The 71,020-nt window shown below is 52.0% G+C and overlaps 3 protein-coding genes and 2 long non-coding RNA genes across 5 annotated transcripts in view; 4 read left to right on the forward strand and 1 right to left on the reverse strand.

Annotated features, from left to right (window-relative positions):
- The first annotated feature begins 2,932 nt into the window (after nucleotides 1-2,932).
- LOC119109082 (uncharacterized) lies at nucleotides 2,933-4,614 on the forward strand. Its single transcript, XR_005095390.1, has 3 exons — nucleotides 2,933-2,997; nucleotides 3,365-3,422; nucleotides 4,438-4,614. It is a non-coding gene; the product is annotated as an uncharacterized LOC119109082 (long non-coding RNA).
- A 22,075-nt stretch (nucleotides 4,615-26,689) lies between these two features.
- On the forward strand, nucleotides 26,690-34,886 carry LOC119110690 (uncharacterized). The gene is made up of 3 exons (XR_005095536.1): nucleotides 26,690-26,829; nucleotides 33,383-33,618; nucleotides 34,790-34,886. It is a non-coding gene; the product is annotated as an uncharacterized LOC119110690 (long non-coding RNA).
- A 2,227-nt stretch (nucleotides 34,887-37,113) lies between these two features.
- LOC119109993 (uncharacterized) lies at nucleotides 37,114-40,045 on the forward strand. The gene is made up of 3 exons (XM_037233741.1): nucleotides 37,114-37,182; nucleotides 38,197-38,399; nucleotides 39,862-40,045. Exons 1-3 carry the CDS (start codon nucleotides 37,135-37,137, stop codon nucleotides 40,043-40,045), a joined length of 435 nt encoding a protein of 144 aa, XP_037089636.1. The 5' UTR covers nucleotides 37,114-37,134.
- Nucleotides 40,046-47,571: 7,526 nt separating this feature from the next.
- LOC119109994 (solute carrier family 22 member 1-like) lies at nucleotides 47,572-52,219 on the forward strand. The gene is made up of 8 exons (XM_037233742.1): nucleotides 47,572-47,580; nucleotides 49,133-49,207; nucleotides 49,256-49,558; nucleotides 50,437-50,540; nucleotides 50,728-51,082; nucleotides 51,119-51,384; nucleotides 51,430-51,720; nucleotides 52,075-52,219. Exons 1-8 carry the CDS (start codon nucleotides 47,572-47,574, stop codon nucleotides 52,217-52,219), a joined length of 1,548 nt encoding a protein of 515 aa, XP_037089637.1.
- Nucleotides 52,220-63,535: 11,316 nt separating this feature from the next.
- Nucleotides 63,536-71,020, reverse strand: part of LOC119109995 (uncharacterized) — a 7,497-nt gene continuing 12 nt past the window's right edge. Inside the window, exons 1-4 of the mRNA XM_037233743.1 lie at nucleotides 70,273-71,020; nucleotides 68,113-68,291; nucleotides 64,576-64,663; nucleotides 63,536-63,678 (exon numbers count right to left, since the gene is read on the reverse strand). The exon at nucleotides 70,273-71,020 is cut by the window's right edge and continues 12 nt beyond it. Coding sequence (XP_037089638.1) covers nucleotides 63,536-63,678; nucleotides 64,576-64,663; nucleotides 68,113-68,291; nucleotides 70,273-71,020 — 1,158 coding nt within the window. The remainder of the gene's footprint in view (nucleotides 63,679-64,575; nucleotides 64,664-68,112; nucleotides 68,292-70,272) is intronic.

A 71,020-nucleotide genomic window follows, 5' to 3' on the forward strand; every position in this document is an offset into this window, starting at 1 on the left:
AAAAAGAAAACAACTTAAAAACGAATTACAAACACCTGGTTTGCGATTGGGCCAATTGCTTCACTATTGTTGTTTTTAAATGTGAGTGCAGCGGCCTCAGACTGCTGCTGCCGCTGCTGCCCCGGACTTGGTGCGCGGCGACTGAACGACCGACGACGTGTGCCAGTGCCTGCTGTGCGACCACGTCGATACGTTGTGGTGCAGCTCGACTCGGAGTGCACCGGCGTATGAGAACGCCTCGAGCCGCCGCTGCCCAGTGTCTTCTATCCGTTCGTCGCGTGCCGCGCATCTATCGCCGCCGCTCAGCGTCACGATCGGGCTGGTGAAAGTGCTCGTACGGAAAGTGTCGTGACGTGCGAAGACCGCATGGCGATGATGCAATGATGATGGCGGCCTGGCGGCTCCTCGCGCCACCAGCACGGGCTGTAGCCAAGATGGCCGGAGCCAGCGTACTGCTGCATGAACGGCCATATGACCACCCATAACGAATGAGTGGCAGGCTGACGGTTCCTCGCTGTGTGATTCTAAGCATCGGAGTTGGAATATGTACCAGACAATTTGATCATGCATTTTCGCTGAGTGCGTCAATAGACTCGGTAACTAGGGGCGGGGGGGGGGGGAGCAAGGGCAGGGGCGTCTCAGCCCCAGCGTTAATAAATTGTAGCGTTGCTGCAACGGATTTAACTGAAATGAATTAATCAAAAAGGACTGCCGGCTCTCAAAGCTGGGAAAAATCCAGTACCACCTTTCAGGTAGGATCATTGTGGCTTGACAGAGCGCGCTGTTCTGCGGTCGCACTGGCGATCAGTTATGAGCGCCGGTGCGAATGGGCTTGGCTCAGTTATCACCGGTGGCTGCGCAGCTGTGTGAATGGACCTTTCAGATTCTGTAGCCGATTTTCGCTACCGCTGACAAAGTGCGGTAGTGTTGGTTTGCGACGCTCTGTGACATTGTCATCAGGTCTGGTAGTGACTAGGCCCAATGCCTTATCGAATGGTTATGGACGCTGCATATCCTTTTGTAGAACTGCTGCCCTCTTGAAATTACCTTGGTCCGCAAAATGTAATATATGCTATGCATTGGCAGCGTTTCTGGTAAAGTAACGTAATGTGAATTGAATGAAGTCGGGGAAAAATGAGAAGCGCAGCATGGCGCGATAAGTTAGGGATGCCATCGACACACACGATGCGTACTTGTCTATGTCCATATTTGAGCATCTATTAAGGTTCCTCGCCTGTTTGTAGTGGCCCGATCAGCTGAAGTCAGTTGAGGGTCGTGCGAACTATTCTGATTTTTAAAACAAAAGGTATTGCTCTCATTTAAACGTGTAATTTTAAAACGCACCATCTTAAAATACACTTGATCGCATGTGATCTTAGCTGGAGTAGTGTTGAATACAGTCAGGATTTTCATTTTCCTGCTATTGCATCAGCTCCAGTTGATAAACTTCTGGAAGCGGTTCAGTACACCCACCTTTGCAACATTCTCACACATCACAATAATGAAATAATTGGCCTACTTGCAAACCAGGGGTTTGCAATTCGGTTTTAGTTATTCTCCTTCTCAGTTGGGGGAGGGGGACTTCGGCTCCCAACTTGGGTACCAGCCCCCAAACTTTGAGAACAGGCTGGGCCTTCCTTTGCTCTGTATTTTGTATCATGCCAACCCTGCGAAGGATGCCAGAAACAGCCCGAGAGCTATTTAATTCTATGCGTTTGGTTCAATGCAAGACAAGATGATGGCGACAAGTTGTATGCAGCTTCTGTGTTCCAGTTTACGAGATTATTTGGTAGACATTTTGAGAAGATTTCACTTCAGTTGACAAAGCTGGTTCTAAATTAAGCTTATCCATCAAAAACAAAGTTAATTCTTACATCAACCCCGACAAAGACTTCATCTGGAAATCACCTGATAATGTGGTATGGTCCCAACTTTTAAAAAAAATGCTACACCAGCCGCTCGCATTTGTTTTTTAAGCAGTATTCAAATTCACTAAGGAATGCAACATACGACCACACAGCTGCAGTCTTGTCTCTCACTTTCAACACCTGCGCCACATAGGCTTTTAACATGTACAGACCTTGTGATGTCAAACAATAAGAGGAACAAAAAGTATCATGGGGGAACCAGTGACTGCTTTTGACGGGGGATGGCTTCTTGGTCTGGCCCAACTAACCCTGATCAAGACACACAAACTATGAACAGTTCTTCATTTACGTTGTCCGACAACTACCAATCGTATGCGGTCTTTCGTCATCCTATTTCGCGGCGTGCTCTCGATTTCGAACTGCGCAGTAGCCCGTTCAAGTGCTGCTTGATCCTCTGGAGAATGCTCATTTTAGCAGGCCTGAGGAGGTTAATACAGTCTCAACCATACGTCAGACTCTTCTGCAGTCCGCTGGCCCAACTGCGGTATGAGGCGCGCGCCTTCCAGAAGCAGGAGGCCCAGTCGCGGAGTGAGCCGCGCCTTCCAGGAACAGTGGACGGTGGGCCGGTTTTCCCAGCCGCCCTCCCGCAGCCTCAGATTTAGACACGGAATGACAGAGAAGCATGGGTCGTTGTACGTCTGCAGTCTCATCTCGCTGCCAGGGGCATCTGGCAGCCGTTACGGAGCTTCGGGAGAGAGGGTTGCCTGCACGGCATGAAAGTGGGCCAAACAGTGGCGTATGTTATGTCATCGTCATTTAGTTGTTATTTTTTGTCGCAACGTCAGCTCTTCAAACGAAGCAGCCGGTCGATTCCATTGTGCATTGTCTATTGTTATACATCCATTTCGATGCCCAGACGGAATCATTTGCTGCGTTTGCGGAGGCATTTCCGAATGTTATACGCAGGAGTGGAAGGGCAGTGCCTCATTCTGGGAAGAGCAGCAGCGCAGCTAGGGGTCACCTTCTGTCCGAAGCCTATAAAGGTTATGGTGCACCTGCTCAGTGGCACACCGCGGCGCGCCTCCATCCTCTCAGCAATCGCCACCGTCAAGCACCCAGCTCGTGACCGGTGAGTTTGACACGCCCTTTTCTGCACTCTAGTCGTGGTTAGACGGCGTGTACCCAGAAGGAGGGCAAAGATAGAACTGGGGAAAGTTTGCCAACAACAAACATTTGTGTAAGACGGGTGGTGAAATACGCGCTATACTAGATGATAGTTGTCATCGTTGGGCTTGTGCGATGTTTTAACAGCATGAAACAAATGCTATCGCAATATTAAGAATGCTGTCGCTTTTTGGAAACTAACACTTCATATGTGAGAGTGTGGATGATGCTACTATATATCAGAGTAAACTAGGATGCAAGCACCTAATTAATATGTGTACGATATATGCAGGTGTGTGGCCGTCAGCCCTGATACACCAATGTATTTTCAGGTGTATTCACAGCACAGAGACGCGCATCAGACCTCCGATGTCGACCATTTTCACTATTGTGAGTGCAAACATCATTCTGCGAGGTCCACCTGTGTTCGATTTCAGTGTAGATATTCGGTAACCTCGAGATCATCCATTGCGCAGATGCTGTTTAGTACTTTGCAAGGGTAAGTTTTTCGCATCAAGTTTCTATCAAAGCTATTCTCATCATAATAAGAGAGGTCAGGAGCCGTGAATAAATTACGTTAAACATGTTTGGTCATTTGTAACCCTCCCTTCCCCGGTCGCGCATTGGCTATGCTGGGTACCCCAACCCCTCTCCCTGTATGCCACGTTGAAGGGAGTTTCCCACTTTTGGAGCACTTTATTCAACGTGGCGTGTTATTTGTTCCAAAAATATTGTCTGGTGAAACCTATTACCTTGGAACCCAGGGTTCTTACGAACCCCCCCCCCCCTTTAAATTGACATTCTGAGCAATTCAGAAGACTTGTAAGACATCGGGCACCGCCAGCAAAACAAAGCACGTCTGTTCTAACAGTACATGAAAAGTACACGCAAAGCTGCATACTCCATTTAAGCGTAGCGCCTACAGAAAGCAACGTCCGCTTATCCGCATGTTAAGCTAAAGACGCGGAAGACATGACCGGTGTGTTCTTTGTTATGGAGAAAGCTAACGGTATTTGGTTTGTATAATTTTTTAATTAACTTTGAATATTTCAGCATTAGTTGTCACCATACCACAGCGTAACGTTACGCTGTCCAAGCCCTTACCTTTCCTGCCTGGTTACTCCACCGCTAAACACCATCAAATACTTTCCACACTTTTCATCAAACACTTTCCACCTCCATGCGTAACATAATTTATAGAGGATCTCTTACGACGACCCTGGGAAGCGACAAGTCACGTCTGTTGCCACTCTTCACGTCTGCTACTCACTGGTGCCATCATCAATGATCGCGAGCTGTTGTGCACCCCTGTCATCAGCACCGTGTACCGGCCGCGGCTGCTGTGTTCGTGTGCGGCGGTGTAGCGGCTGCTGTGTGCTGTACCGGCCGTTGCTGTGTGCCACAGCTGATGCTGCTGCTGGCCACCCTGAGTATGGTCAGCGGCCGCTGCCCGGACAACTGCCCAGAAAACTTCCACTGTCGGCTTAACAAACATTGTTACCCGGATATCGACTTCGGTGACACGTACCGACACATCTGCTGCCCGGGACGTCATGGTCGATGAACTCATGGATGTGACTTGGAAGAAACACGACAGACGGTACAAGACACCATAGACACACGTGGACCCCGGAGTGAGCGGGCGTCGGTAGGCGTGGAGCACCGCGGCATGCCAGCCAGACAGAGAAGGATAAGAGTTCAAATCGGAGTAAGTTGTGTCGCCATTGCTGGCATTGATTTGGAACTTCCGGCTACTATTGAACGTTGAAAGTGTGATGGTCTTTACACAGCACGCAATGAACCGGAGACTTTGGTCACGTGTTGGATATGCTTGACATGTTCACGTTGCGTTTTCGTGTGGGAGAAATCACAGAAAAAAATATGTGAAGCGCATGCTATTGTTTATGATTGGGCAGTGTTATGGTGATAACGCGCACTGCTGCGCAATGCACGCACCACGTACGCAAACGCATGTCTCTGGCATAAGTATGGTGACAATGTGCACTGCTGTTCATCGCATTGTTGAACACGCATGACAGCCAACAAACACAACGTGAATAATTTAAATTACTTGTTTGCTAGGCATGCAAAACATCAAAAGAGCTCGGGGCCCACAAAGCCCTCGGCGCTGAAGCTTGAGGTGCATCGTGGGTATGGTAGCGTCTCTGCAGGCTGTAACAATCTTTATTCAAAGGGCCCGGATGATATAACCCAGATATTGACAGCCGACTTCTGACATGGCTAATTATATGCTGAAATCTTGCGTTGACGCACCAGCGCTCATTGCTTGTATCTTTAACCCACATCCTTATCCGCTTGGCGTGTATTGAAACATCCAGAGTTCACAACGTCCAAACGTCAACGTAGCGTGGTCCAAACGTCCCAAAATCGCAGCATCCAGTGTTCATAACATCCAAAATCATCCCATGTCCCTGGACAGGAGAGAATCATAACATTCAAACTCTCGGCATCCGAAGTTGCAACATCCAAAATTCATAACGCAAACAAGTTCACAACACTCAACATAACGCAAAAATGGAACGTCCAAGCTAGAGCACCGTACGGTTTGAACCTTCAGGATCCTGCCTGATCTGATCTGGACAGCCTAAACCCGACCTGCTCTCCAATTCGCTTTCTCAGATTTATAAATGCAGTCCAATCTGTCCCAGCTTAACAGAAAAAAAATGATAAAATGAATCCGTGCGGATTCCTTTCAACACTTATTACGTCTAAAAATGTTAGCAGCAAATTGTGTACACATGATAACCTTAAAGTTTGCTGAGATAGTGTTTTTCATTGACAAACACGTACAGCTGGATTGCACCAGCGGTTCGTTGTGCACACTAGTAACATGACTTACTGCCAACTTGGAACAAAAGATTGCATGAACAGCAGAACACAGACACATAGTCGTGAGGGCGACTATGTGTCATAAAAGCCATCAGGACGTTTTTAACCACATCCCAACTATTCTTCTCCATTTCACAAAAAACACCACATTAGGGAAACATGCTCTCTGGCTGGAACATTGTAAGACATATTGCCTCACATTTTCAGACAGGGTTCGGTGCGCTGGGTGTTTTGCAGTTTCCAGTTAAAAAGCACACAGAAGGTCATTAAGCACGCCTTTAGGGTGAAAAACGATCAACTTATCTCATTTATCACAGTTCATGTATTTCTGTCCATGGACACCCCAAATGGTGCTTGGTTTAAACCACCATGTACTGCTAGGCTGCGCTATTTTTTTCCCATTGCCTTAGGGAGAAAGAGAGAGACGGGGGGAAAGAGAGAGAGAGAGGGGAGGGGAGAGAATCTAGAGCCACAGCGTTTCGTTAAAATCGCAGGATAAAAGAGTGATGTTTGCGTAGGCTTTCTCTGAAGGGTGTTTCAACCTATCGCAGAATTTATCACACAAACAAATCAGTGTGTTGCAGATATTATATCACACAAACTTCGGAAAAAGCAAGGCAGGTAGACTGAAGTGCTTTCACGGTGGTCAACAGGGAGCCACTGATCTTATTTCCCGTAGTAGCAGCTAATTCAAATAAAATTTGTAAGTTATTTGGAACGATTTCGAGAAAACTAGTATTTCCTATGAAATGGGCTGTGTTATGTTAGTAAAGCCCCGTGCCCTGCGTTAGTTAGAAGAAATGGTTTACTAACAAAAATAGAACACTAGAAAAGGTGGCTTACTCGGTTTAAAGAGAACGTTCCACATTTTCATGTAGTTTTGAACTGGACTAGCCATTTCGAAGATAATTTAGCACAGTTCACATACGGAACATGCCATGAAACTTTTTGGGAGGAAATGACAAACACTGACACAACATCCTAGGGCATGATGACTGCATCTGTTTGTCTGGGCCAGTTTTTCCAGGTCTTCAGTCAGTTTCCTTTCTGAGTTTTAGATAAAAGTTGCGACATTTACTGTTGCCTTCTAGCGACTTTCACGTAGAAATACTAGGTACCGACCACGCGTGGGGGCGCCCATTGCCTTCCATGATGTGCATATGAAAACAATGCTGTCGTAAGCTCCAGGTCAGGACGGGGTACGGGCGGGAAACAAAGTAACGAACGTGACGAGCGGCGCTGGCTGTTTACTTTAGTCTTCCGTCTGTGCGGGCTCTTCCAAGTTATTGACCATCCACATTATCTCGATACATCCGAAAACATCTTAGCTTTAAAGCGCTACGATGTGTTACATGAAAAACAGCACGTGACACGCCTTGATATCGCCGCTGGTCTTTGGCCAGTGGTTAAGTTTCCCATGGTAAGGATGGGTCTAGTTAGTGGCTATTTGATCATAACACTTGTACCCTGTACCTTAATTCATGCAGACTACATACTATTGTTCCATATACTTTAACACGCGGAAGTGAGTTGGAGGCAACTCAGCACGAAGTTGTATTTTTTGCAGTACTCTGATGTACACCGAACAACGAAATACGACCTACCCAATATAAGTCACGACCAATGACCTGGCTTGGCAAGAGCCTGGTCACTGTGATTCAAGCTAAGGCTCGAAAAGAAAGCGAACTTGACCAGATCGCGCTCTGGTATGGGACATGGTAGCTCAGTAGACCGACAGGCTGCGGGACGGTATTGTGGAGATCGCGACGATATCGCGATTCTTGACAAGCACAGGATGGGCTGCTGCGATGATAATGAGCACAGGATGGGCTGCTGCTATGATGATGAGCACAGAATGGGCTGCTGCGACGATGATGAGCACAGAATGAGCTGTTGCGATGATGATGAGCACAGAATGGGCTGCTGCGATGATAATGGGCACAGGATGGGCTGCTGCGATGACGATAAGCACAGAATGAGCTGTTGCGATGATGATGAGCACAGGATGGGCTGCTGCGATGATGAAGAGCACAGAATGGGCTGTTGCAATGATGATGAGCTCAGAATGGGCTGCTGCGATGGTGATGAGCACAGGATGGGCTGCTGCGATGATGATGAGCACAGAATGGGATACTACGCTGATGATTAGCACAGAACGGGCTACTGCCCTGATGATGAGCACAGAATGGGCTGCTGCGATGATGATGAGCACAGGATGGGCTGCTGCGATGATGATGAGCGCAGAATGGGATACTGCGCCGATAATGAGCACAGAATGGGCTGCTGCGATGCTGACGAGCACAGAATGGGCTGCCGCGGTGATAATGAGCACAGGATGGGCTGTGACGATGATATTGAGCGCAGAATGGGCTACTGTGATGATGATAAGGACAGAATGGGCTACTACAATGATGAGCACAGAATGGGCTGTCGCGATGATGATGAGCACAGAATGGGCTGTTGCGATGACGATGAGCGGTGGGCGGGACGACGATGAGCAAGTGAGATTGTAGGTGACACCTGATAACCTGTGCGAGAGCGTATGACGCGGCCGCAAGCTGTCGGTCGCGCATTGATCTGATAGTGGTGTGCGACACGGCCGAGAGGTATACAGAAATTGATCTGGTGACCTGTGCTGGGGTGTGCAGCAAGGCTGCAAGGTGTTGCGTGTAAACTGGCACTTACGTAGGCGTAGATGTAGACACTAACGTAGGTGTAAACGAAGACTGTTGTGTTGTGAGTGACTGACAGCCTGAGTCTTAGAGCCTAAACCTGTGTACTGTGCCTGTACGCTGTGCCTATGCGGGGGACGCGTGAAACTGCCGGGAGGAGTCGTGTGTGAACTGTGGAACTGGAAAATTAATGAGCATTCTCTAGGTCTCTAATTTTGTAATATAATAATAATATTAAGACACGGAGAGAACAAACCCATTAAAAGCAGCAAGCTTATCACAGCGTGAGTCACAAAGTTCTGTTTCAGATGTAATAGTGCTGGGCCGGGATTGCCCATCTCATTTAAGTACATTGTACGGAAGTGTAACACTCGTTGTCAGGGGAATAATTTCGCAAAACCAGTTGAAGAAAGGACAAATGAAAAATGCAACCGAAAACTTCATCGACACAGGTACGTGATTTATTATACCCATTGTTCCTATAAGGTTGCGGGGGTTGTAGGAAGGGATGCAGAATAAAAACTTGGGTCGTCTCCTGCATACTGCGCTACCTGTAATAATATCTGACACATTCGTAAGTCAGAGATGGATAGCATTTCACTGATAACCGTGCTAATGTAAAAACATTTCATCTGCGTAGATTGTCTTTTAGATGGTTTAATTCGCTTAGAAGACAAGTACGTCAAGCAGAGCTGTTTCTATATTTTGTATAAAATATTTGATCTGTATTCAAGAGATACAGTGAATCCCGTTCAGGAGCGTCTCCATCTATGCAGTGGAACTCTACAGCCTTATAACTTGAATAGAGGAAGCTGGATTACTTTTGCATAGGGTGCGATATAAGTCAAAAAGCATAGATAGGCAAAATATTAATGATACCACTTGAATTTAGTTTGAACCTTGGGGTTATCAGCTGTAAAGGAAAAGATCAATGATGTCAATTCGAATTGGCCTCAGCCTGAGGAAAATTAGCCAGCTGACGCCCGATGTCCAGCCGCATCTGAATAACCAGGACAATACTTCACACAGCTGTACGGCGCGGCGTACACCAACAGTGAAACACACACTCTACGGTATACTGTACACTAGCCGCGACACTCACCCACACACACACGCTGCGCGACGTACTATACACCAGCAACAACACACACACACACTGTACGGCGTACTGTACATCAGCAGCGGCACACACGCACGCACACACACACACACACACACCACACACACACACACACACACACACACACACACACACACGGTCGAAAATTGAGCAAAGCCTGTCTTTCCGTCAGTCGTCGAACCGCTTTGGCGCGTCCCCTCTCGCACCGGGAGCAGCGGCACGCAGTCATGGAAGGCGGGCGGCACTGACTCAATTCCAGATGTTTAACAGGCACATGATGCAGCATCAGCGTGGGGAGTCAAGTCGAGTACCCTAACTCGGAAAATGGAACATTGCTCGATGTGGAGCATGGTTTGGTAACATTAGAAATCCAAGTCCAGCTCTAAGGTAGAGAGGTCCAGTTATATAATGCGCACACTTTCAAAGGTGATTGATACTGACTTCTTCTATGAAGTACTGACTAGCCTCATTACCTTTACGGGATAATTAATTTTGGGTTACCGTTCTGTAGTGCGCGTAAAAACTATGTCAAGTTTTTGCGTTTGTCCTGTGGGTTCAGCCAGCGTAACGTAGACACGTAGGCTGTTGTCGCGGTACCAGCCGAGGTCGGACGTGGCGAGCGTTTTCGGGGCTCTGTCTCTCCAGACTTCATCGCGTATGTATCGGTGTTGTTCTTGTATTGGTTACGGCCGATAAACCTTTTCGGAAATCATGCTGTGTGGCCTGTGTGACATCGGTGTTTGAACGAGAGTTTGAGGACAGAAGACAGCATACACCGGTGGGATTAATCGATATATCACCTGCACGATGTTGGATAGGTATGCTCTGTGACTGGGTTGAGTTTTAAAGTTTGTCTACTTTTGTCCGCCATGGCTCCGCCCGAAGTCAAACCAGGAGTTGGTATCGGCTTGAGGGTGCCAAATGTGACCATGGGCTTACAGCTGTCTTCTTGTGTGCGCGAGAAGCCTGCAGATTTTTAGGCAGTTAAGGAGATTTTTAGGCAGTTAAGGAGATTTTCCAGGATGTCTAAGCTGAATGCTGAGGACGCTTATCGTCATTTGTTGGGAGAGGAGGAGTTGGGTCTGCAGCTGAGGAAGACCAGACTCCAAGTAATGGGAACAGCCAAGGAGCGGGTCATCGTCTACGGGTCCAGCAATGATGTCATTGAAGTGAGTGGCCATGAAGTCGTGATGGAAGTCTTGGTCACCAGCTGCAGGGACAGGATTACTCTCGGAACTGATTTTCTGAAAGCTGCTGAGATCCAGTTGGACTGAGCACTGGGCCGGTGTTTACCTTAGAATAATTGGTAGAGGACCGACCTGTAGCTGTGTATCGCTGCACAGTATCGGTCTGTGGGACCTATTGTGGCAGATTGGGAAGATGACGTGGCTTCCCTCTTGATAAGGAGCCAAGCCAAGTGCTCTCTAACCTGGATCATTTGGAACCCGGCCGGAAGGATGTGCTGAGTCCATCCACTAAGGATGTGTTGAGTGTGTCTGTGATGTGTTGTAGCGACTAGAGTTTCATGATGCATTTTTACAAGGTGAGATCAGGAAGCTCGTGGGTGGATCGGAGTTCAAGATCGAGCTCAGCGGAGAACCGAAGAAGGCCAGACAGTATTCGGTACCGCTGGTGCTTCGACCTAAGCTTCAGAAGCAAATCGACGGGATGCTGGCGCAGGACATCATTCATCCTGCAATTCGCCCTACGCAGGCCCGGTTATCTTCGTACCGAAGAAGACGAGGCGACCAGATGAAGAACCCCAGTACCGTTTTGTGACTGACTTCCGAGATTTTGATAAGTGACGATTAAGGACCGGCATCCACTGCCCAGGATCGAGTCGCTGTTGGGGGAGATGGGTCGCAGAGTGAAGCTCTTTAGTGGACTTAATCAAAAGGGAGCTTACTAGCAACTCCCAGTCTGGGAATCTGACCAAGAAATGCTAGCATTTGTCACAGACCAGCGTCAGTTCTGTTGTAAGGTGTTGTCGGTTTGTTAAGGTGTTCAAGCAACACTGCCAACAAGCAGTGTTGGGGGTGCTACCATGACTCAGCGTTCCGCTGCTGACGGAGAGTTCGTGGTGGCGTTCACTTTTGGAAAGTGGACTGATCCAGAAAGTTGCTACAGCACAACTAAGTACGACCTGCTGGCGGTCATCAGAGCGGCGCGTCGCTTTAGACATTTCCTTCTTGTGGTGAAGTTCGTGGTTGTGACAGACCACCAGGCTCTTAAGCTGTTGTGGGGTCTGAATGACTCATCTGGTCGCTTAGCAAAGTGGATCCCCGAAATATCTCACTGTTTGATTTCGAGGTGGAAAATCGTCGTGGAGTGGACATTCCACATGTGGACACACCGCCCCGGGACGCGTCCAGGAAGACTGACAGCGGCATCGAGAAGAGGGTGACTCACGATGAAGTGATGTTCATGACTCGCGTCACGCGCTTTAGACGGGGACCAGCGGTCAACCGGGGCGCCGTCCGAATGTCTATGTCACTGGGTCAGTTTCAGGAACAGGTGGAGTTTCCGGCGTGGCGGCGGCTGCGCAGAGGGCCAAGACTTCGCGGATGACTACAGCGGTGGCGGCGCGTGATGCTGATGCCCCATCCGCGCCTGGCTCTCCAACCGTGCGCGCTGATGGTCGTCTAGCTGCTGCGTGTGCTGCTGATGCGTGGACGCCGCCTACTATTGGCACCCGAGCGTCATCTACCGCATACTCACTAGCGCCACCTGTGGCCGGTGAGGTGCAACCTGAAGCTGTGACTTCGCGGGTTCTGCGAGAGGAAACGGCCGGAGACGGGGTCTCTTCGAAAGTGATTCGATGTGTTCAAGGTCAGCCAATCGGGCTGCTGTGGATGGATTTAAATTAAACTCCACCTGTCTCATTTATCTTTTCTTTTCATTTAAGATGGGCCCGTGAAGCGTCCTACGAACCCGGACCGTGAACCGGACCGCGAACCACAAATCGTCATGAGTGGCGCTGTGCGTCTGAGAGCGTTAGAACTCGCTCCCGACATTGCTGCAGCGGCACATTTCGGTGTCAGTAGGACGCTGGGCAGAATCACGCGCGACTTTTTTGGTTTGAATGTGAAGAAGGACGTGAGGGAATACTGCCTCTCGTGCGTTCTAAGTGCTTGAGTGAAGCGACCGAACTGTCCCCATGGGGAGGGTGTTGGGCATGTACCTGTGGTTGGGGAGTCCCTCATGCAGTGGTCAGCTGACATTTTGGGACCGTTGCCCGTGTCCAGTTCAGGGAACTGCTGCATTCTTGTCGTGTCCGATCTCTTACTAAGTGGGTGGAGATGTTCAGCTTACCTGGCCGGCCAGCCGTGTCGGTGGCAGATCGCTTTGCGGAACTGTTTGCGTGTTACTCGATCCCGAAGTCGATCTTGACTGACCAGGGTACCAGATTTGAAAGTGAGCTAACCCCACTTCTATGCTTCACATAGCAAAACTACGCTGTACGCCTGCTCATGCGGCCACAAACGGCCTGGCAGATCGGTTTAACCGAACGATTTGTGATTGCCTCGCGTATTAGGTGAACGACAACCAGCCAGATTGGGACAAGTGGCTAACATTGCTTCTGTTCGCATTTAGGAGCAGCGTTCACAGTACCACTGGACTTACGCCATTCGAGCTGGGGTACGGGCTCCCACCACGTATACTGTCGCTATCGGAGCTGGCTGATGACTGGGACCCAGTGAAGAGCATGTCGTATCGCTCGTACTTGTGTGATATTTGGCTGCTAATCTCACAGAAGCTTTCAGGAATATTTCTGATAGGCAAGATAGGTCTCACGTGCCAGACGAAAGGGACATTTGCGGGGAGACAACGTTATGTTGAAATGGTAGATAGCTCTGCGTGGGAAAGCGAAGAAGCTGAGTTTTTGTTTTGAATGTCTCTACCATGTCGTTCAGGTGAAGAGGCCCGCTTACGTCGCTACTCGTGGTAGGAAAAAGAGGCTTGTTCATGGGTCGGACATTAAGAAAGTGTCTGCTGGAGTCAGTGATGCTGTGTCGAGTGTTCCGAGTGGTCCACATACCAGTGCCGTGCCCGTGTGTGCGTCTGGGGCTGTAGAGCTTGCTCCGACAGTCGCTGATGTGTGACAGACTGTCGGCCAGGAGATCGCTGATCCCGAAGCTGACTGGTCAGCGTTGACAGATATCGCAGCATCGTCTAATGCTTGTATTGCACACAGAGTGGCAGGGGTGTGAAACCTGTTGATGGTTTGGAGTACCAAACGCGGTAGTTTTTTGTCTTCTCTTTTGTAAAGGGAGATTGTTGTCGGCTGCCTTCGATTTAGTGGCCTTGTCCTTGACCTTGACCTGGGAGTGCTGCGGCCGCTCTGCGACGTATTTGATTATGACTGGATGTTGCCGCGGTACCAGCCGGGCTCGGACGTGGTGTGCATTTTGGGGGCTCTCTGTCTCCAGACTTCATCTCGTGCGTACTGACGTTGGTCTTCTGTTGGTTACGGCCACCAAACCTTTTCGGAGATGGTGCTGTGTGGCCTGTGTGGCATCGGAGTTCGAGCGAGAGTTTGAGGACAGAAGACAACAATATAAAGGCAGGGGAAGTGTGACTTTTGCATGTCACGTGCAAGCAGAGCGAACAAAATGTATGCATGGTATTTGCAAGTGGCCCACCGAGCTCAGCTGCTCTCAGTGGAGTTCCATTCATTTAAATGTGGGGCTGCAAGAAAGGCTCATCAAGCAAACAATGTTGTTATTCATATCGATTCAGTGAGATGAGGTTAGTATAGGGATTGGTAGTATCGTGACCTGACGGGGGGACCAGCACCTCAGAAATGCGAAGGAAAAATTGTCATGAAAGTGCAGAGAACTCAGATCTGAGAACCAAGTGCTGTGGTCGCTGTGAAGCACTCACCATTAGAAGCGCCACACCCCTGTTGAGGTTGCGAGCATAGAAACCTTTGGTCAGGTCAAAAGACTTCAAATTTTACAAATTCCAAAACTTTAGCTTGCAGACAACTCAGATCTCAGAAAGCATTGCTTCCAATGCCACTGGACATTGCCCTCTCCATTCGATGTGACATGTCTTACTCCCTGGGGCGGTCGCGAAAGGGGTGGCCCCAACATAGGTCTAAGTCATCAAATTTTTAACATTCCAAAAGATCATTTTTTAAATCATTACCTGACTCCCTTTTGCGGCTGCGAAAGAAAGCAGAGGATCGTGTATGCCGCATCTAGTGTCGAAGGTTTGGCGTCGAACAAGGCAATAGGTTCTGAGATTTACTTTGTCCGTTGTTGCATGTGGAATTTTCCCTTCGCGTTGTAAGATGTTTAACCGTAGGTCACGTCCAAACATTGCTATTGCTATCCCGTTACTCACCTCATTAAGTTGAATCGATTGGGGAAGGTTTCAAAGCGATGGGATGAATAGTTCTGGAGAATGAGCACATCTGCTTGATATGTCGGCATAGCCTGCCTTCACTTTAGCGCTCGGTGATCTAAGTTCGTGCAAAACCACTGGTTGTTTGCATTTTCTTTTCCACGCTACATCTTTGGGGAAGAGACACAGTTTGTGCTGCATATTTCCCCAACTGAAAAGATCTAACTCTGTCGCGGCCATCTTTTAGTGCCCTGCTCGTGAACCAGTGGGTTTTCCGGCGGGCTGACCTCCTGAAACACGTTGTCTTTCGCTGCAGCGTATTACATTTCAGTTTTCCCTCCAACTGTGGATGACTCCTGGCCTCCTTGAGGCGGCTCAGGCACTTGGGGGCCGTAAAAGCTCTGCTAAATGATTTGGCAGGCTGGTAACGTGTTATATTCCGCCATACAGCAATATCAGATTTGGAACCTCGTATGTGCTGCTCTTATAGCATGATCAGACTCGTAACATCAAATGTGCCCAAAGCAATGTCAGACTCGCAGTGTTCGATGTGCTGCCCTAAAACAATGCTATGCCCAGTAACGTCCGATGCGCCGCCCTGTAGCAGAATCAGATTCGTCGTAGCGCCCGACGTGCCACCCGGTGGCAATAGCAGATTCGTAACGTCCGATGTGCCACCCTGTAACAATAGCAGACCCGTAGCGTCCGATGTGCCACCCTGTGGCAATAGCAGGCTCGTAGCGTCCGATGTGCCATCCTGTGGCAATAGCAGACTCGTAGCGTCCGATGTGCCACCCTGTGGCAATAGCAGACTCGTAGCGTCCGATGTGCCATCCTGTGGCAATAGCAGACTCGTAGCGTCCGATGTGCCATCCTGTGGCAATAGCAGACTCGTAGCGTCCGATGTGCCATCCTGTGGCAATACCAGGCTCGTTGCGTCAGATGTGCCGCCATATAGCAACATCACTTGTAACGTCCTATGTGCCGCCCTCTAGCAATATCAAACTCGAAGCGTCCGACGTGCCGTCATAAAGCAACATCACTCGTAACGTCCTACGTGCCTCATTATCATAGCAATATCAAATTCATAGTGGCCGGGGTGCCGCCCTGTAGCAGTATCAGACTCGTAGCATCCGATGTGCCGGCCTAAAGTAATGCCAGGCTCGTAGTGTCCGATATGCCGCCTTAAAGTAATGTCAGTGTTGCAAGGTCCGAAGTGCCGCCTATAGCAATGTCACTCGCACCGTCCCATGTGCCGAGCTGTGTCAGTATCAGACTCGAAGCGGCCGATATGCCGCGCTGCTGCAATGCCGGACCCCACGGGCCTTTCGCAGTGTCACGACAGGCTCGTCGGAAGTCCAGCGTAAGTCACAATAGAGCGACATCTTGCGCAGCTCATGCATCCCAGCAGGGAGGCAGAGACTACAGGCCTGTCCACAGAACAGACACCCTGGTTACCTTGCTAACGCCCGAGACCTAGCGGCGGCAGGTCCCGGGCCGCTCGGCGGCGAGGGTGATGCCGCGGCTCCTGATACTGCCTATCTGCTGCGAGATTGGCGGCGGCGGGCGGGCCGCGTACCACACTTCGTCGCAGATCGGGCCGGCGTCACGTGCCGCGCCGGCGCTTCGGGACGGTACCGGCCTGGCGTCGACCGCTGCGCTAAAGGGCGCGAACAGCGGAGAGTGGCCGCGGCCGCCCGGCCGTTCCTCGCTCCGGATTGACGTTAGCAGGGAAGCACGGCGCAGTCATAGACGGCACAAGCGGAGCAGGAGCCGTCCTTGCCCAAACGTCGCGGTTTGGCGGCCTGCCAGCAGTGGGTGAGTGGCCATGTTCCTGGCTTCCAAGGGCGTACATGGACGTGGTAAGTGCACGTCAGTGCTGTGATGAACGGTCACGAATGGGACCTGAGATCAGGGAGCGTGCAAATGGGAGCTCAGGGTACGCCATTCACACGTCTCAACACCAAGTGAGGATCAATCCTCGTCCCAGATCGCCGTTTTTTTCTTCAAAACACCAAATGATGGGGAGGGGGATTCGACGAGACCCACCTCGCCATGAAAGTTATACGAACGTGTCAACTGTCTCATTCTGGGCATACTGGCATCTAGTTTGGTGTGCCTTGAGCGTATATGTCCAGGGTAGGGCTTTGTTACTGTGATAGTTGACGTCCCCGCTGTCGCGAACGAAAGAACGTTTCAAAAAGTTGGGGGTCAAATTCAGGGTGTATTTCAGGAACTCCTCTGGAAAGCGAGCCCGGGGCGCCGGTAGTGTAGTGGTTAACGCCTTTGCGTTAACCACTGCACATCTGGGAAACCAGAGGTATGGGGTTCGATTCCCCGCGGTGCCCGCCCCTCCTGCCAGGGTGAGAGGCAAGCGACGCCATATAGCCTCAGCAGGTGAGTACGTCGTAAAGCCCCAATGACACACAAAGCGAGCCGGATGGCCGTGGTGGGGGAGTGGGACTAAAAGACGGAGACTGTTATCGTCCTTTATTCAGATGTCATGGCAGCTATGCTAGATATGCATCTGGAGCTGTTTTTCACTGGTACACAATCTTGCTTATTCGACTCATGTATGTCATTCGGCAAGTAGGCCTAGCCAGTTTCCCAAGATTTGTCGTCCATTTTAACAACGTCTTTCGTGGGGAGGCGAATTTCCACGGAGGGGTAGGCATTCTAGATCATTGAAGAGGTGTATGCCTTTACAGAGTAGGTACTAAAATACGGCCTGGACATAGTCTGATGAGAATTTTGAAAGTGAATCGATGGCTCACAGTGCGACCGATTTGTCATGCGTCTTTATTTCGCTGGCTGCCTTCCAAGAGATAAGACTTGTCGCAGCATTTTAGGCGGAAGCAAATTTGGAAGCTTGAAACTACCAAAAACAGTGTGACAAAAGCCATTAAACTGGAAGATTCTCTTTTAAAAATCAAGTCACATAATGAAGGCCCGTCTGTTATATGTTCTTTATCTTGGCCCTGCTCCCTTCCGCCGTCGGTGGTCACTGCCCTGGTGCAGCTATCTCCCGCATGACTGACTGCGAACTGATCGCATAGCTGCTTTGTTGAGTATTTCTGGATCAGCATTACTACTTATTGGTGTGTGAAACATATGCTGGACACCTGCAAGAGCATCTTTTTCCAAATATTTTCCCTTTCACCACACAACCGCAGAAAAAAACCTCCAGGAAGTTGCCCGCCTTAGGTATGAATTGGTCCCACTGACATAACATTACCCATCATTCCACACAGACGACTTGATCAGTTTTTGTGCAGGCAGGGGCATAGCCAGAGCGTTGCCAAGGGGAAACACAGGGTTGGCAAAAGCCCCTCTTATGGTAAACCCCCAAGAAATCCCCGGATATAGCTCACTTGTTAACGAGGGACACGATTTTCTTCGTTTTATTGCTATTCCTAACTTGTAACCAGAACAGAAACCAGAAACTGCTGTGAGCTCAATTCTGTTTGTATTTTGAGGTCAATAAACTGTAGAATTCAGGCGATGAACGACTGCATGGAATAAATCACCAGCACCCTTAATTTACAATGGTTTGGTGAACTCTTTCTAAAACCGATAGAATTCAGAAGCTTTGTCAGAATTTGTTTTTATCTGGGTTCTGAAGACATTATTAAGGACATCGCGAAAGTAGATTGTAGATCGATATATTTGATCTAAATTCGAAGATGAAAATTGATTACAGATCAAGTAATCAAAAAGGTGTATTACCATCGACAAGGCATGTTTGTCCGGAAATGTTCAACATTCAGTCAGAACCTATTAGTGATACAATTTACGTAACGCGGTTTTTTAACATGCGCGCTCGCAAATTTTAGCAACAAAAACCTCTACAGGCATAACCAGACGTTGCAGTCTCCATAGTTCGCGGAGCGTTAGCACAGTGGCTAACTTTTAGTCGTGGCCCGCCGGTGGACGGAAATGACAACGCCTCTGAAATTTAGTAAGACAAGTTATGTGACGTAGTTTTAAGTATGCGCACTCGAAAATCTTGAAACAAAACCTCAACGCCGGGCGTTGCAGTCTCCATGGGCCGGGCAGCCTCTACCCAGCAGCTAATACTGAGCCACGGTCAACGGGTGGACGAAAATGATAACGCTTCTGAAAGAAGTATCTTTGAACGCCTCATGACATCGAATCTTACATTTAGAAAGCGGTCGAGGCGCATTTGTCACGTGTGCGATTTTTGCACTGTTGATTGGAACAAATTAGCCCTTAAAGCACCGCGGAGTGGGGCTGGAATTTGGTGGCTGAACTAGTAAGCGTAAAGATAGAATTTCTATATTTCTATCTATCTCATACGGAAACTGCAGCCCAGGCCATCGTTGTCATTGCTCTCTGGATTGCGGGCGGGTATGTTCAAACCTTTTGATATAATTTGTTTCACTAATCCATTCTCAAAAGATAAACGTCTCAGGGCTGCCTCCGATCTGTCGTCAGTACGTTTGTCAGCACAAATCACGCCCCAGTATTTGCACCACATCACGTCACGTCACCAAAAAGTCACGTGGCCTGTTACGTCACGCGCTGGCGGACGTTCATGGTATAATTTTTGTCAGCCTGTCAGCATGGGGAGAAAGCACTACCAGTTTAAAATCGCTTTGACCGAAGCGGGGGTTTCATTTCGTAGCTCTCGCATTGGCGAGTACGTTGGGTGTGGTGGGGCACTTGTCTCTAATTCTGGGTGAAACGCGGCGTGAGATAGATATACTAAATTGAATTGAAATGCTACGGGTAACCGTAGAAAGATTAGTGACAGTGATTGGTGTGGTGTGTGGTTGTGTTGCCCAGTAAATTAGTACCGTTATAAGTAAACATTTGAAATGAGAGGGAAAAAATTGAAATGAATCGAAAATGGGAAGAAGCACGCAACATTCGGATGAGATAGATGATGGTTATACCGGAGCAGAAGCCACACCTCCCAACACCACTTGGTACGTAGTTTGTTGGTTGTCAGCCAGAGTTAGTGCGAGGCCTGAAGTAAAAGGTAAAGGAAGAAGGGAAAGTAAAGTTAAAAAACTTTCCTGTCAGCCCACTCATCGAACGCACCGTCAGGACGCGTGACGTCACGCATTCCAGCTGACAAACGTGCTGACAACAGACGGAACGCGGCCCAGGCAAACATGGGATGACCTTGTTCGCTTAGCTCATTTCGACCCAGTCTACTCATGAATAATGAGATCTCTTATTTTCTTCCGGGCAAGGGGCTCCTTAATTTCCAACGTCCACCAATTTCATTTCACTTTTTCAGGATTAGGCTGTCGACATTAATGCTCAAATGGGGCACTGCGTCGATTTCTTTCATTGAATAAAGTAAGGTGTCCATTTTATGCAAGGTGGCATTTTTACATGAGTTTCGAGCGTATCCTGGTTCATCATATCTATCCTGCATGTTTCCGTTATGTGCATTTGTATGATAACGGAGTCATAATAGCCATGCATGATGTGTATTGCCTGCGATTAAGCACTACTAGCTACTACCACTGTTGATGAAAGGCGTGGGCAACCGATCCTTTGAAAACGCGTAAGGTCGTAAACGCCCTGAAAGTGCATCTCATGAAAGAAGAGCTGTTTTTAGAAACAAATGTATCCCTGGACGTTGTAAGTGTACCCGAGCATCGAGTCCACGACGATTTGTTTTTTCCAAAACCAATTTTTTGAGCAGTGGTATGAAGCAGTATGCCCTGCAGCCCGGCTCAAAAGAAATGCCACGCGGGTAGCAATGGCTTATTTGATACCCATGCAAGATGTTTTCAAGGGTATGAGCTCCGGGAGTGCAGCGCCACCTCAACCGCCTCAGAATGCTCAGTATAAGTGCGAGTGACAACACAGAAAGATATTCGCCTCCGAGATTGGTTTTGCCTCCCTCCCAACGACGCATACACGAACCTTTATACATATACACATAGCTCGTTAAAACTTGTTTTCATGAGACGTGAAAATAAGTTATAACTTTGTTATGAATACCTGCGCTGGCAAGTTCTGAAACAGAAAAGACATCTGGTGTTGCAGTCTCCGTGAGCCGCGCCGTGCTGGCCCGCTGATATTAGGCGGCGGTCGATGGATTGACGAAAGTGATGACGCGTCTGAAAAAGTAGCTCTGAACGCTGAAACACATCAGTTGTATTCTTGAAAGGAAGCCAAGGCATGTATCTTGCTATTACGATTTTTAGATTGATAAAAGGAACGGATGAGCTTCACAGCACCGCAAACTGGTATTAGGCTCTAGTGGTGAAACTGGTAAACCAAAGGTAAAATCTTCCTTTTCGTGCTCATGTGACCTTTCAACTTTTTACACCCTCCAAATTATGCAGGTGAAATAACCGTCACAGTCTGATCATTAAATGGTAAGAATTGAGTTTGAAAGAGTTTTGGAAGCAGTATTTCCAGACGGCCGGTATGAGCTAGGACGACGGTATGTGGCGCATGGCGCCCGTCGCTCGGTGTTAGGTTTACCAGACAACGCCAACGGGTTTGATGGAAACCGCAACCCCGGCAATGGATGTCACTGCTCCTAAGGTTTGCAAACGGATTGGCTCACAGCCCCGCCATGTAAGTTGTTTCTATAGTAGATTCTGTAAAGGAGAGAGCGTCCTCGGCCAAACAAAGGTCTTTTCCATGACTGATATTTTTCTTAGCCATAGACCTCATGTGTAGAACACTAGGGAGACATTATCTTTCCTGATCAGGGGCTGAATAGTTGTTCCGTCCCATGGCGGGATGTCTATCGATTACCATTCTGGCAACACGTGAAGGAGTAACCTGGTCACCCGGAGGCGCTAAAGGGATCCATTGGTCCTCCCCCCCCCCCCCCCCTGATGCGGGAGACCCTCTCAGCCGAGAAATTGGCCTTGGATCAACCCAGGGGATTTATTGGCGTAAAAGTATCACTAATTGCCGCAGGGGTTCAATGATTGGAAAAAAACACTCAACTTCAGCCCGGGCTTTAGGCTTCAGCCTTCAGCTCAACACACGCCCGGGTGGCCGGCTAGATACCCTTCGCTCGGGTGGGGGGTCAATTTGCCCCCCCCCCCCTCCCTGAGATCTGGGGAACTAAGAAAGTTAGAAACACCAAATTTACAGGGTGTATTGACCTGTACGTGAACTCACTTAGGTCGAAGTTTCAGGTTCTAAGGTCATGACCTTCAGGTCAAAAAGGTCAAACAAGATGAAGTTTCAGGCTGGTCTCCAAAATGCCTCCAGAACCTAGATAACCATTTCTAGGCAAAGGGTTGCATGCTCCTTCAAGGTCAGTGACCTTGTTTGACCAGTTTGACCAAGGTCAGTGACCTTGTTTTGTTCCTGCTATCAGTAAATTCGAGATGAGCACCAGAAACTATCCCACACAAGCAAGCCCTTGAGAAACAAAACAGGTTAGTTTTGACCTTGGTGAGACCTTTATACCTGACCTTAGGTCAATGTTATTTGCTCATTAAACTGTTGTGTTGCCTAAGAAGGCATCTCAGAGATGTATGGCTTCGTCTAACATCTTGTTGTCGGATCAGATTAAATGATTCCCTACAAATTGCCTACGCTGAAACCATGGCCTGACTTTGACCTGCCATAGGTCAATGATCTTGCAAGCTACACCTAAATTTGTGATGCCAAACTATCCGCTATTTAATTGTGTACAGCTGTGCAACATTTGGCGTGGCTACGGTGCGCCGTTCGGAAACCATTTGGGAAAAACCTTCGGGGGATCAATTCGACCCCGCCCACCCGAGCGCGTGTTAACGAACCTTGGTTGAAACGGGTGGGGGGGGGGCATTCAGCGCTGGAGCTCCTGGCTAACACGATGTCTTGCCATTGTCTCATTATGCAGCCCCGTCGTGCATTCTCATATCCCCACAATTTGAGGCTGATTTGAGGCCCTGAAGGGCCAGCGATGCTGGCCGGATGTCGTATCAGGGTTCCCAGCGCTGCGGGCCGGGCCCTCAAATTACATAGCAGCACGCGAGATGCCCTCTGGCATTCGGGGTCTGGTCCGTGTCCCTGTTCTGTTCTCTGGCCGACACAGGACCGTCTGAATGTGTAAGGGGCCCGACCGATGAAAGCATTGGGGGACGGCTTTGTCCCTACTTGAAAAATAGGGCCCAACGGTTCGGACGAGCGCTGAACCGGCTGGTTTAGTGCTGATGAAACCTAACCGAAATGAAGGCCCTTATCGCCCCAGAGGGCCTCGATCGGCGAAGGGGACAACCTCTGGCCAGCCCTTCGGAACATCAAATCGGGCCCCCTATCGTCGGTCCCGGGAGCCTTTTACACTTCTTTTCGGGTACCTCGAGCACTCTCTTAGGCAAATCGGGGCCTTTTTAAGAACAGGACCTCCTGTCAGGCACCGTGGGGCCCTGTCCAGCACAGAGGGGCTCCTTATTGATTGTTTCAGCGGCCGCGACCAGTCTAAATCGCGGACTGCATCATTGTCCCTGCTTGGAAAGTGGGCCCTGAGGCTCGGACCGACACGGAGCCGACTGTTCGGTACTGATGGTGACTGACAGACATAGGGACCCCATCGACTCAAGGGGCCCCAATCGGCATAAAGAGCACCCTGACTAGCATTGCAGGGCCCGTCCCGCAGGACTGTGAACCCTAATACGACATCCGGCCAACCCTGCTGCCCCTTTCAGGGCCTCAGAGCGGACCCACGTGCCCCCCCCCCCCCACGCCACCGAGAAGATGCCCAAACTCCACTCGCCTACGCCCCTTTTCTCGAGCATAAAGGGAGTTGGAATTTAGTCACGCCGTGTCAAATAGGTTCTTAGGAAAATGGGCCATGTTCAGACCGCTGGACTTCGGACCTTAAGTGCTTAAAAGAATCTGTTGGTGTGCACCAGCATGGTTATAGATGTCAAGTGAAGAGTGATTCGAGACGACAGCCTTAACACGTGTGGAAGCACGGCTCTGTTGTAGGAAGTCTTTGCTTTTGCAAATTGGGCTCAAATTCGAACACAAGACTTGAGACATACCGTTCTGACCTAGGGCGGACGATTGACGGTTGAATTGACGGGACTGAACTGACGGTACTGGATTGATGGTACTGGATTGCCGGTACTGGGTGGTGTCGGTACAGTTATGTGAAGCGAGCTACATCGGGGTGGCCTAGTGTACCTCATCAGGCAAAGGGCGCCTCCGGTATTGGCGCTTAGGGCTCTGGTGCACCGTCGCAATACCTATGGGGTTATTCTCCGTCTGATATATCTACTTCTATTCAGCCTTAATATGAACCTTTTTGTAATCGACGAGGGTCCGTTTTCCGCCCATCCCATTTTGCGGGGATGAGCACAAAATAAACAAACATGGATAGGACTAGTGAGAAATATACATTTCATCCGCTCAGCAGAAAGCTGTCCGCCTTTCCATAAGCCGGACCACATCCTGCCAGTAACTAGCATGAGCTACAGGATTGTGACGCGGTATTCATGGCATGGCGTTACGGTGATTGGAATCGAAAGTTGCTGCGTTTAGCTGGACTTTATCAGTTGTGCATCGTTGGGACTGGAAAGATGCTTTCGGGGTTCACAATCGTCCTCTCGTTCTGAAACAATGGAGTTGGAGAAGGCTCCCGACAACCCGGACCAATAAATTTGATAACCCTTGCCACGATGCCACGCTCGGATTGTCAGCATCGACTTCACGTGACCGCTGTGCCCTTCAGGCGACAAGCGCGGCACGATCTCATGTTGCATGACGTACGACTTATCGCACATGGGTGCAACTAGCACTGGGACTTGTGGCCTGGACGCCAGTGACAGTAGGGAAGCTGGGACATTCCTGAGATTCGACAATATGACACGGCCTTAAGGTAGACTGGACTCTCGCAGCCTCGAAGGTGTAGTTACGTTACGGTATACCACTTGGGGCCAAGGTCTTCTGGCAGGCTTCTCGCGGCAAAATAAACGCAAGCAATACGCCCTCATCACGCTTCCAGATGTGCTGTCCAGGCATCAGTATAAGACCAAATGTCTCTCTTCGCGAGCCCCGAATCTGGAATATCCGCCTCGGACCCCGTGCTGCCCTGTTCAGACGATGGCGGGCAGCTCCAGAGCAAAGCCACTGGTCACCAACTTCGCGCCTTGCAAATGCCGCTAGAAAACCGAGGTTTTTCTCCCAGTCGGAGCCATTAATCTTGAAGCTTTACATGCCGAGCGAAGTTTGCGCCCTGCCATTTTGTCTACCGAGGTTATGGTGGTTGTTTTCACACCGGCGCTAGATGGGGAACCCGGAGCCATCTTCTCGAACGACGTAGTAGCTCTGTAATATGCCCAGTCGAGTCCCAAGGGCCACAGCCATGGCGGTCCGATCTCAGCGCTCCCAATGTTCAAATAAACACCCAGTGCGGGCATGGCCGTCGAACTAGTGCACGACGGAATGAAAGATCCAGTGCCAGCGGCTCACGACCGGCACTGAATCTAGCTGGGTGAATTTAGCGGATGTGACGATGGGTATTTCACGGGCGGATGTCAGCACAGCTCAGACCGTGCTCGCGACTACTTCCACCCTACAATCTGCTGAAGTGCAACACTTGTTTGGCTGGGATTATCGTACAATGCCGGTGGCTGCCACGCATGTCGCGTCCACAGGCAACACCGGTCGTGACATGACCTGAAGTGAGACGGACACGCCGTTTCCGACGCGCAACGGAAGCGCGCGAGCCGGCCGTGCGACCCACGTGGCCGCTGAGGAGGTCTTCCCTGTTCCAGCCGCCACCAGCCGTCACATGTCGCTGGACGGTGCCGAGTCGCTGTCCGAGCCGGATGCGTCCGAGGTCGGCAGCGCGACGCCGCCCGCCGCCACCCTGCGGCGCGCCCACGAGCCTCGTCGGAGGAGGCGACCGGCGCCGGCGCCGCCTCGACAGGTGGAGGTGACTGTGGAGTTGACTGTATGTTCTGACTCTGGAGGTGACTGTGGAGTTGACTGTATGTTCTGACTCTGGAGGTGACTGTGGAGTTGACTGTATGTTCTGACTCTGGAGGTGACTGTGGAGTTGACCGTCTGTTCTGACTCTGGAGGTGACTGTGGAGTTGACTGTATGTTCTGACTCTGGAGGTGACTGTGGAGTTGACTGTCTGTTCTGACTCTGGAGGTGACTGTGGAGTTGACTGTCTGTTGCGCCGGGCTGCGTTCGGGCTCCACCGGCACGCTCTTGTCGCGATTGCTGCTTATTTATCCGTGGCCAATGTGCGGTTTGACCCTGGCGGTGTTTTGAGCCTCGCTTCGTTTCTGGCTCTGGCTTTCAGCGCGTCATCGTTTCGGGTACTTTGCTGTACTGACCATCGTGGACATGAGGTGCACTGGTGGAAAATATGTTTGAAGTGCGAGGATAACCCTAGCATGCCCCTTGGAGTCCTGTCCGATGACCTCCACGCGTTACAGGTGTCGAAACATGTTGCGGCAAAACTGCCAGAACCACAGAACCAGAACCAGAACCAAAGAAGCACCCTCCGTGTTTATGGCCGTGTCTGCAGCAGTAACAGCTCGTGCGTTCACAGTCACACCCACTGTGACTCGCACTCTGCCCAAGGTTCCCAGACTCGGCAAGGATGTGTGCCAGCCCCTGATCCTCCGGTCGTGCTACCGTCACCAGCGACGCCGTACGCCGACAGGGTCAGGTCAGCCAGGGGGAGGCTGCCGGAGCGAGCTTGCGACCGACGCCTACGACGGCGGGGCCGCACCACGCGGATGCGCCCGTGTCGGCTCGGCCCCGGCTCTCCGGCGGTGCCTCGGAGGGCTCCCGCAGGAGTTCCGACAGCGCCAGCCTCTACGACCTGGGCTCCAGCGGCCGTCCCGGCAGGTCGGTGACGTCATGCGTGCCGTGGCCGGGTGGCTGGCGCCGCTGGAGCCGGAGGCGGGCCCCAGGATCGGCCGCCGCGCTGCCACGGCGCGCTGCCTACGGCGCTATCGGCGGACTAGTGGTCAGAATGCACTCCGGACGAGCAGCAGATAGCGTGGACGGCATGCGACGGTTCACCGTGCGCTGACCTCTGAACCCGTGACAGGTGTACCCGGCGGCTCATGATGACGGTTGCAGGGATTAGAGCCCTCCGCTGCGGTGGGTAACTTAGCATTTCTTGTCCTCCGAGCTAGATGATTGACCCCGATCGAAAACGCTCGGTTATTTACTGTGACGGGGTGCTATGAATCGTTTTTGACGGCTCCGCAGCCAATGACCCGAGCAAGATACTCAACCAGATTCTTGATGCCGGCGAGGCCCTACTTCACGGTTTAACAGCGGCGATGTCACGCTCTGGACCGGACCCATCGGTGTTCAAGCCGATAAATATCGGTGCTGTTCATCAGATTATAGTGTGAGAAAAGAAAACCAATCATGTTTGTTGTTTTTGTGACAGGAATAGGGCTTACAGTTTAGAAAAAGTTGCATTTGATCACATGACATTCCTGTTTAGTGGTTTGGGACCGAGCAGACCATCGGCCACCTGAACGTTCGGTTTTCAACGTGTGCAACTATGGGCCCTGCCTCTGCCTTTCCGTCGACAAGGAGATTTCCTGGGAGTCGGCCGATCCACATGAAGGTGGGCAGAGCGTAGGATGGCGTGGAGCAATCCAGGCTGGATTCACGGACCTTCACGGACCTCCGAAACTGCGGAAAGCTGGTCTGCCCCTCGTACACGGTCGACGTCCTCTCCCAAGGACAATTCCACACTTATAAATGGCTGGTCAATGGCAGCATCATTCAATACGGCTTGCTTGGCTCCGCCAAGACCGAAAGCGCCTTCCAGGTCATGAAACCCTTCCGAAGGGGGACGACTTGACCTTTTGACTTTTCATACGAAGACCGTAAAAACTTCTCAGGCATAGCGTTCAAGACGATGGCTGGCGCGTTGTTCAGTTTCATCGCAGCAACCAAAGCAATGCAGTGAGGTACGCAGCGAGGGAAACAGTGAGGGCATCAGCGTCGTGACTGACGGCAGGACGCGAGCAGGAGGCGTGAGCTAACCGCTCGTCGGGAGGAAACGATGGGATGACAATCACGTGGGCTTAACTGTCGGTGAGCATTTTGATCATTGTGTTTTGGGTTACCTTAGTTCCGAATGTTCTATAAAGGATACTGAAATCTGTGAAATTAGTTGGTATCGGCGCATTTAAGTAGTGTCGATCAATGTGCTATGTTGTAGCCTAAGGTGTAAACGGTCTTAAAGAATCATCAGAGCAGTATCTCCACACGACTGACATTCACCGTTTAAAATGTAAAGATTGTTGATACCTAAATGCTGAGACGCAGTGTATTTCGAATTGTTATATTATGTCTAGTAATCAAGCAAGTCTGCTACAGCGTCAAGCTAAATATTCATGTCGAATTGCTATCAAACATTTATCATAGTACCTAGAGACCAAAAATTATTCTTATTAATGGCTGCACGTTCCTGCCTTTCGTAAAAGCCGAGAGGCAGCAGTCAAAAATTTTAGTTTCACATCGCGGGACTAGCAGGTTTTCAGTTTCCTCTTCACTTCAAGAGCATGCAGCCTCCCCCCCCCCCCCCTACTTGGGCTCAAGCCCACTCCCCAAACTTTGGGAAGAAAGTGATCCAAATCCGTAGAGTACCCTGTATGTTGACGTATTTCAGGGAATGTTTTGGCATTATTTTCTGCTCAGCCCTCCCGGCTCATTTCCCGATTCTACACCCCTTAATGGTTTATATGGCAAATTACAAAAAGCAAAAATGTGGTGGCCCAATGGCGCCGTCGATTCCACCGAAGCGCATTTTTCAAGGCATCATACCCGTAATGCAAACTCATGACGTGCGTGATAATTGTGTCGTTGTCTTGCTTGGTTGGTGGGTAAATGTCGATGAACTTTGAAAAACCCTTTTGCCTATCCGGGTTCTCCGTGCATCACGGCCAACCTCGCGTGCCAAAGCCAGAAGTGGAGCAATCTATGCCCGTAATGATCTCAGTATGAGTAATAGCACAGGCCTGTCACCGGGGCAGCGGAAAAGGGAGGGGGGGGGGGGGGAACAAAGCAGGCAGTTGCCACTTCTCCACCCTCCAGGAGCGACGCCACAGATTTCGGGTTTTTTTGGCGGGGGGCAATGAAATCCAGGGTCTGAGGCAAAACGGGCTTTCTCACGAATACCGGTCTGGGTAGGATTTTTAAATTAGTCTCCTGGCCTTAGATGGAAGGGAACAAGTGGATCCCACAGAACCCTTTTCTTATTCCGCATACTTAATCGGCCGTGCCTCCCGAACTGGGAGAGAGTAAACGGTTGGCATTTCTCAGAACGATTTGTAATCCTGGGAGGTAAAGATAGTTCATTTCTTTGGTCATTAGGGGGAATGAGAACTCATTACGATCACTACTTTGAGACGAAGATGATACTGACATGTAAAAGTGTTACGTTGATTAAAACAAACTATTTTTCGTCAGTTTAAAAGCTCTAGGTCATCAAAAGTAGGAGAGACGTTAAAAGTGAGTCTGGTTGTTATTAGCTGCTGAGATTGATAGCCGTCTAAAAGCCGTTTGATAGCCGATATCTGTCTGAGTCGTTTGATAACTACGACCACCGGAACGGATTTCTGTTTAGGGCGTGCATATTCAATCCCTGCCTCATCAGTTTCATTGAAGGTCGTACTTTTTCAAAATAGGGGCCCGGCTGCTTGGATGAATACAGGCCATCTGGTTCGCACCGCCTCGACCTATGGTAAGGGGCGAGCCCGTTGATATGCTGGCTTATGGCCGTCTGGCACGCATTACGTAAAGCTATTTTAATAACGTAAAACACCACTTTACTTTTTAAAACCGGTTACGGACAAAAGTACAAGTGGAAAGCTTCGCGTGGGGTCAGGTACGTAGTGTGAGACGCTTGCCACGTTCAAAAGTTCGCATTGAAGAAGGTTCGTTAAACATAAAGTTTGCATGTTTAATTATTTGTTGGGAGAAAGCATGTAACGAAATGATTGTGCACGTAAAGGTCCGTGGGCAGATTCTCGTAAATAAGTGTTCTTCAGTGACAAATTTCGTACGGAAAGTACGTGCGTATAAGATAGCATGTAGAAGTTTATTAGCCCGATCATTTTTGAACGTTTTGTCGGAGAGCCCCACTCCATACGTCTTATATGGCCAACTTTTGTGCGTTGATTCGGAAATAGAGGTTTATTGTCCAGGGTCCCAGAGGCTGACTGCCCCAGGGGTACCCAATCCGTGCAGGAGGCCTTCTGAGTGAAGTTTAAGATCACGGCTCTACGGTTGGGGGGGGGCCTCAATATGGCATACAGTCAGCCCCTGGAGCCCTTCAGTCTTCCAGTCTGGCCCTTGATTGTCACTCCCGAACACACGGGGACACTGGCCCTAGCGGCCGCTCTTCAGGCCTTCTCCAACACCGACCCCGTCTGACTCGGTCTCCTTTGTTAACACGGGACCCCCTGTTTGGCACCGTGGGCCTTTGGATAGCATAGGGAGCACCACTGACTCATTGGCTCCGACAAATCACTGTCCGACAAATCGCTGTCAATCGGCAGTCACGTATCCCGGCCTTGTCCTCGCTTGGGGAAAGAGTCGTTAGGTCCAGACCGACACGGAGCAAGCTGTTCAGTACTGGTGGTGCCAAGGAAGGCGCACCGCTTTGAAACGTGGTGATGCTACTTCATCCCAATTTGCCATTAAATCACGTGACCTACCTTCCAGATCGTTCCCGTCGTGTGATAAGGTTGTGGGTAGCGCAATGACCGTGATAGTAAGAGATATGGAAGGGCAAGATATCTGAGTAAAGCGTTTCTCCAAACATGCTGCGTCAGCAAGGTAGCTAATGAGGTCATCGGATTTACCCCAGTGCTGCAATCTACCCGAAACGAAAAGACGGTGTGAGTGGCGCAATCAGTGGGCTGAGGAACATGGAACAAGAACCAGTGAGCCAGTATACCAGCATATTAGTATAGGAAGCCAGTGAACTAGTATTAACAGTGCAGCCGTGCAAAACCTCAACCAGTCTTGCCGGTGACAGCTGCTTAGCCAGTACTGCCGCCGCTGCTGCCCCCCCCCCCCCCCCCCCCCAGCTGCCGGATTATCATGTGAGGCAGACAGCCGTGGCGATGAAGCAAATGACCCTGATTATGTGGTGGCTTACCGCCCGCCCAATGGAAATGTGTGGTTGGCTCAATGACAGAGACTGCGAATGTCGCTGATATTGGCGCCCAAAAAACATCCAAAGTACTGTCTTCTTCGTGACCGCAGTCGGTGAGAAATACCGACAAAATGCGGAGGACATGAGACGCTTAAAAAGAGCAAACAGAAGATTCAGGGAGAGACGAGGTATGTCAGTGTCAGTGTCCAGTTCTTTTCCATACGAGCATATGTCTTAAACCGTTTCAAACACCAGGTCTGCTCCCCGTGGTCTCCTACAGAAACACGTGGATATTTAAGAAATTGTTGCCCACTTTATACCTATACTTAAGCACCGACACCATCTGGGTGGTTTTTCAGCGTTGTACGGTGTGGTAGTCGGTGCTGTAAAACACTGAGCAGTGCCTCAACACGCGCTCTGGCGGCGGCTGGTTGAATCCGATGGAATAGGGGGGGGGGCCGGGGGGGGGAGTGATTTGGCCCCCCGAGATGTAAAAAACTAAGGATCTAGAGGCGCAAAATACATTGGGCAGGTAAAACTGTATGTGAACTCACTTATGACAAAGTTACACGATTCTTGGTGATGGCCTTCTTAAACATTAAGGTCAAACAAGGTCAAACTCACGATGTGTGGCCGAACAGCCCTGAGGTCTACTCATGCAACTACCTTTAACCTAGATGCCTCGGCCTAATTCGGACTTGTCATAGGTCGGCCACGCCACACCGCCCGAAAATTATGTCGGAAGTGGGGGTGCAAACTGGTCCCCACCCGAACGTGTGTTAAAATGCTTAATGGGAATGTTTCACATTTGAAGATATTGAGGTAAGCATCAGATATGGTGAATGAAGCCCACTCATGACTATTGGTATACTTTTAAGTGAAAAGCTGCTTTAGGCAACACAAGTTCTCTTCTTTGTAAATGCTCCTCAATAGTCGCTACAACGCATCGCGAGACATGAGCCGAGTCCGGCGTTGATCGCGTACACGTCGTGTTCAGCCTTTGGTGCACGCTGGAGAAGCTGCGGCTGATTCCGTATGCCGTGCGCTGAAGCTGACGGCTGACGGTGAACGGTAGTCAGCGGCGGTGATTGTTTTAAGAGATTGGTATCCATTGATTTATTTGCAGATCGGTGTGTACCTGTCGACAACCCTGAACTGTGGCTATATAGCCAACAAGTTCCCCAAAAGACGTATTTTCCCAATGTCCCCCTCTGCAATCACTGGAAGATCACAACAGCCGAAGCTGTTCTTGCTTAAATCTTAGGTTGTGGGAAGCTGTAATCACAGATCGTCCCTCGGTGCATGCCGAACGAGTCGCAGATGGCCCATTGCCTCAGACCTCAAACGCCTCAAGCTCAGTGTGCCCCCAAACTTGGAACACTTAAAGCTCAGGGCACCTCGAACTCAGGGCACCTCGAATTCAACTCAGGGCTCCTCGAACTCGAACACTTTGAACTCAGAGCGCCTCAAGCTCAGGGCACCTCAAACTCAGGGCCCCTCGAACTAAAGGCACCTCAAGCTCAGGGAACCTCGAACTCAGGGCACCTCGAGCTCAGGGCTCCTCGAATTCAAGGCACCTCAAACTCAGGGCTCCTCGAACTTAAGGCACCTCAAGCTCAGGGCACCTCGAACTCAGGGCACCTCGAACTCAGCGCTCCTCGAACTTAAGGCACCTCTAACTCAGGGCACCTCGAACTCAGGGCACCTCGAACTCAGGGCTCCTCGAACTTAAGGCACCTCAAGCTCAGGGCACCTCGAACTCAGGGCACCTCGAACTCAGGGCTCCTCGAACTCAGGGCACCTCGAACTCAGGGCTCCTCGAACTCAGGGCTCCTCGAACTCAGGGCACCTGGAACTTAGAGCACCTCGAACTCGTACACCTCGAACACAGGGCGCCTCAAGCTCAGGGCACCTCGAACTCAAGGCACCTCGAACTCAAGGCACCTCGAACTCAGGGCACCTCGAACTCACGGCACCTCGAACTCAGGGCACCTCGAACTCAGGGCTCCTTGAACTCAGGGCACCTCGAACTCAGGGCTCCTCGAACTCAGGGCTCCTCGAACTCAGGGCTCCTCGAACTCAGGGCTCATCGAACTCAGGGCACCTCGAACTCAGGGCTCCTCGAACTCAGGGCACCTCGAACTCAAGACTCATCGAACTCAAGGCACCTCGAACTCAGGGCACCTCGAACTCAGGGCACCTCGAACTCAGGGCACCTCGAACTCAGGGCACCTCTCTGGAAACTCAGCGGTCCGCTTGCGCCGCCAGCCGGACGAGCACGTTGTCATCGGCGGAGTCAACGGCGGGTCCGGAGCATCCGTCTGGGTCGGCAGCCGCGGCTGGTGGCCGACTCCCCAGCTCCGAGGCCGAGGTCGCCCTTCGAAAGCAGCGCGCGTCCGAGCGGCCTCCAGTGAAACCCACGTCCGGTTCCGCTCTGAGACTGGCGCGAGGAGCGACGCCGCACACGATCCTCCGCCAATCAGGACAGGGACGCGCCCCACCAGGTGAGCGGAGACAGGGACGAGCCTCACCAGGTGAGCGGAGGCAGAGACGCGTCTCACCAGGTGAGCGGAGGCAGGGACGCGCCTCACCAGGTGAGCGGAGGCAGGGACGAGCAACACCGCGTGAGCGGGGACAGGGCAAACCTCACCAGGTGGGCCAGGACAGGGGCAAATCTCACCGGGTGAGCGGGGACAGGGATGAGCCTCGCCGGGTGAACGGGGACGGAGACGAACCTCACCAGGTGACTTGGTACAGGGCGTACCCAACCGCGCAGGCCAGGACAGGGCAGGAACGTACCTAGCCAGGTGAGTCGGTACAGAGACATACCCAGCCGGGTGGACCGGGACAGGACAGGAACGTACCTGGCCAGGTGAGTCGGTACAGAGACATACCCAGCCGGGTGGACCGGGACAGGACAGGGACGAACCTGGCCAGGTGAGTCGGGACAGAGACATACCCAGCCGGGTGGACCGGGACAGGACAGGGGACGTACCTGGCCAGGTGAGCCGGGACAGAGACATACCCAGCCGGGTGGACCGGGACAGGACAGGGACGTACCTGGCCAGGTGAGTCGGGACAGAGGCATACCCAGCCGGGTGGACCGGGACAGGACAGGGACGTACCTGGCCAGGTGAGTCGGTACAGAGACGTACCCAGTCAGGTGAGCCGGGACAGGACAGGGACTTATCAAGGCCAGGTGAGCCGGGACAGCGACGCACCCAGTCAGGTGGACCGGGACAGGACAGGGGCGTACCTGGCCAGGTGACTCGGGACAGCAACGTATCTCACACAGCAGTGTTATACAGGAACACAGACAATCGACACAAACTCGGCGACGGACCAGCCCGGCAATGGGAGCGCATTAACAGAAACGAGTGCATTATAAACACTCGGATGACGCGTTCGTGCGGGACCTTGGGTGTATGTGTATAGCATTTGAAATAAACAAATGTTTATGCGTTGCTCCTACAGCATTAAAATGCACGATATGTTTAGATTTCGTTCAAGCTTCTAAGCTGGCAGAAATCTAAACAGCCTCAGTCAACAACCCACCTCCCCTTATTTTCCACCGTCATCATCCTGCTCAACGACCCAGTATCTCAGCCCGCACTCTATGGTCGATCCCACTCAGACGAATATCTGTAGTTGAGTTGGATCCCCGCTCTCTTGCAGGCCTGTTTCGGAGTGGAGGGACGGAGCGCGCCCTGGCCTTCCCGCCGTCACAGCCTCGACCCCGCCAGCGGGGGCAACCCGAGTCGCGGCGGGCGGCGCCGCCTAGCCTCGAGGACGACGACGACTTGGAGATCGACGCGACCCTCTTTGCTATGGCCAGGAAGCGCCGCGCGCCGCCGCCACCGGAGCCGACTAGAGCGCCGCCAGTGCTGCCGATGCGGGCTACAGCGACTACGACACCGCGCACCCGGGGATTGCCACCACCACCCACCACTCCCGGGCCCGCTGAAGCCCGGCCGACCGCACCGGACCCGGCGCCACGCTTCGTTCCGCAGAGGAAGCGGGCCTCCAACGCATCAGTGCCAGAAGACGATCCTCCCGCGGTTGCGAGCCTACAGGAGCCGGCTCCTGTCTCATCAGCGACCGTAGCCACGAGCTTACAGGAGCCGGCTCCCGCTCCATCAGCAAACTGCAGCTGCGAGCTTACCGGAGCCGGCTCTCGCCCCACCAGCACCAGAGGAGCGAGCCCCCGCTGCTCCGAGGCCACCGGAACCGGAGCCGTGTGGTCGCCAGCCGCCGGAGCTGGCTCCCGCTGCGTCGCCGTCTCCGCCGTTCTGGCACAAGTCGGGAGGCGCGTCCGCCGCGGGGTCGGACGACCTTGCGCGCGCTGGGGAAGTGGCCGCTCGTGACTCGGGGGCTTCCTCGCCCACGCCCGCCGGCCAGGCGCCGCGCCGGAGCGGCGCCGTCAGCGAGCCGTGCGAGCCCGCGTCGAGCTCAGCGTCGCCGCATGCATCGCGACCGAGCCTGCTCAAGGACGACGTCGCGCGCGCCGCTCTGGCCGACGGGAACGAAGGGGGTCACGCCGACGAGGCCGCTCGCGCGCCCCCGGCTGTCGGCGCCTACCGGTTTGCAGACAGCACTGCTGGCGAGCGTCGCACAGGAGACCCCTCGAGCGGTGCCGAGGGCGCGGAGGGCGACCGCGGCGCCGCGGAGGGAGAGGGCGGCTGCGCGACGCGCGGCGTCGGGAGCGACGCCCGAGGGCAAGTGAAGGGATTCAGAGAAGTGCGTCGCGAGGCAGTCAGAGGACAGACCTCGTCGCCAGGGGAACAAGAAATATACGGGTGGACGGGAGCGGACAGGACTGGATGGCGACGGACCGCCTCTGGAGAAGGACGAGAGATGGCATGGCGTCGAGGACCTGAATCAGAGCGCGTCATCCGACGACGCGCTACTTGCTGTGGGTGATTTGCAAAACAGACACAAAGGTGAGTTTATTCAGATCTACATAGTGCGAATATAAGCCAACGCTTGCAGTGGTTGTGCAGTATTTCCCCTGAGTTGATGGTATACGCACTGCTGTTCAAGATGCGCTTACCTCAACGGTCGGTAACGATAAAGGCTGTGGCCTGCTTTCTTTTGTATGTAGGATTCATAAGGGTGTGTTATGCATCGGGTTAATCGGTAGCATTATCCCGATTGCTTGGGCCCACATACAAACGATTTTGGATATCCTCAGCTGCACCGAAATCCCATTATTTATCCGTGTGCATGGATACGCTTAAACTATCTCACGTTTTGGCTGGACCGTTTCAGAGAGCAACAGCGACCTACCGGCTGGGGACCTTCCCTTCAGCCTGACCCGAAGACATGCAGACGTGGCGTCTGTTCCTGGATCGGTGTGCCAGACCCCGCAGGGGGATGTCGTGCCACCGCCCGGCAATGGTCCTTCTAGTCCCGACTCTGCTGGTGAAGAGCGGACAGCGATTGGTAAATTCAGGCGAAGTTCGTCGTCCAGCTTGCAAGCGGAGGCGGCGACCAGGACCGCGACGCCAGAGGCTGAAGAGCAAGCGCCAATTTCGGACAGCAAGTACGGAAGTCTGCCAGCGAGGTGCAGGTCGAGGCACAAAGATCAAGTTGTCTCCAAGCCGGAGAGGGGCGTCTCCCCGGTAAAGCACGTGGCGCACAGTTTGGACGCCAAGGCGCGTGCGTCGGGAAGAGCATCGAAATCCGGCTCTGATTCCGATCGAGGCGCCAAAATAATGTCGCTCTCCACAGCGGCCTATGCACATGTGCGGCAGTTTAACGTCGTCGAAACACTGCCGGTGGTCTATACCCAAGACAGGGCGGTGTCGCGCCCGGCCACCAAGAGGGATAGGCTATCACACGGCAATGTGGAGGCCGCTCATCAGAACAGCCCAGTATTGCCTGGCGCTGCATACTCCGGGCAAATTCAAACAGGGAGGTCCTCAAGATTGAGTGAAGGCAGTGAGTCGAACCGTCAGATGGGCCACAGGAATATTATCAGCGATTCTTATAGCGCCAACACCGTCGTTGAACTGAGAAACATGTCAGAATCAGAAGTGACGAAAACCACACTGCTTCCCAGACAGCAGGTATGTGATCAGAACAAGGGAAGGATCTAGGATTTCGCCAAGGGAGGGGCCGCGCTTCACTGCGGTGCCTCCTAGAACTTGGTGCCCCCTCCCCCCCTTGATTATCTCACCAAGAAGTTCCCGGCTTTCGGCCACTTTATTCTCAAACCCTATCTTTTAGTGATAGCATATCTTACGCCAGAATGTTTCCTGGCTTTAGTCCACGCCATTTCTAGAAGTAAATTTTCTTTGGTTTTTTGTGTTCAAAGGGCCGTTTGTGGCGCCTTTGAACTTTGGTGCGTCTTGAAGACAAAGATTAAGCGTTCCTGAAATAAGGATTTTGGTGCCTCTTCACCACGAGACTGCGGTGCGTCTTCGGCCCAATGACGGAGCACGGCCCCATGTCCCCTCCCCCCCCTCCCCCCCAGGATTCGCCACTGGATCAGATGTCTGACAACCTGTCTGGGGGCCTGATCCCCGAACGGCTTTGAGACATAGAGAAAAAAATAGAGAGCGCTTTGGGCGCTCTATTTTCTCCCAACTGGGATGGTCTGCAGCCGGCGGCAGCTCCCGGCAGCTAAACACCAGGTGGCGGTATATCAGGCGACTAAATATCAGGTGGCAGTATATCAGGCGGCTAAATACCAGACGGCTAAATATCAGGTGGCAGTATATCAGGCGGCTAAATACCAGGCGGCGGTATATCAGGTGGCAGTATATCAGGTGGCAGTATATCGGATGGCTAAATATCAAGTGACAGTATATCAGGCGGCTAAATACCAGGCGGCTGAATATCAGGTGGCAGTATATCAGGTGGCAGTATATTGGGCGGCTAAATATTAGGTGACGTCACAGTGGACCGTGCCGAGCATTGCGGCACGTTAAGCTTTCGCCGTGAAATTATACCTCTGACCCAGAATTATACGCTCGGAGGGTGGGGCTGGGGCTCGTGCAATATGTGCTGCTTAGCGTGGGCGGTGATCCATAAAGACACCAAATCAAGAGGACTCCGACTAAATCCAAAAATGTCCGCAGATCGTGATGGGACATGCTGATTCCTCGGCCGTCCAGAGCGTGGGCAATGCCTCGCTGTCCGACCGTGGCCGCTGTACTCCACCGCGCACTCGTCCCAGCTGCGAGTCGGAGCTGGACCCGCCAGAGGTGCCACAGAAGCCAGCGGCAGCGGCAGCGGCAGCGGCAGCGGCAGCGGCAGCGGCAGCGGCAGCGGCAGCTGACAGGTGATGTATGGCCCGCTGCGGCCCGGTCGAGACGAGGTTACGGCGCGCACCAGCATTCGCAGTTGAGTGCGGAGGGGGGTCCTCTGGTGACTGCTGCTCGATAGCGCTGCCACTGCCCAGCTCGCGCCGCCGGAACTTCCGGAACGATGGGTATGTGAAACCATCCATTAACGTCACCAATGTCATGGAACGATATGATGTAGTGTGCGTTAGTCTGTCAAAAAAGGGTCAGCCCAAGACCACTCAGCATCATTGCATTCAATCAGCAGGGTGTGCAAGAGGTAAATATAAATTCGTGCTGCCAGAGTTCGGGTTCCCCGACGGCCTCCACAAGCGTAGTTCATTGGTCGCTAATCTGTTGTCCTTTGACCCCGAACCCTGATATATGGGCCGCGTTCCCTAATGGCAACGTGCCTGCCGGAGCTGTTACCTATGACGTCACAAGTGCCTTCGTCACACGCGAGCGGCTGCACTCCGAGCCGTACGAACTACTGTGACTCACTTACCTGTGACGTCATAGGCTGCAACCTGTAGACGGTGTTTGGCGGTGGGAAACGCGGCTTTGACGTTCCCGACTGATTTAACAAGCCCGAGACGCCCTGAGGTTGTGCTGACCACTGCCTGGTTCGATGCTGATTGGCCGATCTTGAGCAAGAGGAGGAGCAACGGGCAGTGTGCTCCGGCCGGGGAATGAAGCATGAAAAACATCTACAGGCCTGCCACTTCGTGGTCGAATATTGAAACGCTGACCACACACTTGGTCCCTACTGCTGAGCTTGTGCCTCGGAGCGTGAGAGGCATTATAGTTGAGAAGCAGACGTGCTGACAAGCAGTTAGACATTGAGGGGGCTTGGTGTTAGATAATTGTAGATAGCATCACAGTGCGATAGGAGGTGACCTCGAACAGCTTTAACGGAGTGGTTGTCAGCATTCTTCACGTCTTGGTTAAAGCCATGAGGTGCTGTTGAGATAAATAAATACATATATTCACTTATTTATATATGTATGTATACCTGTGTGCGTGCGTGCGTGCGTGCTGCGTGCGTGGGTGTGTGCGTGCGTGTGCGCGTGCGTGTGCGCGTGCGTGTGCGCGCGCGTGTGCGTGCGTGCGTGCGTGCGTGCGTGCGTGCGTGCGTGCATGTGGTTGTGTGTGTGTGTGTGTGTGTGGTGTGTGTGTGTGTGTGTGTGTGTGTGTGTGTGTGTGTGTGTGTGTGTGTGTGTGTGTGTGTGTGTGTGTGTGTGTGTGTGTGTGTGTGTGTGTGTGTGTGTGTGTGTGTGTGTGGTGTGTGTGTGTGTGTGTGTGTGTGTGTGTGTGTGTGTGTGTGTGTGTGTGTGTGTGTGTGTGTGTGTGTGTGTGTGTGTGTGTGTGTGTGTGTGTGTGTGTGTGTGTGTGTGTGTGTGTGTGTGTGTGTGTGTGTGTGTGCGTTTGCGTGTGCCAACAGCACTTTTGCGGATATTACAGGGTGAAGAGGAGACCGTACGTTCCGCCGAAGGTTCAGCTTGGAGCGTGGACCGGCCTTGACCGAGAGGTGCAGCTGATGGAGGACAGCGACTACATCATCCGAGCGCACTCGGCAGCGGGCCCGGCACCCGTCTTGCTGCGAGGCGTCCCGAAGGTCCAACAGCGAGGACGACTGCATGTCTGAAGAGCAAAAGCCGCTCCCAGTCGAGAGAGCAAGGCCACGCCCGGTCCCAAGAGTGGGACAGTTCCCAGCCCCGGCAGGCGGACGTCGTCGTCCGGCCGGGAAGCCGGCAGGTCGTCTGCGGAGCCCGGCCGCTGCGCGCTCGCCGGTGCCGACAGTACGGCTTCGGCCGCAGCCGCTGCCCGCAGCCAGCCGCCGTCGGCGCCGAGCCCCGAGACGACGGACGGCGCGGCGCTGTCAGCGGCCCAGGGGCGGCGCGGCGTGCCGGCCTCGGGCGCCGCGGGCAAGCAGCCGGGCTGCGAGGAGGGCGCAGTGGCCGGGCCGGGCCGGCTGGACGTGCAGCCCGGCCCGGCGGCGGCGCTGCGGCTCCCACACGCTGGCGTGACGCTGGAGCCGGCGGCGGCGTCGGTGACCCACACGTCGCCGGTGGCGCCGCCGGCCGGATGGCGCGTGCAAAGGCTTGGCGCGGCGTGGGCGCGCGGCCCGCCGGCCGGCGCCGGCCGGATGGCGCCGCAGCGGGATGACGGCACGACGCCGTGTGCCGGCGCGCCTCAGGAACAGCCGGCCGAGGGACAGGCACGAGCCGTTATAGACCCGGCGGACGGCAGGACGACCCGGTCGGACGGGCCGCCTGTGAGACCGATGCACGGCCTCTTCAGGAGCGCGGGGTGTAGCGACGCGTCACGGCATCGGCTGGATGATGCAACAACAGCCGATAGTTAAAGGTCAGGAAGGCTGTTATGCTGGCAGACGTGCCGCGCAGATTTTGTGGGAGTTCACCTTCAACAAAGCGTGTTAAAATGTGTGAAAATTCATAGTTATAGGGTAAGAAAAATATCGCGAATGTTGTTTTTTTTTGCCCGTTTGTCTTCACTCCAGCTGTGAAGGGCCGCATTGTCCAATCACTTTTCAGGTAAGTTGTGTGGAGTCGTCGGCGTCGTCATGTGATATGTGCATCTGGAGTCGTTCCATTCATTCAGTGATATCTAGTTTTGCAATAACTGCTGAACTGGCAGCCTACTTGGAGCTCGTTCCGGGAATGAAAGCAAGTTGACCAGTCTATTCAGTTATTTTGGTTAAAAAGTTTTTTTACAATTATCTTTTGGCGTGTACAGTTTCGTTTACGATCAGCACCATGTTAAACTTGAGGAGGGCAGAGACGTAAAAACCGAATGAATAGCACGCCCCACGTAATGAGGCCACTGTGCTAACCGGGGTGCCTGGTACGCCGCAGGGTTCCGAGCATTGCCGAGTGCTGTTGACCAGCCGGACGGGAGAGGTGCGGTGCAGCCCCACCCCGCGGGCACCGGTCCGCCGGCCGGGCCGCAGCGCTGACGACACTAGAGTCGGCAGGGCCGCGGCACTGACGTCACTCCGGCCTGCCGGGCCGCGGCGCTGACGTCACTCCAGCCCGCTGGCTGGGCCGCAGCGCTGACGTCACTAGAGCCCGCCGGGCCGGGCCGCGGCACTGACGTCATTAGAGCCTGCCGACCGATCCAGCCCGCCCAGCCGCCGACGCTGCAGCTGGCCTGCCACGCCATGCGTGGCTGGTCGCCTCCCCGCCCGGTCACCAGCAGGGCGTCCCGGGGATGAAGTTGTGATGCGCCTCCTGGGCTGCAATTCCCGGACGCTGTTTTGGAATGTGTGAATATCTGAGTGCGAGCTGGTGAAGAAAGCGTTTGTGTCCGCGTGTGGCTCAAGCACCATTACCACGCGAGCTGTATCTCGGCAGTAATATTAGTTTTAACCCAGTTTATGAATGACTATCAAAGAATACCACTTTTTGTTTAAAAACTGACTTGCGTCCATGTAGAAAATATTTTGAGTCAGACGTTTAAATAGCAAGCTTTCAGCACCTGCCCATTTCGCATGATAGAAGCTCCATAAGAGATCCTTAAGGTATCGGAGACCAGCGTTTCTCAAAAACATAAGGTGCTTTGCTTTGCTGACGATTTTGTGCAAATTTCCGATGACTTGTCACATATGGAAAGGTTGTGACAAGCATGGAGGGCCAAGGTGCTCCAAACATACCTGCGCATTTTTCCACCCATGCCTGCTGTAACCGTCTTCTTTGAAAACATGTGGGAACTATTCCATCACTTTTCACATGGGGGCTGAAAACTTCGCAAAATGCGGTGGGAGGCGGAGCTAACCAGCAACAACTAACTCATGCGATTACGACTACGCTGATTACGTTTAACACGCTAATATCATTTGCGTTACATCGAAATGTGCATCTTCGGGTATTCGCGTCTTTGTGCAATCTTACGTCGCAATATACAGATTGCATTGATTGTGATCCGAAAGTGCAATCTACGCGGGCCGCGCATGCGCGCATGAAGATGCTCAAGGGCTAGTGGCGATTGGCCGCCGCTGTGGACGCGGGTGTGCCTGGCGTGCAAAATGGTTTTTCCCATCGGTTTGACACTGTGGGCACCAAATGACATTCGCGCAAAACTGGCAGCAAACGCTTTGAAAGGGCGGTGATCACTAAGCAATTAGCGGTCGTGGCGATAAAAATAAGCATATTATGGCGAGACATGGAACCTGGCTTGCCGGTGCCGGTGGTGCCGGGCTTGGTGTACACATTGTTGGCAGTACCGGGCTTGGCGTGCACAATTGCATTAAGAATAAACTGGCCAGTCTTTCGATTGGTTCAGTATATGTTTTGTCTGACAGATCAAGAGCTAGAGCCAAAGGAGCTCCAGACGTGCAACTACCATCAACCATCTATATCTCTATCGACTATCTGGATATGTCGCCTACAAAAGTGCGATGTCTACTAAACTGCTCGCAACAGTAATCCAAAAGTAAGCAAACAAGGTGGCCTTTGAGGCACGTTCACGAGGGCAGATCGCTCTAGCCCTAAACATGTCAAATGTTGCCTTGACAATGATGCCACCGTGCAGTCCGAATGGACAAAAAGCCGTCCTCTTGCTGACTAGGTTTCAGCATACCTTCTCCATAGGCCAGTCCTGGCAGGGGTGCGGCCAAGGGGGACGTAGGGGAGGCGTTCCCCCTAAATCCCGGTTTTTTCCGTATTTCATCACAGGTGGCTCCCGACAGAAAAGTAAAAATATCGGCGAGATGTATAGCCAACAGCCCTGTCCGCGCCCCGTAGGAATATCTGGGCTAGGCCCACGCGCCATGGGCATTTTTACAAGGAGTGTAACTGCATCCTTTTTACATATGGACCCACGCACACAAACGTCCTTAGATGCTCCGTTGCCAGCATTCAGGAAGCCTCTCTTGTTTTGAAGATGGGTGAAGTGGAAGATCGAGAAAATGTCCTCCGGCTTCAGAAACGTGACACTAAACGGTTTAAATAAGTGAGTGGCATGGCCAGGCACGAGTAACACAGCTCACGCAAGAGCGACTAACCGCACTTGCGCTGAATTGCCCTCCTCGCTGTTTCCACCCATTGAGCAGCGTTTTTATTTCAATAGGCTTGGTGCAAAAATCCGGCTCAGGAAACGTATCGGCTGGCTTTAAATAACAAGTGCCACGACACGCACTGATTCCGGTGCAATCGCCAATGGCATTCTTTACCAAGCGCATTAGTGGCGAGTAGGAGGGTGACCCCCCCCCCCCCCCCCCCCCAGAAAACCGCTGCATTGTACCCTTTTTACGACCGATGGCTCCTGAAACAAATTAAAAATCGACGTGATGCGTTTCTTCCACCTCCTCCCCCTCCCCCTCCGCCCATCAATGAGCTCCCGGCTGCGCCCCTGGTGACAAAACACGTAATGCCGGCAGCATTAGCCTTGCCTTCACCTTGACCCTTGACAACGGCGGAGCGGCGCGTCTCCATTCCGTATTGCCTATTGCATGTGACGCCCATCCCTCAGAATAGCAGGTCGTCACGGACCTCTCACCTGCCGGTGGGTGGTCATGGAATGCGAGCCGTCACGCACATCCGTCACGTGCGTGACGACTCATAACTTTCTGTCGATTATTCCAGAGGGGAACACAAGGTGTGGGTTTAATCTATCCGTGCAGCGCGCCATGCCTCACATTACAAGTCAGATGTAGTCATCGTGTTGGCAAAAGTATGAAAACCCACATCAATTGTTTCACACCTTTTGAAGCGCAATCGCCAGCGACTGCTGCAGCCGGCCTGCGTCGCGGACTGCACTAGAATGCATCCCAGCAGGGACGGAAAGGCGATCGTAACCCACGGCCGGAGCCTGCCGCGGTCCGCGGGCGTCGTATGTGTCCGCCGGAGACGGGAGAGCCTCCGCGCGCCCGGGGAGGTCCCCGCGCGCCCGGGGAGGCCCGCTCCGCGCGCCGCCGGCAAACAAGATCAGCGTCCGGCGGGCGTCCAAAGCGGGCGCGGCTCGCGGCGGGTCCCGGGGGCAGGGCGGTCACTGGGCCGGGCTCCGGGGACGGTCCGCCGCCCGCCCTGACGGCTGGCCGGTCAGGCGGCATCCCTCCCTCGACGGGAAATCGTTAGCGACGTCAGGCGAGCGCCGGCCCGCCCGCCGCCGGCAGTGTGTCATGGGACGCCGTGAGGGCCGACAGCCTGGCTCGGCGGCGCGCGGGCGGCTGGCCGTCGTGAGCGACGCTCGCGCCTCGCCGGCCGACGCCGGCGCCGCGGCCGCTGGCCGGCCGCACCGCGGGCCGGCCTCGGGTAAGTGCGGCACGAGGTGTGCGGTCGGTGACATACCAGTCGTGAACGCAACGCCGGGATAGATGAAATCGGACTACGCGCTGAATGGGCTATGATTGGCCTTATTTTTCAGGTGGAGTACACGCGGTAGAGGTATTTCTCACTTCAGCTGCATCGGCGTCGAACGCGTGACGAAAGAAAAGAGTGGGCTGCGTTAGACTACGTTTAGAATCAAACTAGAGTCTAGTAAGTAGGTTTGCAAAGTAGGTGTGTCGTGATCATAAGCCCGGCATGAAACGTGAGTACTGTCAATGTGACCGACATTTACCCCATAACATCGTTTAATCGGTACGTTGTAGTTTTGCGTCTCTTATCATGGCGAATGTGATCCAAAAAGCGGTTCCAGTAATTCCGTGGGTCCGATAGTGCAGTGGTTAGGCTGCTTGCCTGGAACGCTGGAGGTATGGGTTCGATCCCCGCGGTGCCCGCCGTTTTTGTCAGGGGGGTTGACAGGCGACGCCATGTAGTCTCAGCGACTGAGTGCACCGTAGAAAACCACTGTCCAGCGTCCCTATCGGGAAGGTGCGTGGCATGATATCCTCTGATGTTTGAATCACCTCTTTGAGGGAGGTCTTCGCCTCGACTTTTGTGTATATTCAACCGTTTAAGAAGGGTTCTTCCAACCCGAGCATACCTACCCAAATAAGGTCACTTGTTGGCACATGGCATGGCCGCAACAAAATGTACATGCCAGCCTGTAATCGCCAGAAAAACGCAAAGCTTATGCCAGCCAAAAGCGCTTGTTCCGGTTGGACTGCCCTTTTAGGCCTGTTCTGGTGCATGGGAAGTGAGGACAAAGAGACGCGAATTATCATTCCAGTAATGATTCAGGCATTTTTAGCTCCATTCCGCTCTCACTGGTTCGTCCCATTCTTGCTACTGTAAGCACTTGAGTGCCTTATCAGGTGGGACGAAAGATCCTTGTTTGCTTGTTTCGTGATGGACGGTGATCGGGGCGATGTACTTGAATGTTGATCACGTGGTCCAAACATCGCCGTTGGGGAGCGCTCGTGACGGATTTTGAACTTCCTTGTTACGTCTGACTTTCTGTGCGTCCTGTACCAAGCAATGGACTGTGATATGTTTCAACAAATCCTGCCACTGGACACCAAATGTATCGTTCTCTTTTCTCGAAAAAAAAATTTGGCATCTCTGCTTTCACTCGGTTTTAATTGGAAGAATCCATTCACGACGAAGAAATCAGCATGTTTCAAATAATATGCGTCAACTAGTTCACTATGTGTGACACTCTACTCCGCCACGGGCATGTCGACTAGCACCGCTCATTTCTGTCTCGTGAATTGCACTCCTTAAGGCTCTTCACGTGCGAGTGGCTGTTCTCAGTCCAACGCCACGCACTCGAGCAACGTGGGACACAACATTAAAGAAATATGAAATCAAGCGGCAATGCGTATGCTGCTACCAACGGCCGTGTACACATTGGGCATGTGACTTCTCAGTCGCATACTCAATGGATCAAAGAACACCACGCAAAAATTCATATCAACGGGCACCAATGCGCGGCAGGTCAAATCGCTACGTTTCCGGAACGTTCTCAGTTTCCCTTTGAATGCCTCGATTTTGGTCCGGGCATTTCTGTCGACATTCTGCTGAAGAGATATGGGCCAAGAGAAGCAAATTAAAGTCCTCTGCGCACGTTCTCGCTAGTTCTCGCACGTGCGAACGTTCTCGCACGTTCTCGCAGCTTATCCCACCTTGTGCGTCTTCATTGAAAGTGAACATTGTTTTGCGAGAATCGCGTAAGTGGAGGAGGCTCTCCGACTCTCTAGTACACTGCGGGAATGCGGGACCGCTAGATGCTTGAAAATGAGCCAGCCTGGCCCCCTCGGCACGTCGATTGCGTGGTCAATTTGTCGTCTGGCTGGCGCTACTCTCCCTGAGAAGTTCATTACCTTTAAGATCCCTTGCAAGTTTTGCTGGAGTAGTTACCAAAGACACAAAGACAATGATGCGCATGAGAGATGCCCGTTCAGTATGTTGTAGGTTGATGGGACTGTTCTGGTGAAACTGGTGCCGAAGTGATGTGTGGTCGAAAGGAAGGTCCAAAGTATTTCCGGTTGCTATTAGCAATGTGAACATCTCACGACAAAAACTGGTCAAAAAGCAATGTCGAGGTATGGTACGACAGGCTCTGACTTGATCTCCCCGAAAGATGACTGTCAATTGAGGGAACCCCTTTCAGGTTTTGCTGGGCGCCAAAGACCGTCATTTTCGTTTTGGCTGCCTTCACCATCAATGAATGGACCAAGCAAACCATCGGCAGACTAGAGTACGTGTCGCGCCCCGCAGTGATGACAACGCTGGTGTCACATTTTCGGCTGCATGCTGAGGTGGAGCCCCCGCCGAGCCCGACATCGCTCTGCTGCGACGGGGGTTGTAGTCTGCGCCCGGTGTCGGGGAGGGGAGTGGGGGCGCTGACTACGACTGGCTGTATGGCTACCGAGGTAAGACTGAAGTCATTCGAAGCCAACATAATGTAGACGCATTTTAATGAAAAACATGGAGCTGTAGGTCAAAACATTTGCTCAAGACAGTCATGGTTAGAAAAGGCATGCGAAGCCCATTCATCGCACATGAATGATATTTGATAGTTCGATAGTGATCATTGATCAGCGCTGTTTTGGCGCTGTGGTCTAATGCTGGGCTAGGACGAGAAGATCATTCTGAGAGGGGCAACGATCAGCCTCGCTTTGGACAGCCCGCAAAGAGATCATTATCCGCTGTGATCACGGAGACGGATATTACGCTGGCTGTGCCGGAAGATAGACCGGCTTCATGGAGAAGGTGAACAGTGGCACACACACAGGCGGAAGGGGAGGCATCGTCTTTAAGGCAAGCGATGATGATGGTGAGCATTTGCTGACTAGGTGTGTCCAAGCGTAGTTGGCCCTATCGCTCCGAGTGGCTCCCACGCATAGTTGCTTCATGCGTTTTGCAAGCGGCTTATCCTGCGTTTGAGTTTGCCACGCTCGGTAAAAGACAACTTGGAGCAGGTCGTCGCATTGCAGGGTAGTTGACATGCTTTCTTCGTGGAAAGCCCAATTACCAGCAGTTGCTCCTGCGCAACGTGTGATCTTACGCCGAGAAAATATTTGCTAGCGGGTTTGTACTGGCCGTTGGGTCTACCGAATCATTAGTCTATGTATTCACCATGACATCCAGATGTTCATGAAGCTTATGGGATTTGCCGGTTTTTTCCGAGGAATGCAGATCTGCACTGAGAACGAGTAACAGAAAGCGATTCTGCTTCATGGAAAATAATTGTATCAAAATTTGCTGAGCAAGAAGTGAGCCCATTGGTCTGCACCCGGTTTGCGGTACCCTTGGAATCGCAACAAATACAGCAAACATAAATTGTGGGGAAAATGTGCGGCTGCCCGTGTTCGGCCCGTCCTCGACATTAGCAGGAAGGCCCATGAGTAATCTCCGCGCTAGCACCTCACTATGTGTGTGATCAGGCTCCGATTGGACCGGCGTTGAGGCACTCTTAGTGGCGTCTCTTGTGAAACAGGAGACACAGATGGCCTCTTATCACCTCGCAAGGAGTGCCAGACAGGCAGGCAAGGCCCACAGCCGCTTTGTAAGTCGCCCCGGCGCGGTGCCTTCCCGGGCGGGGATTATCTGTTGCCAGCGTGCCGATGCGTCGTGGCAGTGTTTTTCAGCCTTTTGTCGCGTTAGGGCCGTCGTGCAGCGCCCAAAAGCTGCAAGATATTCAAAGGATCTTGAACGAAGGGGGATTAGCATTCGATGTGCTTTCCTGGCATGCTGAAAAGTCAGGTCAGGACCTGGTTCGACGCCGCCTCGCCTCGGGTAATGGGGCTGCGCTCATGGGTTACGGTTAGGGCATGAGCTGAAAAACGCATCGTGGGTCTGCTGTCCCCGGTTGGTGAGGACGTCGGAGCACCGAGCAAGTAACCTCCTTGCTTTGGATCAGTCCAGACTCTCAACACTTGAGAACTGCACGTGTCGGATTTGCTTTGCCACATAGCATTGCTTCTTCCCAATTCACTGGATCGTTCATGTAAAGAACGTTGACTAAGTAACGCGTATTCCATACTGTGTGTGTCACCCCACCACAGATCTCTCCGTCTCCTGGGGCTTGCACATGGAGGTCCGCCTGCCCAGCCCGACCTTCACCCCCTCCGACAGACGCGGGTGTCCAGCCACGCCGAGCTCCAGACCTCCGCGACAGACCTCCGACTCCTGACCTGCGGGCGCAGGCCTGCCGTTGAGCTCGGCGCGGCCCCGGCGCTCTCGGCCGGGCCATGACCGCGGCTCAGAGGTCGGCCGCGCCGGCGGCTGCGGCGCGGCTGACCGCGGAGCGCCGCCTCGCCGGCAGCCCGCCGTCGGCCACCCGCTCGGCCCCCTCGCCGTCGCCGGCCACCATCGCGGCCGTGCAGTCGCAGCTGGCTCTCAGCCGCTTCAGTCTGAACGACGCCGGGCTCGACAACGAGTTCGACCTGCTGCTGGGCGCGGTGGGCGACTGCGGCCGCCGGCAGCGGTGCACGTTCCTCCTGCTGCAGCCCGTGTTCGTGTTCCTCTGCTTCGTCTACTTCGGTCAGACGTGGCTGCTGCTGGAGCCGGCGCACTGGTGCCGCTCCCCGGAACTCGACGCGCTCGGCTTCGGCCCGCGACAGGCGCGCCGCCTGTCGGTGCCGCCCGACGAGCACGGCGGTTACGACCAGTGCCTCATCTACGACGTCAACTTCACCCTGCTGGTGAGCAGCGGCAACTGGAGCGGCCTGGGCCCCGGCACGCCCACGACGTCCTGCCGACACGGCTGGCACTTCGACTTCGGCACCCTCTACCCCACCGCCGTGTCCGAGGTGCGTGGGTGTCCGGTGCCGTCGGCCTGTGTCGGCGGTGTGGAGAGTTGCGACGTTGCGGGCCTGGGTTGAATGCTGCGGAGCTGCATCGCGTGTCTGGGGCTGACAGCCTGACAACTGACAACCTGACACTTCTGGCAAGGTGGTGTCACTTGGTGATCGCATCCAGGGCGCAGCCAGGATTCTTAGCGCTGATCTCGTGGAGTACGCATCACGCAAATTTTTAACGTCATGTCGGGAGCTATCCATGATGGAAAATACAAATGCAGACCTAAGGAAGACCACTCCTCTTTTCCCTTGCTGCGCCCCGGGTTGTGTCCAACGTCGTTGAATATCACTGCAGCGTAGTAATTCTGCCATCCCGAAACGGATGAAGTGTTTGTGCGAGTCATGGATCTCATTGACGTGTTGTTCCCCACACAACATTTCCAACGGTGATTTCTGCGCACTCTCTTTATTTTTTATTTTATTGTTTACCATTATTATTTTGACCGTTGCGCAAGCTGAGTTATCCAATATAAGTTGATCCTGGAAAGGACCTGAGCCTATTGGTCGTGTAGTTATGCATACTCATTCGCACCGCACTTTCGACAGCCTCTGGCGTGTCCGAGCTTCGAACTCACGTACTCATGTAATGTATTGCAATGCAACAATGCCCGCTCCCACGATCATGAGTTAGGCATTGTATTATCTTCGTACGCAAGGGGCACATCTCATGTACGCATGGTAGGCCGACCGAGCACCATCACGTCTGCCTTTAAATCGAGCACTTCTTCCGGCCAGTGGTCGCATTTTTGACACCACCTTTCATCGCTCACTTCTTGGCGCGCGTGGCAGCTGCTTCCGTACCCCGACACTGCTTCGCGCGCCTTTTTCAGTTCGGCTGGGTGTGCGAGAACGCCTGGCTGAAGCCCTTCGTGTCGTCCATGTTCTTCGTCGGCGCCGTGATCGGCACCATGGTCTTCGGCTACCTCGCCGACAGGTAGGCCGTGGCGGCTGCCCTGCAGCTGTCGGGTAAGTGGTCAGCTAGCGCGTGTCCGGACAGTGCGCTATCGCCTCTGACCAGACAGCGCCGGGGCAGCTGTCCGGACAGCCAGAGATGGGAGCCCGCCGCGCCCGCCGCTGCCCCTGACCCGGGCGCTGCTCTGACGGACGGTGCATGCCGGCAGGTTCGGCCGGCTGCCGGCGCTGGTCTCGGCAAACCTGCTGGGCTGCTGCGCCGGTCTGCTGACGGCCGCCGCCAGCGGGCCGGCCAGCTTCGCGCTGGGCCGCCTGCTGGCCGGCGCCACGTACGACCAGCAGTGCGTGCTAGCGCTGGTGTTGCTCAGCGAGTCGGTCGGCGCCCGCTACCGCACGCTCGTCATCAACGTGCCGATGGCCACCTCCTTCATGCTGGCGGCCGTCTGCCTGCCGTGGCTGGCCTCCGGCCTGGCGCACTGGCGCACACTGGCGCTCGTCACTGGCGCGCCAATGGCCGGCGCCGCGCTGTACGCCTACACGGTGCCCGAGTCGGCGCGCTGGCTGGCGCGCGCTGGCCGCACCGGCGCCGCCGTACGCCAGCTGCGCCGGCTGGCCGCTGAGAACGGCCGGTTCGTGCCCGATGCCGTGTTTGCGGCGTTCGAGGAGCGGGCGCGGCGGCGCGCGGCGCAGCAGCGGCAGTCGGCCTCCGTGGCCGAACTGTTCCGGCGGCCGGCGCTGCGCGGCCGCACCCTGGTGCTCATGTTCACCACCATGGCCATGATGCTCAGCTTCGACAGCAGCGTGCGCAATACCAACTTCGACATCGACATGCGCGTGGCGGCCAGCGTGCTCAGCCTGATGGAGCTGCCGGCCGACTTGATCGTGCTGTTCCTGGCCGAGGCCGTGGGCAGGCGGGCCACGTTCAGCGGCGCCCTGCTCATGGCCGCGCTCAGCTCCCTCATGCTGGGTCTCACCCTGCACGCGCGCACCCTGCCCACCGTCTCCACCACGTTCGCCATGCTGAACCGACTTTTCGCGACGGTGGCGGCCAACATCTGCTGGCAGGTGGGCATCGAGCTGACGCCGACCCAGGTGCGTTCGCAGGGCTGCGGTCTGATTCACGTGGCCGGCCACGCGGTTGCCTTCTTCAGCCCGTACATCCTGCACCTGCACCGGCAGATGCGCGGCCTGCCGCAGCTGCTGTACGCGGCGCTGGCGGCGGCTGGCGGCGCGGCCGTGCTGCTGCTGCCGGAAACGGCCGGCCGCCGCCTGCCCGACTCGCTGGACGAGGCCGAGCGCTTCGGCACCGAGCCGGCCGCCTCGCCTTGCCGGCCGAGCTCGCCGCGAGGCTCGCCCGCGCGCCGCCGCAGCGTGCCCTACCGGATCGCCCGTAGCCTGGACGGCCTGTGCCGCGCGCCGGCCGCCACCAGCCTGGAGGCGGTGGTGCCGCCGGCCGGCGCCGGACGCGCGGGCTGCCTGCAGCCGCCGAACGGCGCGGCGAGCCTGCGGCCGCTGGACGCCGCCGGCCGCACACCCAGCCACGCGCGCACCGTCAGCCTGAGCGCGTTCGGCCTGCTACAGGCCCAGGTGCGGTTCGCCGACGATAGCAGCGACAGTCTGAATGTGCTCGAGCCGAGCCAGCGGGGCGCTGCCGGTGCTGCCCCGGGCGTCGGCCTGCCCGCGAATCTCGCCACCCGCTAGTTTCGTCTGAACTTGCTGTAGGCGCTGATGACCATGAGTGTAAAGTTAGTAGCATGGCGCTGTTTCAAGCGAGAGGAACCCAGAGATCTGTCCTGGCCGCTCGAGTACAGTTATGACACAGACAGTCGTAAATGAGTTGTGCAACTGGAATTGCTGTCGTTTTAGTTCGTGGCGTGATCAAATGCAAGCATATAAAATGGCGAGTTCGTCGAATGACAATGTTAGGAAGCTACTGCCTTGGTGCAAAAAATACACGACGCTCGTTTTTCCTGATGGAAGCATCAACAGCCGAGGCAACCCGACGTGTCCACAAATCCTCAAGGTAATACACTCCACCATCTCGTGCAGAGTAGTGGAGCACTGCTGAGCGACAAGACACTGGTTGGGATGGCATCTCACCCATAGGCGTAGGAACGTTCCAAAAGGTGGGGGGCCAAGCTCAGGGTGTAACTCAGCAACTTTTTCTGGAAAGCGAGCCCGACGACCAGGGGGGGGGGGGGGGGTAGGGATGGAGATTGTTACCGCTCTATATGCAAATGTCATGGCTGCTATGCTAGATATGCACATAGAGATGTTTCTCGCTGGTGCACAGTCTTGCCTATTCGACCCGTCTGTCGTTTGGCAAATAAGGCTATCCAGCCTCCCGAGATTATTCGTTCACTTTAATATTGTCATTCCTGAGGAGGCAAAATTCCACGAGCGGGTAGGCATTTTGGGGCATCGACGAAGCGTCTACCCCCACAGTGTGGACGCCAAAATACGGCCTAGATATAGGCTGATGAGAATTTTGAAAGTGGATCGATGGCTCACAGTGCGACAGATTTGTCAAGGGCCTTCACTTCGCTGGCTGCTTTTCGAGAGATAAGACTTGTAGCAGAATTTTAGGCGGAAACAAATTTGGACGCTTGAAACTGCTAGAAACATTATTACAAAAGCCGTAAGAATGAGGATTATCTTTTGAGAACCAAGCCACATGATAAGGCCCATCTGTCATATGTACCTTATCTGGGTCCTGCTCATGTCCGCCGTCCGTGGCCACTGCTCTGGCCCGGATGTCTCTCGCATGGCTGACTGCAAACTGATCGTATGGCTGCCTTGTTGCATACTTTTGGATCAGCTTTACTACTACATGGTGTATGAAACATGTGCTGGACACCTGCAACAGCACCTTTTTCCTAATTATCCTCCCTGACATCACACCATCGCAGAAAAACAGCCTCCGGGAAGCCGTTTCCATTAGGTATGAATTGACCAAACGGACACTACATTGCCCATCATGGAACGTATACGACTTGATCTGCTTTTGCGTGTAGGCAGGGGCGAAGCCAGGGCCTTGCCAAGGGGGAACACGAGGTTGACAAAAGCCCGTCTCATGGTGATCCCCGCCCCCCCCCCCCCCCCAATCCCCGGATATAGCTTACTTGTTAACAAGTGACACGGTTTTCTTCGTTTTATTGTTATTTTTACCTTGCAACCAGAACAGAAACCAGAAGCTGCAGTGAGCTTAATTCTGCTTGTATTTTGTGGTCAATAAACTGCAGAAGTCAGGCGATGAACGACTGCATGGAATAAATAACCGGCGCTCTTAATTTACAATGATTAGTTGACTCTTTCTAAACCGATGGAAGGCAAAAGCTTTGTCAGAATTTTTATCTGGGTTTTGGAGACATTGAGGACATCGCGAAAGTAGATTGTAGATCGATATGTTTGATCCAAAGTTGAAAATGAAAATTGGATTGCAGATCGAGTGGTCAACAATGTATATTAACATGGCCAAGCCATGTTCGTCTGAAAATGTTCACCATTCAGCCAAAATCGATCAGTGATACAATTCATTTCACGTGTTTTTAAAATGCGCGCTCGCAAATCTTAGAAACAAAAACCTCGACACCAGGCGTTGCAGTCTTCATAGTCCGTTGAGCGTTAGCCCAGTGGCTAACTTTTAGCTGTGGCCCATCGGTGGACGAAAATAATGGCGCTTCTGAATTGATTATCTTTAAACACTTTAATCGACTAGTAATACAAGTTATGTGACGTAATTTTGAGTCTGCGCACTCGGAAATCTTACAAACACAAGCCTCGACCCCAGGCGTTGCAGTCTCCGTAGGCCGCGCAGCACCGGTCTAGCAGTTATTACTAAGTTATGGTCAACGGGTGGACGATCATGACGACTCTTCTGAAAAAAGTATCCTTGAATGCTCCATGACATCAGTTCTTACATTTAGAGGGCAGTCTGAGCGCATATTTCACGTGTGCAATTTTTTGACTGGTGAAAAGCACGGATTGGCCCTTAACGCACCGCGAGGTGGGGCTGGAATCTGGTAGTTGAACTGGAGGAGTGAACGTAGAATCTCTATTTTTCGTGTTTCCGCAGCTATTCATCTATCCAGAAGACAGATTAACACGGCGTCCGCCGTCTGGTCGCACTTGCAGTGGCGGAAACTTTTTGGTTTTACGGAAGTCGCAGCCCACATCATCCTTATCCTTGCCCTCGAGGATGCGGATTGACATGTTCAAGCCTTTTGATGTAATTTGTTTCAGTAATACATTCTGCTGTGGTTTGCGTTATCAGGCAAACATGGCATGACCCTGCTCATTTTTTAGGCTCATTTCGACCTACCCTATTCAACAATAATGAGACCCCCACTCTACTCAACAATAATGAGACTCCTTACTTCCTTCCGGGCAAGGGAAGTAGTACACCAGGGGTATATCACCGTTTCTGAAGGGCCATTCCGTCCCATCGCAAAGTGTCTTCTGGCTATCATTCCGGTGACATGGAGCGGGATCTCCTGGTCGATCCAGAGGCCATAGTACAGGAACCCTCATTGACGCAACAACATCCTTGATCACCGCAAGAAGTCCAGTAATTGCCACATAGATTCCAGCTCCGTGTTTTTCTGTGTTCTTCGGAGATATTGAGTTCTCCCTGACCGTAGATTGCAAATGGAATGGGGTTCCTAATTTGCATTAACATGGCTAACCCATGTTCGTCTTAAACTGCTCAAGATCCTGTCAGAACTGATAACTGATAAGAAAACTACGTAATATGGTCTTGAACATGCACGCTTGCAAGTCATAGCAACAACAGCCTCGACGGCCGGCGTTGCAGTCTCCAGGCCGTGCGGCGTGGGCCTTGTCCCTGTAACACTGAGAGATGGCCAATGAGCAAACGAAAAAGATGACGTATCTTAAGCGAGATGGCTGGCGAAGTAGACAAATCGATGTGCGCGTTTATTGTAGTGCAAAAGTAAGCCAAATGCAACCTTAATATGAAAAGTGGGGGGGGGGGGCAGTTAACATTGCTGCCCCCCACTTTGAAAAGTGGAGGGGCCATGGCCCCCCTGCCCCCCCCCCCCCCCCCGGTTGCTACGCTCATAATCTCACCTTTACTTGGTTGGGAGACAAATGGAGCGCCAGTGATGCGTTAACTGGTACTTAGGAAGAAGATATCATGAAATGAGACCAATCAAGTCACTAAAACTGGGCATCGAGATCTTGGCTCATGCCTCTACGCAGCCCCGGGATATGTGGAAAAGCCGTACTCAACGAGTGACACTGTGTTGGGAGGTTGTTAGTGTTTGTCCATTTCCTTCATCTGAGTCACCTTGAAATACCTTTGCGATAAAAAGAGATGCATGAGCAAGAATGCGGGGGAAAGCAAGCTTTTGTGTCACTGTGAGCTTTTTGCCCACATTTGGCATCAGGTGAAGCTCCCATTGTCCGACATCTGATGAGTATTAATTTAGTTACAGTTGAGTCTTACAGCTAATGTAATATTCTGACCAGACGGCTCCGGCTGCTGACGATGTCTCGTTTGACCTTGAAAGTGTATTTGCCTTTGCAAAGCGGCCTGAGCACGTGGAGAGGAACATTTTATACTGATTGTGAAGTCACGCATAATGTTTTGCCTTATTGCTGCCAGCAAACAAAAAAGCATTGGCTTGTAAAATTGGCCTTAGAAACCTCCAAAGATGAAGGTATGTTTCAGTGACCTAACGTGACCTTGGGCAAATTTGTGTTACAACACGTGATAAAGCGATAGTATCCTCACAGACGGCCGAATTTAGTACGTTGCTAATTATCCAAATTTTGCGGTCTTCGAAATGCTGGTTCTCGTCTGCCGAGGCTCAAGCGCATTCTTCCGCAAAGCTGGTTATCCAGCCCAGTGGCACAAACTTGGGAAGCAAGGGATTGTTCTGCCCGCGAGGATGTACTTGTACTTGTACTTGCATTCGAGCATGCACTATTGTGTAGACGGTGGTGAAGAAGCATCGCTTAAATGCGTCCGTCTCTTTGCCACATTCGCATGGGTACTGAGACACAGGTTCTGTCTTGTAGCATCGGTAGGCTTAATTACATCGCACATGGCAGCACACTGCCTGCAGCCGCCGACCTCTCGTCGGCCCGCCCCGTCCGCCGTCGGTCCGCAGACTCGATCCGCATGTTCAGCGGTAATGACGGCCAGCGTGGCAGTCCACGCCTGCCACTTCATCCCTCCCGCAGTTATCGCTGCTGCTGTGGCTGCATGCCATCAGGTAGCTCTCGGAGCCGGTGCAGTCGACGTCATCCATGTAGAAGTTTTCTGGCCCCCCGGCGCCGTACTCGGAGCAGCAGCGGCTTGCTCCCTCGCTGAAATATAGATGACGTGTTAAAGAGACTTAAGGCGACAATATTTGTCTCACAGTTGATCTGGTGATTTTTTACACATCGTCTTTCATGATGCTGGTTTGCTTTCTGCTTCGTTGTCTGGGGTGAGGGCTCGAACAGCTGAGGAAAATTCAGCTTCCCTGAAACCTTCATGGACATCTGGTAATCACTGCCTACCTAAAGAGAGTTATTGTTTGCGTTATTACATGGGACGTATAAGACCATATGGTCGTACCTACTTTTTCAGATGTGAAGGCTCATATGAAGTGTGTATCCCAAAGGCACCTTTCTCAAAACGTTCTCAAGCTTCAAGCACAACGTAAGTTCTGGTCTTTTCTTATGAAGAAAGCGTTCTTTAACGCGGTTGATAAGCCAGTCAAGTGGCTTTAGAAGCACAAAGCAAACACAGCAAGGTGATCATATTACAAGAAAAAAATGATATCAAATGATTGCTGAAAAGCTAGCAAACTCCTTGTGCTGTCAGTTGTTACTTTCCAGTGTGGTAGCCCTATATTAATATGTCTGCTAAATGGTAACAAAAGATTCTTGTTGAAGTAGACTTGTGATTCACTGATGGCCAGCGGCTGAGATCGAACACTTGTGACAACCACTCCATGTAACCATTCGCCTTGTTGCCCGCACTTCTCCCTCCGGTATCCGGACGGTGAGCACGGTAGGAAATTACGCCGGCCACAAACAACAATGCCGAGACGCAGTGCGACATATGTCGATATGTCTATAAGATGTGACAGATATAGCACGGCCGCACGAATCCGATGTGTTTCATCGCGCGAATGTTATACATAAACTTTAGCCCTTTCTTTTAAAAAGTTGGTGCCAATTTCAGCTATTGGTTTAAATATCCAAATTCAGCATGAGAAGACGAATCAGATCACACAAAAAGCGCAAAATGGCTAGAAATGGGCACATGCGGTTTTACCTTTGGACGGCAGAACCACATATTCATATATATATATATATATATATATATATATATATATATATATATATATATATATATATACATACAAGATTCTGCCGTCCAAAGGTAAAATCCCATATGCGCATCTCTGGCCATTTTGCGTTTTTTGTGTGATCTGATTCGTCTTCTCATGATGAGTTTGAATGTTTAAACCAACAGCTGAAATTGCCACCAACTTTGTAAAAGAAAGATTCGTGAAAATTTCGACTCATGGTTTAGATAACCGAATTCAACATGAGTAGACGAATCAGATGATGCAAAAAAGCAAGAGGGACAAAACTTGAAGTATGGTTTTTTTGGACGACGGAATTATACCGACCTTCATTTTTTCCAGACGTTCGCTTTTTTCTTACATTTTGTCCGGGGAACTCCAACGTACAGGTTTCCTGGAGCCTCATATAGAGATTTTCACTGGTGGGAAATTCGAGGGGATTTAATCTGGGCAGAACCTTGAACCACGCCTGATCTACACCCTTCACTAACGCTTCGCATGCTCATATACATGGCAGCCTTTGGCTCAGGGCGTTCTGTCTCAAACGCAGCACGATCGCGTTAAAAAAAACTTGACATCACCGGTACATACTTGAGGGTTGTTTTGAGATGGGGAAAGCATTCAATTTACATGTGTTATTGTTTTAAGACATTTAAGACATTTAAGGCAAGACACTACGTTTTATGATGAAACTGCATCATTTTGCGTTGATTGCTTTCGTTACGTCATACTAACTTTTTTAAGGATTTAATCCGAATCTTCTGGATGGATGGATTCGTGGGATCAGAGGTCACGCTAAGCGGTGCCTGTTGTGTAAACCCTGACCCCTACCATCCGATCGCGCAATCTCATGTCAACGGCAGGATTTGGTGGCGAAAGCTTAACGTGCCGCAATGCTCGGCACGGTCCGTCCAGCCCTCTGACGCCATCTGACCTTTATCGCGGTCGCTGCCACCGGCCGCAGGCCACATCGAGCGCCTAAAGCGACTTGAGCCCACCCCGCCAAGGGGAGGGGGGTCAGAAGGCAGCCGCTGTAACCAGCTGAGCCATCGGGACGGACAAAACTTACCTAATGCAATATAATCACGCCCTCAGCAAACCGGCATTTGTTTAAGTAGGAGAGAATATTTGTTGTGTGAATAAACTGTGTACATGCACATAATGAAGGCACATTTCTGGTGATTCCTCTTTAGTCGTTAAGGAAGATACGCTAATGCATGGTGCATTAGCACGGGCAATTAAATTGGCAATTTCAATCAAGAATGAGCAAGAAGCAAAGCTTAAGCTCGCGGGTTTAAGCACACCTTTTCAGGGAAGTCATTTTGACAAGCGGGACGTGTACTCAAACCTGGGCAGCGGGACAGGGCAGCTTTAGCATTTAAAATGTGTCAGCTCTAGTGCCGAGGTTAGTGTTGCACCCATTTAAGATTGAGGCCATGTCAGCTTGTCTTGAAAACCGCATTGTAACGCATCATATGTACCGCAGCACTCATCGCCGCAGATAAAGTTCGAACGCTCCAGACACTCAGTGTCAGGGTCATTGGAAGCCATTGGATGACGTCAGATCTTCCGAAACGGTTCCCTGGAGGCAAATGGTGGCACGCCCTGACCTGTGTCAGATTTAAGCTGCACCCTCCTGCAAAGCCTGTCTGTCTGGTAACTCACTGGTGAGAGCACAGGACCTTCCCGATGGCTCACGTGTGAGAGCACGTGAATTCTCCAGTAGCTCACTTGTGAGAGCACGGGACCCCTCCGGTAGCTTACTTGTGAGAGCGCAGGACCCCTCCAGTAGCTTATTTGTGAGAATACAGGACCTCTCCAGTAGCTCACTTGTGAGGGCACATGGCCACTCCGGCAGCTCACTTGCGAGAGCGCAGGACCCCTTCGGTAGCTCACTTGTGAGGGCATATGACCCCTCCGGTAGCTCACTTGCGAGAGCACAGGACCCCTTCAGTAGCTCACTTGTGAGAGCTTCGGACCCCTCCGGCCGCCGTCTCGCAGACGTGTGGTTTGGCGTCCATAAAACCGCGCTAGGCCCTTGCGCATGTCGACAGCTTGTGTTGAACTTTTTGGAGAGGCAGTGAGGTCAGCGACGTTTCGCTCCATCCCGCGCGTCATTTACGAAACGCCAGACGTTGACGTCGTTGGCGATGACACCGGTGTGCCGACACCTCCTACGCTTCCAGTTGTCCCCTTCCAGCTGCCCTTTACCTCCTCTTTCGGCACAAGGTGCTTTACTGTGGTCGCTGTCGTTGCAGCTGCATTAAGACACGTCAGATCTGATGTGCCCGGGTTCCAATGGTCCCAGGACCCACACTTACCGCACTTCCTGTGAGTGGTCTCAAGATCTTAGTAACTGGCGGGTAGACTCGGTCCACTGGGCTGAGATTTTTACGTTTCTGCTATGGCCTTGCTGTATACTTGCTGTATACTATGGACTTGCTGTATATCATCGAATATGAGAGGTGCTGGCATCTTGCATGTCTCATCTGATCTTCCCCACTGCCGGTACCAACTGCTCCCGTTGGTGCATCATCACCCTCCACATTTGTCATTACGGGTGGAGCCGGCCATAACCCATGTCCCCAGACGGCTCCGTGCCACTATTGGCAGTTTTAAGATATTTTAGTCGACCTGTAAAACCTTTAGTGACGAGCACTGCCGCGAGTTTTGGCGCTATCGCAGTTTTACAGCACCTTCGCTGAGGCTGGGCGGCACTTATTCCGTATAATGGCCCTGTGAAAGATCGTGGCCAGATTTCTTAGCACCTGTGGTAGCATTCAGCACCCGCTATCCACAGTGGCGAATGAGCCCCTGCCATGACTGGTCAGCCCGTTGCCACCCTCGATGGAATTCGTCCCGTTATCTGGCCTGATGGGGTTACCTTCGTCTTACATTTTTTGCTGCGGTCAGTGCCCGATGCGCTCTCAGAGAGCCCCCTTTCTCAGCTGCCCCAAGCAGACCAAACGCGCTTGGGGAATTCTGTGCGTCACTTGCAAAATGAACGCGGTGTTATCTCTGCACGCATAAGGCCGCTGAATTGAAAATGCTGAACCGTGGAACGACAGCCGTCCAGGATATGAGTCGGCAGGGCGTTGCACGCCTCACTGTTAGGCTGGTACATTGTTTGCCCCTGGCGTCCCAGAAGATAAGAGAGATTTTGTGGCTTGTAAAAGACTGTCAACTGGCCGTAAACGTCGGCGGACGGGCACGGTGCGACCGTGTCGTAACCATGCATTGCAGGTTAGACTCTTTCATAGGAACCAGTCCCCAAAGCGAAATATTTGTACTGACTATGCACTTGCGGGATAACAGCTAAACGACGTTGTGAAACAAAGATTGATTTGCATTGTGAAAAAGTATACGTTTTCATACAGTGCTCATGATCATTTGTGATTATTCTAAATGAATGACACATTTTAGTGATCTCGATGTTTCTAGTGTTCATGGCCACTCGTGGCCATGTGTGCTATATATATATATATATATATATATATATATATATATATATATATATATATATATATATATATATATATATATGCGTGTGTATACATATGCATTTTCTCCCCACAAGGTCGACTAAGCGGTGCCTCCTGGTATGATAAACATCACTTATAATGCAAAATCCTAGACTGTCCATGAAACAGGAACTCAAGACCTTTCTTGCGCATCAGGTTGGGCTTATGGTCTTCATAAGCTTTTGTTAGCAAACATGATATCAAAAACTGTGTTTAAAAACGTTCGACCACAAAAATGACGTCACAGTGTCAATCTTGTAGTTGGCACAGACCAATTAGGTTAAGAAATTAGGCATAATACTCACCTAAATCCCAATGATCGGCAGAGTACATCAGCACTGGCACCATTCCATCTGTCGTCGCAGACATAACCCCAGGCGCCGCCGAGGGGTCTGAGTTCAACCCGGCCGTGATCACAGGAAGCACCCCCAGCCAGCCGGTACTCATCTGAAAGGTCATCAGCACCAGCAAACCTTAATTTTTCACTCGGGATTCGCAGTGAATGCCGAGTAATTCAGTTGGAAAAAGTGAGTTTGAAGTGACCAAAGCTTGCGAAATAAATATTGAATCATTTTGAATCCTTGCGATATTGAGTCTTGCTTCGCGTAACTGAGCCTGAAGTCGTCCCGAACCCGTTGCCAACTAGTGCGGTCCCTTATTGTTGATATGAGCTCTGCAACTTATTATGGCAAATGCTGACCGCGTTCAGCGCCCACTTCTGCCAAGAGACGTCGCTTGCTTGTAGCGGTAGGCTCAAAACTGGAAAAGCAGTCTGTGCATAGGGGATATAGGGGAAAGAATATGCTTTGCTTAAGGCAGGGAAGGAATCGCATGAATGCATATTGCTCTACGCTGCGCACAGAGCAGGAAGAGCTGCGAAAAGTAGCCTAAGACTCGCTGCATTACAAAGTGAATCATGTTAAGCAAATTATTTGAGGCGTTTCGACCACCAGATAACGAACAAACTGGAAAATACGTTACATGCAAAACCCTCAGAAGCATTCTGCAACCAGTGGAAGCAGAATGAGGGGAAAGTGGTGCTTCTGACCAGTACAACACAATTTTTATAGGAATACTTCAGTAAAAGAAACCCCATGCAATCTGTTGCATACGTGTTATCATAGTCTACAGGAAATACACGTTGAATACATTGGCATTGCATGGTTTTCCAAACAGCTGTGGAAGTTTGAATGTTAAGTGGGTGTTTTCTGGATTGGAACCTAACACACACACACACACACACACACACACACACACACACACACACACACACACACACACCACACACACACACACACACACACACACACACACACACACACACACACACACACCACACACACACACACACACACACACACACACACACACACACACACACACACACACACACACACACACACACACACACACACACACACACACACACACACACACACAACACACACACACACCACACACACACACACCACACACACACACACACACCACACACACACACCACACACACACACACACACACACACACACACACACACACACACACACACACACACACACACAACACACACCACACACACACACACACACACACACACACACACACACACACACACACACACACACACACACACACACACACCACACACACACACACACACACACACACACACACACACACACACACACACACACACACACACACACACACACACACACACACACACACACACACAACACACACACCACACACACACACACACACACACACACACACACACACACACACACACACACACACACACACACACACACACACACACACACACACACACACACACACACACACACACACACATGCACACGAGCATGCACGCACGCACGCACTCACGCACGCACGCACTCACGCACGCACGTACGCACGCACGCACGAGCTAAATGAGAGCGATCTTGATTAAGGAAACGAGAAGCCTCCTCATGGATGGATGAATGAATGAAAAGATAATTGTAGGCGCCAATCGACCTGTGGTGTTAAATTAACGTCACAATAATTTACGTTATACTTATTTACGTTATACAATCGAGGTGCTCAATCGAACGACAGCATTAAACCACGTCGTTCGCATACTCAAGCTCTGTAAGAAAAGCGCATTTGCCCTCTCTGGGTCATCTCACTGCGAACGTTTCCACTTACAGCCTTTAATGGCAACAGCAGGACAGACGCGTTCCGTGCACGTGCCCGAGCTGCAGGTGATGTTGGAGCGGTGCAGAGAGCAGTCCTGTTCGAAGGTGCATGGTTCACCGACGTCCACAGCTGTAATCAGCCATACGTGAGTTGGGTGACTTCATCTGAGCTCATGGAACAAGGCACGGAAGAACAAAGGAATTTTAAAGCCTCGGAAGGTCAAAGGGCTTAGGGGTCGAAGGTACTGAAAACTTGGCTTTGCTGGTGCAGACACAAGTTTTTTTCAGTGCACTTAAGAGTTTTTTCAAGCTTTGCGACACATGAACGGCCACCTTTAGAACAAATCGTATCAGCAAACTGTCTCCCACTTCTTTCGTGCTGCAGTAAGCCTGAAATGGTACTTTTGAATCAATAGTTTCCATTTCAAGGCTGTCCACTTCCTTGTTCAGAGTTTTCTCTTCCACACTAAGCTCCTTCGATGTTCCGAAGCAGTTAGAGAAGCCTCTTGGTGGGCTCGGACTACCACAGCCTTAAACGTGAGATGGTCAGCCTCCTCACGAAATACCCTCGATTTCTGGGAAATCATTTAGCGACAGGCTCCTTCATAAACATCAGGATAACGTTGCTTAAATGTCGTGAGTCGACTGAAGCTTATCAGTTTCGTTGTGCCTCGTGTAGAGGCACAACTCGTGTTGTGCCTCTACACCGAGGGTGGGCAGGTCGGAACTGACAGTGTTCCGTATATATACATATATGCAGGGATCTATGGATCCTTTACCCATTTCTTATACATATTTATATATGTATATGTGTATATATATATGCATATATATATATATACATATATATATATATATATATATTTACGTATATGTATGAAATATATGATGTATATGAATATATATGTATATATCATACTACATATATATATATATACACATATAGGGATGGGTAAACGACCTCACCCGTGAAAACCTCTTATCGATAATAAATCCACTTCATTTAAGTGCGGAGGCCGGGCCTGACCTTGGCGACACTCCACGTTGTCTCGGTTCCAGGATCCTGGCCTGCAGCTGCAAAAGCCATGGGTGCACACAGAGAGCGTCGTTTCAATCTGCAACAGGGTGAAGACCATGGTAAGGAGTGGAGTAACACGCCTCCAACAAATTCTTACTACATAGCTGCTTGCTTGCGATGTCACCGGCACCGCCTCCTGCGCCGGTTCTGCGGTAAGATTATGGTGCCGGTTTCCAGTCGATCCACGTGCCACGTGGCAAGTGGCACGTGCAGCGTGACGTCAGCCGGATGTTCATAGAATTCACATGATCAGAGGTGCATGTTAAGCGGGGCTGCCACTGGCCCAGGCCGGGTGGCCGCTTGGGTTCCATTACGGGGAGTGCTTAACGGCGTGGCCCACGGGCGCGTGCAGAGATTTGGGCTCTGGGTCCCCCGAATTCTAGGGACAGTGAGCTAATCACATGCAGTTATAGTATGGTTGGTCAAATATTAACATTCCATTAAAAGCGGTTTGCCTTTTCGATACAAATTGTCTACCCCATTTTCACATGCAATCTGCGTTCACGAGTTCTCCAATATTTTTGTGGAACCCATACAAATCATGGTGAATCCCCTCAGTGCGATCCGTCCAGAACGATTCCATTGAGGACCAATTGAGTCTAGATAGTCCAATTATAAGCTTTCTAAAGTCAGCAGTTAATTTCATGAGTCCCGTAACGCTCGGTTTGTTCCGCATTTGGACTTAAATATGCAAAACAAAATTGCATCTGATGGTGATTTCTGGCTTCTGTTTCGGGACTTTGGCACGACGCATTCATTCGGCACGCCGCCGGCTCAGGACTAAATTTCCAGATATGTTTTTATCAGAGCTATGCAGCGCCACTGTCATCGGCGTGTAGCACTCGATGCAGAAATTCTGAAGAAACCATCTGTCGGCAGAAACGTCATGTCAGTGTCAGCGGACGCTGCCACCTGGTTCGGTTCGGAAAGACAGGCGGATACCCGCCAGATTGGAGAACAAGGCTCGATGAGGTAGTGCATGATGTTTCAGTTAATCTGGGCCGCCTGCTGGTCCACTAAGAACAGCATTATTTTTTCGTTTTTTTATATATGATGAGACAGGTGATCCATTGGTTAGTCCAGTGTTGCAGGGGCCGGATTTTGGCACAACCCATATCCGCGTAGTCCATGGCCGCTTTGTGGTACCGGCCTTGTCCACCAGATTCGATGAGGATCTGTTCACATCTTTTGCGTCGACCTTCAGCCAGTTGTTTAGATGACGGGATTTCCCTAGTTTTTGTGTGTTTAGATGATGACGTGCTTAACTTGTTAAAGGCTGCTTCTTCTCCGATCTCTTTTTCCGTCTTCGAATACTCTCCAGGATTTGCATGCCAATGACATGTAACTGCCACAGCCTTCGCGGCCGTCTTCCTTTCGATGACAATGCAAGAAGTGCACCAGAGTCTTGGTCCTCGCCTCGTGCTTGTCCACAGATAATTTAGCAGAAGGTCGACTCCACAGTCATAGGACCATTTTCACTTGCCCCCATAGCCCTGCCAGTATGTCCTACACTTGTCAAGGTCAATGAAAATACCGATTGCGGCGTCGTGGCCGGTGTGACTGGATGAGTCGGCTAGGCCCACGTTGTGTAAGTGAGTGTGGCCGCTTGTGATGCGACTCTAAATGAACAGGAGGTGCGGCCAATTTCAATAAGTATTACGTTCAGGCTCTTAGTTGTCCCTGACATTTTCCAGTGAATAGCTTCTAGCTCCCCTCAACCCATCATTGGGGCCGCGTGCCCTGGCCGACATGTTAGGTTAGCGTGCCGACTTGTGCTTGTCACGGGGTCCAGTAGATACGAATCAGGCAAACCATGAGATGGCTATGCCGCTATGCTAGCAAGCATACGAAGCATGCTAGGTGATATCAAAGTGTCCACTCTGCCTTATTTCCTTACCGCAGGGGTTTCCATTAAAAGGAATGTTGCACATTTTGATATGCTGAAGCAAGCATGAGGTATAATGTAATAAGCTCAGTTGCAACTATTAGTATACTTTTAAGTGGCAAAGCCTGCTCTCGGGAACACAACTTCTCTGTGTAGTAAATATGCTCCTGAATGCATCATTGTTTGATTATGTCGTCATATCTCACACAACATCGATTGAGAGTCAATTGAGGGCAAGTGTATCTGAAAATCGTGCTCACGAACGCCAGATATTAGTGATTCGACTACTATCTCTTCCCTGGGCTTCATCACCGCATGGCTAATGGAATGGTAAGATTTGAATGGTCATTTTGGTGTCATGGGTGCCCGGGTGACCTTGGAGTAGTCCTCCCGAAAAAGTCTGCGCAGGAGTGTAGCTCAGAAACTAGATCAGCCTTGGTCTTAGGAAGGGCAAGGCTGTGAACTGCACCAAATGCTCTTCAAGATGGCTATTTTAGTTCAAAATTTCATACAAATTTAGAACACACCCTTTTGCGTCGCCATGGTGGGCCGGTTTCTCGCTTCTCGTCACGACATCCGCAATAGCAGACATGAACGCAGCGGGCTTATTCCGGACTTCTCGGCCAGCTGAAAAGAAAACTGTTCGGACGTCGGAGACTGGGTCATTCGGGTGACCCAGACTGGGTCGCGCTGGCGACCCAGACGGGGTCACTCTGGCGACCCCGACTGGGTCACTCTGGCGACCCAGACTGGATCACTCGGGTGACCCAGACTGGATCACTCTGGCTACCCAGACTGGATCACTCTGGCGACCCAGACTGGATCACTCTGGCGACCCAGACTGGATCACTCTGGTGACCCAGACTGGGTCACTCTGGCGACCCAGACTGGGTCATCGGCGGCGTCCTCGCATTGGGTGACCGAATCGAAGACTCCGTTCGAATGCAGATGTCTGCCACGATCTTGATGCCATGTGTGCCATGTGATTTAGCGCCGATCCTAAGACAGGACCTGCTCTTCAATCTCCTGGGCAGCAACTGCACGGGAAGAGGCGGCCGACGTTGAGTTTGGATTAGCTTCTCTTGCCTGCTACACATGCGCGCTGACAGACTGCGTCGCCAGCTTACCAGCGTGAGAGCTGTCATCATCACGAACCTAGATATGGTTCAGGCATAAAACTCATTTTTGTAACTGGTTCTGATGCATCAGTATATATCACCTGTATGTCTCTGAGCATATTAGGCTCACCTGATAGTTTTTCACTCGACGTGCAGGGCTCATCTGACAGCTCTCACCCCATGAACAGGACTAACCTGACAGTTCTTACTCGACATGCAGGACTCACCTGATAGCCCTCACTCGACGTGCAGGACTCACCTAACAACTCTCTGTCGACGTAGAGGGCTCACCTGACAGCTCTCACTCGACGTGCAGGACTCACCTAACAGCTCTCTGTCGACGTAGAGGGCTCACCTGACAACTCTCTGTCGACGTAGAGGGCTCACCTGACAGCTCTCACTCGACGTGCAGGACTCACCTAACAGCTCTCTGTCGACGTAGAGGGCTCACCTGGCAGCTCTCTGTCGACGTAGAGGGCTCACCTGACAGCTCTCACTCGTCGTGCAGGCTTCCCCCAGACGAGGCATCTGTGCGCACTGCGCACGTGAGTATTGTCTGAGGCCTTCAGCGCACGTGCACGTGCCGTCGCTGCCGCAGACCGAGTCGGGTAGTACATCAGAGCAGTCGGTGTCGTTTATGCAAGGGTCGCCGAGCGCTCTCCCTGCCAGAAGAGGTCAACGTTCAGGCCGCGTCGGTGGCGACGGCGTCGCTCTCGAGCCCCCACCGCAGCGGCAGCACAGCATCACTGCCATGCCACCCAACCAGGTGCGAACGCTATGCCCGTGACGGGCGTGCCATCTGAGGTGCGTCCGAACATGGCAGAACGTGACAGGGCGGGCGAGAGCGAAATGACCGGCAGCCTGTCACTATCTGGAGGCCTACACTCGAAACGGTGAAGATGGCTTCAGCCCAACATCCTATCTCTCGTGCCTTATATGGATGGAAGGCCAAATACCGATCGTTATCCACGGCTTTTCCGCACGTCCTGAAATAGCCTGATGGACTGTGTTTATAGTAATGCATTGCGACGGGCCCCAGACCAGAAACAGATTATATATATATATATATATATATATATATATATATATATATATACAGTGAGTACAATTGCACCCTCTAGTAAATGGGAAGATTTCGTTGGGAATATTCGCATCAGACACCAAACAAAGCTATCGTGTCTTCTGCTTCTGATGACTGATCATGCAATGCATTTAGTCAGAGGCGAAACTGAGATTATGTTAGGTAATGCCAGGCGGGGTTAGGCAGCTTTTTTCAAGCTGTCGTCCATTAGCATGAACTCTGGCGGTATTATCACCAGATTATCGTATAATTTACTTACGGCGGTGGGTGTACCTTTACCGGAAGATGAGCTATCAATGCTTCGGTTTTTAACATAGGCACCACAATAATGAATAGCATGAATTGCCTTCAGAACTACAAAATGTTGCAGGAGCACTCAGGTAGTTTTACAGGGGCCTTTCTGGTTATAAGCTATGAAACATTTAAGCATCGAAATGCAAAATTTCAGGTGAGTACCCATAATGTGACCTGATATGAGCCTGTGTTTGAAATGGTAGCTATGTATTACGAGCGCGACCTGTCGCGCCGCGTGATCAATCACGTCATTACACCGTGTTCGTTGCGATGCTTTTTAAATGAGTTAGTGTCAATTAATAGCGTGCATGTGTTCACGCAAGCGTCAATGGCTGCATAGCGTTACATCTGCGACTAAATATCACAAACCACTGCGCAGAGGACTTCTGATAAGCCGATAGATTCGTGACCTGGCCTACGACAAGCACTCTGTTGCTCTTAACGTTCGCAAAATGTATCATCTGACATGCATTTACTTACCTAGTTTTGATATACCCAGCCTGGTCTGTTATTCGGCTGCTTAGATCACGCATACATTTCTAAAAATTCCGGATAACTTTTAGATCGGAATCGAACATCGAAACTATCAGCTCGATGCGATGAGCGTGGCCGACTTGATGTAAACTTAAGCGGCCGCAGGTCAATGAAATGTCCGCGAACAACGTGCCCAGGAAAGAAGCCACAATCCATGGCTGATAAGCGGCCCCCGTCGGCCGTCATTGTGGTGCCAACCACTGTCCGATCGGCCGAGGAAGCCATGGTGTCGGGGGGGGGGGGGGAGGGGGGATAAGCGGCCCCTGTCAGTCGTCATTGTGGTGCCAATCACTGCCCGATCGGCCGAGGAAGCCATGGTGTCGAGGGGGGGGGGGGGGAGGGGCGCGGAGGGTGACCGTCCGTTGCGTATGGACGCAGAAGTGAAGCAACCCAGGCATGCAGGTCTAAGCGCGCGAACGTTTCTTATTACCCTGTTAATGACACGGTCCGCTTTCAATATTATTTAAAGAAGCACACCATAAAATCATTGTCAGTCTATAGAATAGTCTATAGAGAAGTCATATATATATATATATATATATATATATATATATATATATATATATATAATAGTCTAGTTGTTCCCGCTAAAGTCGTCCCGAAGGAAACCGTGTGCACGGTGCATGGCACTTAAGAGGGGGATCGCATTAGCTGTGGATCATGAAAACTAGCTTAAAACCAACACAGTTCAGCATTTAACGAATTTGGGCGCCTGTTCGTGCCTATATAATTACATGGGGTGCGGTTGACAGCAGTCTGGATGTCCTGCAAGCGGTCCGACAGAGCCTCCGGTATGGAGGAGATTGCTGCTACAGACTTCTCGACGTCGTCCAGCCGGTGGGAGACTAAGCTCTGGGAGTTCTGCGCAGATTTGAGCAGAAGTATTGAGAGCGTGTTCTCCGCCTCCTGCATAGAGTCTAGCCGAGATGACACAGAGTCGAGGTGGGATGAAATTGAGCTCTGGGTCTCTTGTACTGAGCTCAGCCATGCGGAGATAGAGTCTGGTACCTCTTGCATTGAGTCCAACTTTGCGGATACAAGACCCTGGACCTCCTGCATTAAGTCCAACCTTGCGGATACAAGACCCTGGACCTCTTGCATTGAGTCCAACCTTGCGGAGACAAGACCCTGGACCTCTTGCATTGAGTCCAACTTCGCGGAGACAGATCCCTGAGCCTCTTGCACTGAGTCCAGCTTTGCGGAGACAGACCTCTGGACCTCTTGCAGGGACTCAAACCTTGCAGAGACAGAGCTCTGTGCCTCTTGTAGAGAGTCCAGCCGGGAGACAACGGATGCTAGTGTCTGCTTGATCTGGTCCAGGCCTTGAGCCAAGCTCTGGTGGGACGGATCGGCAGCGGCCCGCGCGGAGGACTCGTACAGTGTGGCCGGCCGCGTGAGCACCTGGTCCACAGCGGCGTCACCCGCGGCTGGGGCGGGCGACGCATCGCCCCTGGCCTGGCCGAGCGACAGGACCAACAGCAG

Source organism: Pollicipes pollicipes, unplaced genomic scaffold (assembly GCF_011947565.3).
Source record: "Pollicipes pollicipes isolate AB1234 unplaced genomic scaffold, Ppol_2.1 Scaffold_7231;HRSCAF=8579_pilon_pilon_pilon, whole genome shotgun sequence".
NCBI lineage: Eukaryota > Metazoa > Arthropoda > Thecostraca > Pollicipedomorpha > Pollicipedidae > Pollicipes > Pollicipes pollicipes.

Coding starts and splice junctions, on each gene's coding strand:
- LOC119109994 (XM_037233742.1), top strand. Junction 51,083..51,118: donor CCGAGTCGGCGCGCTGGCTG/GCGCGCGCTGGC, acceptor GCCGTACGCCAG/CTGCGCCGGCTGGCCGCTGA. Junction 51,721..52,074: donor CGCGGCCTGCCGCAGCTGCT/GTACGCGGCGCT, acceptor GCGCACCGTCAG/CCTGAGCGCGTTCGGCCTGC.
- LOC119109993 (XM_037233741.1), top strand. CDS start 37,135: ATGTCAGAATCAGAAGTGACGAAAACCACACTGCTTCCCAGACAGCAG. Junction 37,183..38,196: donor CACTGCTTCCCAGACAGCAG/GTATGTGATCAG, acceptor AAATGTCCGCAG/ATCGTGATGGGACATGCTGA. Junction 38,400..39,861: donor GCGGCAGCGGCAGCTGACAG/GTGATGTATGGC, acceptor CGGATATTACAG/GGTGAAGAGGAGACCGTACG.